The following is a 64,640-nucleotide window of genomic DNA, read 5'->3' on the forward strand; positions in this document are numbered from 1 at the left end:
TAGCATGTAATTTTTTTTTTTTTTTTTTTTTTTTTTTTACATTCAACACATTAGCCGGATGATGGGACTACTACTGTCCCATCATTGGCTAATGTGTCAATCACGGTCATGGTAGCAGGCATCGCCCGATGGGACTTGTAGTCCCATCGAACGATGCCTGCACAGACCCCCGAAGCCTGCACAGACCACCGGCAGGCCGGCACAGCCCCCCGGAGCCTGCACAGACCACCGGCAGGCCGGCACAGCCCCCCGGCAGGCCGGCACAGCCCCCCAGAGCCTGCACAGCCCCCCGGCAGGCCGGCACAGCCCCCCGGCAGGCCGGCACAGACCACCGGCAGGCCGGCACAGACCACCGGAGCCTGCACAGACCCCCTGGCAGGCCGGCACAGCCCCCCGAAAGGCCCGTACAGACCCCAGAGAGGCTGTACAAGGCAAAAACAGGGTTTTTCTTATTCCGATACCGGAAGTCCCATAGACTTGAATGGGACTTCCGGTATCGGAATCGGCGATACCGATACTTTTTTTAAAGATCGGCCGATCCATTCCGATCCGATACTTTGAAGTATCGGACGGTATCGCTCAACTCTATTGAGGACGTATCCGAGTTCCTAGCAGTAGTTCCGGACGACCGGGCCATATATACGGGCTTCAACAGAGAGACATGGAAGGTGACCGCGATGTTCAGATATGGAGGAATGCTGAGTCGATATACCACAGGATTCACCTGTTCCAGGACCTTGAAAGGACCCAAATAGCAGGAAGCAGATTTAGTGTACTCTACACGCAGCCTGATGTTACGAGCAGAGAGCCACATTAAATCGCCAGGGGCAAAATCCAGAGCGGGACGACGATGAGTGTCGGCGGAGACCCTCATTCTCTCCCTAGAGGCCTTAATAGCATCCTGCATACGATCCCAGATGTCATGCGCCTCCACAGCCCAATCCACCACCCTAGGATCGGAAGATGACATGGACACAGGTACACGCTGGTGCTGACCGTAATTAAGGAGGATCGGCGTCTGCCCAGTGGAATCAGCGACAGAGTTATTCAAAGCAAACTCCTCCCAGGGCAGCAAGAATGCCCAGTCAGAATGCCTGGCAGAAACAAAGTGCTGTAGGTACGTGATAAGAGTCTGGTTGGCCCTCTCCACCAGCCCATTTGTCTCGGGATGGTATGCTGAAGAGATATTGAGCTCTATGCTTAACAGCCAACAAAGCTCCCTCCAGAAACAAGATGCGAATTGGGCCGATGTAGCACAGGAGCCCTAGCGAAATGGGACTTCACTGAAGCAAAAGCCTTGGAGATCTCCTCTGACTACTGTTTGGGATTAGCTCCCTTTTGGTGAGGGCTACCAACGGAGCTACCAGGGTAGAGAAGTGAGAGATGAACTGGCGATAGTAGTTGATAAATCCCATAAAGCGCTGCACCACTTTAAGGGAATGCGGCTCTTGCCAGTTCATCACAGACTCCAGTTTGGCAGGATCTATAGCCAACCCTTTGTCCGAGATAATATACCCAAGGAAAGGCAAAAATTCCTGCTCAAACACCCACTTCTCTAACTTAGCGTAAAGGGAATTAGCACGTAATAGCTCAAAGACTTTACAGACATCTCTTCGGTGATTGTCAATATCTGGAGAGTGAATAAGTATATCATCCAGATACACTACTACCGAGAAGGATAGTAACTCCCAAAAGATGTAATTAATGTAGTCTTGGAAGACGGTGGGAGCATTACAGAGACCAAACGGCATTACCAGATACTCATAATGACCTTCCCGCCTGTTAAACGCTGTCTTCCATTCATCACCTTCACGAATACAAATCAGATTATAGGCACCACGCATATCTAACTTGGAGAATACCCTTGCCCCTCGCAGTCTGTCAAAGAGCTCTGAGATGAGCGTCAAAGGGTATTTATTCTTGATGGTGATAGCATTTAGCCCCCTATAATCAATACATGGATGAAGTTCCCCGTTCTTCTTCTGAACAAAGAAGAGCCCAGCCCCAGCAGGAGACACTGACTTCCTAATAAACCCTCTGTCCAAATTCTCCTTGATGTATTGGGACATAGCCTTAGCTTCTGGGAGAGATAAACGGTAGCCATGCTCCCAGGTAGGCTCAGAACCCGGAAAGGCTAGTTTCACACTAGCGTTTGGAGGCGCATCGGACCCTCGCCATGAAGATCCGCCCCCTGCCACGCCTCATCCCATCAGCTCCGCCTATGGGCACATGACGCTGCATGCGACCTGCGTACCCTATCTTTAGCATTGGGTATGCAGGCCATGCGCAGATGTTTTTTTCAGCGCATGCGTCCTTTTGACAGTGCGCCGGCCGGCACCAAAATGCAACACGATGCGTTTGGCGCTGCGCCTCCAAACGCTAGTGTGAAACTAGCCTAAGAGGTCTATAGGACAGTCATATGGGTGATGAGGCAGAAGAGTCTCCGTGGCTTTTTTTGAGAACATGTCTGCGTTGTAACGAATGGAAGTGGAGGCACAGATGGTGAAGTGCACATTCTATTATTGCTATATTTGTGGAACCACGGAACCACGGTCCAGGGGGCTCCGAAGGGGGCGCGACTATGTGAGCCCTGGTCACCCGTAGTAAGACCCCTCAAACGAGATCAGAATGGAATGACCGAGGGACACAGGTGCTACCTCCAGTTTGACCCCGGACACGTGGAAGCTGGCCCAGCAGAACTGGTGCACAGACAAGGATAACAAGTAGCGGAGAACTTCACAGACAAGTAGCGGCAGGATGGGACAGAGCTGTCTCAGGCAGTGCAGACATCATCATGGGTAACTGAGTGATGGACGGCTGAGCAGGATAGTACTTGCACAGGCAGCACCGGTATCGTCCCAGGTGTGGAATAGCAAGCCGCTGATAGTCTAGGAAGACAAACAGGATTATCAGGGATACTGGCTGGACACTGGAAAGACACAGCTGGCCACAGTCACGTCAGAACACTAAACCGGAACTAGCAACAGGAAACACTTGTTGCTCCTGTGCCCTCTCCAAGGCAGAGGGGCCAGAAATAACACACACAAGAATACCATTAGTTATCAACTTTTTTGAAAAATGCTCGCTGTCTCTTTAAGAGACCTCGAGCGAGCACGCGCAACCTAAGCATCATACCTGGTGATGTGCTGGCCGCCCGCCAGGAAGCAGGAGCAGGGGAGAGAGCCGAGGCAGAGCGGCAGGGAGCAGACTGAGAGCGGGGACACTGATGAGGGCCCTGCGGAGGTATGGGTGACACAGTGAGGGGACAGGGACCCCGCGCGGGCACAGTATCCCCCTACTTACGCCTCCTCTTTTTCTTTTTTCTTTGGGCTCCCAAGACCTCTGCTCAGGACCGAAGCCCTTCCAATCCACCAAGAAGTAGGTTTTACACCTTACTCACTTTGTGGCCAAGATATCTTTTACCTCAAAGACATCCTCTTCACTAACAAGATCAGGAGTGGTACACAGGTCCTTAAAGAAGTAGCTCAGAACTACAGGCTTGAGGAGGGAAACATGGAAGTTAGGCTGTGACTCGGTGTAAGCTTCCTGCTATTCTAATCCCTTCAGGGACCAAGGCTTCCCAGAGTTTAGAACTTCCAGTATAGCCATTACTCGCTGTGTTTTCCTCCTCTGGCAACTTGCAGCTTGGATCCTGTGTGAAGCTCAAGTTCCTTCTTGCACAATCCTTCACTGATCCTAATTTGCTGCAGTCTTCCTGGGGGAAAACACTCTGCTGTTGGTTGTATAAACTCACACAGTCTCTCAGCTTACCACCCTGCTCTGAAAGCATGGAAGGCCTAGGGGCTGACTACCTGATTCCTCTTAGCTTTACTCCTGGAGGAAGCGCATGTCATGGCTTCCAGGAGCGGTCTCCATTTTCTTCTTCACCTTCTTCTTCACTGAAAACAGCAACTTGACTCCTCCCCCTCCCAGTTAGGGCATGTCTGCAAATCTCTAAGCTTCAGACAAGTAAGGGAGTGAGGTAAATTGTGTGTGTGTTGTGGCCTCTAGCAGAGAAAGCATAACTCCGATTGCTTACAAAACACATGCAAAACAGTACATATTTAACCCTTTTGTGGCGGTAAAGACAAAGGGTGCCACATTCCCCCTATTGAAAGGTAGCACGTCCTCGGGCTACACACGGAACATAAGCATATAACAAAATGACAACATTTAACCTGAGTTGAGTGAACAGTCCCAGTAACTGAGTTGAGTCGTGGATTACAGCCCAAAATCACTTCTGATTGTTTGGATCGTCCCTGAGTGCAGCTGCAGGGTACACTGACCATAATAGAAAATTCACTGCACTGGCTGTTTTAGATGGCTTCCTGCCAAGGCACGATAAACAGATTTTTCTTCTCAAGTTTAAGAGTCTTTACAAGAGTTCTTGTAGTAGAAGAAGGCATAGTAACTACTGAAATCTCACATTAGTCCATGTGGGCACAACTTCTTTAACATTTTCAATAACGTTACCTAAGGCAAAGTTCAATGTAAGTACAACTCAAAACTAAATTATTAATCTTAGACTATTTTACAAATCATTTCTACAGCGAGAAGGGGTTTGGCCCTGTGTGCTACTGATCTGTGCATGATAGGAATACTAGGCAACTTCCTACGAATCTTTGAACCTACCATGGGTACAACAGGTTCACTGCTGACTGTGGGCAAGTTTTCTGATTCTTCCTCATGCAAAGCGTTAGTGGTTGGCATTAGCGACTCATTGATTCCAGAACAATTTGGTGTCTCTGGTAAAGACCTTTGTGGGAACACCATCACTGGAACTACCAATGCATTGCTAACTTGTAGCCAAGAACTAAGGAATTCACCTGGAACAGTGCGAATCTTTGTATCAGTCTTTTCCTTTAGCTGAGGATCTTCCTTAGTCTCAACTCTTTCACGCAACTGTGCTGGACATACTTTCAGATTGCCTCTGGATACGGTAGTACACGTTTTTCCGCCGTCTTTGGAGATAGTACACACTTTGCTGTTGTCATAGCTAGATGGTTGAATAGTGTAAGGCTGAGCCTCCCACTGGTCATCTAACTTGTGGTTTGTTCTCTTTTTCTTTAGCACTTGTTCACCTATTGGAAAGGGGGTTGCCACAGCATGTCTATTGAAGTTCCTTTCCTGTTTTTGCCTAGCTTGAGCAAGACCTTCTTCTACACATTGCTGAACTTTTTGATACTGCAGTTGTCTTTCTGTATTCCAATCTATGTCCAATTGGCTCGATATCGTTTCAGGAGTTAGGACTCCCATTTCCAGGTGGATGGGGAGTTTACCTGGATGTGCACGCATCAGGTAATGTGGGGCATATCCTGTTGCGCTGGTTGGGATATGGTTGTACATTTCAATCAAATCAGGTAATTTCTCAGGCCATTGGGTCCTTTCTTCCAGTGGTAGGATCTGCAATAAATTGATCACCAGATGATTCAGTTTTTTGCAAAGACCATTGCCTTGTGGATGTTATGGTGTAATTCTGATCTTTTTACATCCATAGAAGGAGCAAAATTCTTGGAAGACCTCTGCTTCGAAGGCTGGACCTCTGTCTGTCAGCTCTTGATCTGGGTAGCCATGGGGTCTGCAGAAATATTCTGAGTCCCTAATCTGTGATGATAATACCAGCAACCGGCTTTGGAAAAAGATGATATTCCCCTCCCTCCAGTAAATAGAGGAAAGTGCACTACATTAAATAGCTTATATTTATCTGCTGCCTTAGCATTGTATGAGACTTTTCTGAGTCATCTACCAGGACATCAAGCTTGTCCTCGGACGAGTACGAGGTGAACGCCATCGTGGGGTGTAAGGTGGTACATGGCAAAAGGTATTACCTGGTGAACTGGAAGGGTCATGGCCCAGAGGATAGGACCTTAGAAGAATATTCGTGCTCCCCTGCTCATTGCGGCCTTTGAGTGTAGAAGGAGTGAGGGGGCCCTAGGAGGGGGGTAATGTTAGGTGTCGGATTCCGACCTCTGCACAGGCGGAATCCCCAGCCTTGCCTTCTGTGGTCTCCCATTCAGTCCAAACCACAGAGGTGGCTGCTCAGAAAAGGCGTTGTTCCTGTCGTCTTGCTCAAGCTAGTGCGGTCAGGTTGGTTGCTGCTGCCACATCTGGTCCAGCTCTAGCAATTGGCACTATTCAGCAGCGAGCAGCTCCAGAGGCTAAGTCCTTTTTGCAGCCTACTGAGCATGCCAGTGGGACAACCTCTCATTGGAGGTCGGAGGTCACATGCTCAGGTCCTCAAGCAGCTCGGATTGGACCATCAGGAAAGTCCCGGAAGGACGCTGCTATAAAAAGTTCACATGGCCGCTCGGCCATGCGCTAACATAGACTCTGATGGTTAGTTCTGTGTGTGATGACGGATGTATGAGACTGGTGACTGACTCATTATGAAACTCCTACCCTTGGTTGTGTATGAGTTAGGATTTAGGAAGATAGAGTCAGCGCCAGTAGTGGCATAATCTATTTGCTACAGAGCATCCTGTTCTCCACACGAGTGTTAGCGCCAGTCAGCACAAGGCACCACTGGACCGCATGTGCAGCAGCGTTCCTCGAAGCGGCGCCATGCGCAAGTCAAGCGCTTGCCTCCCCGCTCTGGGTGATTAGTGGCGTCTGCTGAACTGGTTCAGTGTGTACGTGGTGCGATTATATTATTTAATTCAGGCATTGTGGTTGCGGTATCGAATGCTAGTGGGACTAGAGGGACTCTAACCCTGCGTCCTGGGGGCAGAGTCCTGTGTCTCTCTTAACTAGTGTTCACCTTGCCGTGCCCTGTGAGGTTAACAGGCTCCGGCACTTGTATTCTGCGGCTCTCTGCAGTAACAGAGTTCGCTTCTGTACACACCGGGTCCGCGGTTACCCTGCCGGTGTTCAGTCTGAGTTCACCATTACCGAGCAGCAGTATACCATCTCTTCACGGTGGACTACGGGTTGCGAACGCACCTTATTATTATATTTTATTTGGTGCGTTCCGCCAACCCTAGCAATAACATAGCTTGTAATATGCGATACATTATTGACTGGCTGCACAACAGACATTCATATACAGACACCTCACTAGATGCTGATTTTGCCCACCCCCTAAATTTGTCGGCTATTTTACATGCACGCCTCTCCTCCCTACCCCATTGTTTTAAGACAATCAGTTTTATTCAGGGCTACTATCTCAACCTGGAAAGCAGTGAGGAAAAAGTATAGCCTCTCTTTTAGAATATCCAAGTATTTACCTTTGTGGTCAAATCCCGAATTCCCTCAAGGTATAGAAAATAAATTGTTTATTGACTGGAGACAAAAGGAGATTGTTAACGTCCCATACCTTCTCCACCCAACGGAAGCTGGATGGTTGACATGCTCTGAAGTGCTTGAGAAGTATAATCTGCCACCATCTCACGCCCTTCAGTATGAGCAAATCAAACGCTCAGTTATGTCTAATCTGCAAGATGTTACCTTTGAATCGAGCGCAATATGCTCGACGAGCTACTCCAATACCCTACTGGGACCCCCTCCATCTCCGCAATATACTCTACAGTGAAACCACATTTAATCGACCCTCATCCAGATACTTTTTATAAATATTGGAGACAATTGGAGGATGTTGAAACTCCCTCCTCCTTGATTAGAAAAGGATGGTCTCTTTTCCGGAAACGCATAATTAATGAGAATTGGAGGGAAACTCAATTTAAAATCATGCACAGAGCAATTTACGCTTTTAACATCCATAAACCAGAAGCTAGACCTGACAGACTTACAGCCTGCCCTAGAGGTCAGCGACCTATCTCTGATCTATTGCATGGACTGTGGTCCCTTTTTGGGACTTAAGCCCCCGTTACACACTGCGATATCGCTAGCAATATCGCTGTAAAGTCACCGATTTTGTGACGTTGCAGCGATATTGCTAGCGATATCGCTGCATGTGATACTTACCTCCGACCGGCTCCCCCGCTGATTATCGCTGATCGCGCGAGAAGCTGCTGGACCATTCCTCGTCGTCTGCTTCCTGCGGCGCTTCCTGCTGTGACGACGAGCGACGCGTGGAGCCGGGCGGGAGGACGCAGAATCGCCGCGTCTGACAGGTAAGTAGCGATCCCCGTCCCCAGCGATGTCGCTGGTGAGATCTGCCTGAGTGGCAGCTCACTAGCGACCACCTAGCGATGCACCAGCGATCCTGACTGCGTCATATCGCTAGTCGGGATCGCTGGTGCATCGCTAGGTGTAACGGTACCCTTAGTTTCTGGATTGCTTGGCAACTTATAGAGCGACGTAAAGACCCTGTCTCTGTCAATGGCGATGTTATATATTTGGGGGAATTTGAAAGATGAGGGTTGTGGAGGGAGGGGCCCCCAATACTAATACACACTATACTGATTTTAGCTAAAAGGTTGATTCTTAAGCAATGGCTCGATCCATCTACCCCACAGTTGTCAAAATTGATAGCCCAATTGCATCATTACATGGCGGTTGAACAAGGAGATGCACTTACAAATAAAGAGGCACAAGCAGGCAAATTTCTCAAAAAATGGAGTCAGTTTATTGAAAAATTTGTAGCAATGATGAGAGGCGGAAGATAATCAATCCCTTTTCCTCCACTAGATGGTATCTAATAGAAAAACTTAAGGATAATCTAGGTCCACGTCAGTTACCAGAGGAATGTTCTTGATGTGATCGGGGTTGAATGATTTGCTGATTGGAGGAGAGGCAAGCTAGACCGCCGGTTTGGACATGTGAGGCGACCTGATGGAGACCCCCCCCTTTTTTTTCTCTTCCTTTCCTGTCCCCTTCCTTTTCCTCTTTGTTTTGTTGTTTGCTTTTGTACTATCGATAGTATTGTCAGCTATCTTTCATAGGTTGCATAACATTATCAACGTTATCTTCGCTACTTCTGGAAAGTAGCATTCTCAGTCTAAGACTTCAACCTACATGTGCTGTGATAGTAATAGTTATGATGTCTATTTGTCATGATTGATGCAACCCATGTTAATATTTTGTTATTTTTGAAAACTTTCAATAAAAATTGATATTAAAAAAAAAAGAGCGAGTGATGATGGAGGCGATCTACTGACAGCTAAGTGTGTAAGTGGTGTAAGGAGAGCGATCTGCCCTAGGGACTGTATGATGGTTAACACAGGAGGATGAAGCCACCCATCATCATCATCACAAGGGATTCACAATTATAAAGCTTCGACTACTGTCCTAGTTGTTCTACTGCCACTGCCCAATGTGTAGGCATAGACATAGTATCTTCAAAACATTAGCCCTAGGGGCTGTATCATGGTTGACGCAGGAAGGAAGCCTCAAGAGCCAGACAATTATGAAAGTACTAGCATGGTAGTTCCATTGCCCAATGTGCAGGCATAGACATAGTGTCTTCAAAACATTAGCCCAAGGGGCTGTATCATGTTTTATGAAGGAAACAGGGCAGGTCTGAAGGGCCAAACAATTATGATGAAGCTAGGTCTACTGGCACAGTAGTTGCATTGCCCAGTGTCCGGGCGTAGCCATAGTGTCTCCAAAAATTAGCCCAAGGGACTGTATCATATTTGATGAAGGAAGAAGGGTCTCATCACCAGTGCCTCCAATGGGAAATATTAATGAACGGAACATTGCTTTTAGCTTAATCACCATGAGGTACATGTGGCAGAAGCAGGGTTTCAAAACTTGTATAAGAAGAAGAAAAGGGGCTTAATAATAATAATAATAATAATATTAATAATCTTTATTTATATAGTGCCAACATATTCTGCAGCGCTTTACAGTTTAACAGTTTCAAAACACAAGTTATAAGTAACAACGTTAACAATACAATAATTAAAGCAAAATAAGACGAAATAAGAGGACCCTGCTCGTGAGAGCTTACAATCTACCATGAGGTGAAGGAGATACAAAGTACAGGTGTGTATTTGCAATTGTATATTTACAAAGAAGGTCCAGCCATCTTGAGGGAGTGAAGGATGGATGGAGATAGTGAATGGGCTATACACGCACACTTGCACATAGAATGACTGTGATTAGTGAACGTGATAAGCCGCTCTGAACAAATGTGTTTTGAGGGAGCGCCTAAAACTATGCAAATTGTGGTTAGTCCTAATTTCTTGGGGTAGAGCATTCCAAAGGATAGGAGCAGCATGGGAGAAGTCTTGGAGTCGGGAGTGGGAGTTACGGATTAGTGCAGAGGTTAGTCGAAAGTCGTTTGCAGAGCGCAGCGATCGGCTAGGCCGATAGACAGAAATGAGGGAGGAGATGTAGGGGGATGCCGCACCGTGGAGAGCTTTGTGGGTGAGAACAAGTACTTTGAATTGGATCCTATAATGAATGGGCAGCCAGTGTAAAGACTGACAAAGAGCGGACATGTCCGAGTTCCGATTAGCCAGATGGACGACCCTGGCTGCTACATTAAGTATGGACTGGAGAGAGGATAGTCAAGTAACAGGGAGGCCAATTAATAGAGCATTGCAGTAGTCCAGACGGGAGTGGAACAATGCTACAGTGAGGGTTTTTGTTGTTTCCATGGTGAGAAAAGGGCGGATTCTAGAGATGTTCTTTAGGTGTAAGCGGCAAGAGCGGGCAAGAGAATATATATGGGATGTGAAGGAGAGATTGGTGTCAAACATAACACCCAGACAGCGCGCCTGCTGCCGGGGAGTTATTGTGGTACCACCCACGGAGAGGGAAATGTCAGATTTAGGGAGGTTAGTAGACGGCGGGAGCAGAAGAAGTTCAGTTTTGGAGAGGTTGAGTTTCAGATGATATTGGACATGATATTGGAGACTGCGGACAGACAGTCACTGGCGTTCTGTAGTACAGAGGGGGTAAGGTCGGGGGAAGACATATATAGAGGTGTGTCATCAGCATAAAGATGGTACCGAAAGCCAAATCTGCTGATGGTCTGTCCAATTGGGGCTGTGTAGAGAGAGAAGAGAAGGGGGCCAAGGACTGAGCCCTGAGGTACCCCGACAGCAAGAGGAAGAGGAGATGAAGTGGAGCCAGAGAACAAAACACTGAAGGGATGGGAAGGGATGGACGTGATCAGCAATTGCAAAAAAATAAAGTTTTGGGTGACTTTAGGTTGGGATACTGTCATCTGGAGGGCTTAAATACTGTTATGAAATCGAGTCCTTGTTAAATTTTATCAGAGTCAACCTGTCTGCATTCTCTGATTGAAAACGAGACGCAAAAAGGAGCAATAAACCTCTATTCAATAATAAACAATGCAATATTTTATTATTTCAATTATAAAAATATATAAAAAAAATTCTATAAAATTTACATCATATGGACACAAAATATATAAATTGTCGAAGGACACAGACAATAAAAATCTGAGGCAACAGAATTATATATAAAGGACCAGGTAATAAGACCAATAATTCATATCCAAGCTATAACAATTAGAACATAAGTTTGGTATAAATATAACGTATATACTCAAGTATAAGTCGACCCCCCCCCCTAATTTTGCCACAAAAAATGGGAAAACTTATTGACTCGAGTATAAGCCTAGGGTGTAAAATGCAGCAGCTACTGATAAGTTTCAAAAATAAAAATAGATACCAATAAAAGTAAAATTAATTGAGACATCAGTAGGTTAAATGTTTTTAAATAGCCATATTGAATCAGGAGCCCCATATAATGCTCCATACAGTTCATGATGGCCTCATAAGATGCTCCATACAAAATACACCCCATATAATGCTGCACAAAGGTTAATAAGGGCCCCATAAGATGCTCCATAGAATAATATGCTCCATATGCTGCTCCATAAAGGTTATAGCCCCATAAGATGCTCCATAGATTATGCCCTCATATGCTGCCCCGATAAGATGCTCCATAGATTATACCCCCATATGCTGCCCCCATAAGATGCTCCATAGATTATGCCCCTATATGCTGCCCCATAAGATGCTCCATAGATTATTCCCTCATATGCTGCCACCATAAGATGCTCCATAGATTATGGTCTCATGTGCTGCCCCCATAAAATGCTCTATAGATTATTCCCCCATATGCTGCCCCCATAAGATGCTCCATAGATTATGCCCCTATATGCTGCCCCATAAGATGCTCCATAGATTATGCCCCTATATGTTGCCCCCATAAGATGCTCCATAGATTATTCCCCCATGTGCTGCCCCCATAAGATGCTCCATAGATTATGCCCCTATATGCTGCCCCCATAAAATGCTCCATAGATTATGGCCCCATATTCTGCCCCCATAAGATGTCCCATAGATTATGGCCCCATGTGCTGCCGCTGCTGCTGCATTTAAAAATAAAAAAATGACATACTCACCTCTCCGTTGCTGGGTGTCTGGTGTCGGTGTCACTGCTGGCACCTGAGACACTCACCTGTCCTGCATTCATGGCTGCTTGCTGCTGTCTGACACATCATCTGTCAGTGACGTTCAGACTGCAGGGGGCACGGTGCGCACTAACCACGTCACCCCGCCCTCTGCTGTCTGAACGTCACTGACAGATGATGTGCCAGACAGCAGGAAGCAGCGATGGACCGGGGGACAGGTGAGTATCGTTATACTTACCGCTCCTGGCGCTGTCTCTTCAGCCCCCAGCTTCGCCGCAATCTCCCTTCCTTCCTTTAGCAGTCACGTGGTACCACTCATTAAAAATCCTGAATATGCGCATATTCATGAGTTTTAATGAGCGGTACCACGTGACCGCTGCAGGAAGGAAGGGAGATCGCGGTGAAGCTGGGGGCTGAAGAGACAGCGCCAGGACCGGTAAGTATGACCTGACACCCCCCCCCGGTGTATATGACTCGAATATAAGCCCATAAAAATGGGCTGAAAATCTCGCCTTATATTCGAGTATATACGGTATCTACTGCATAAAGCAACCAGTGCACTCACATATATATATTATCCTGCACAATGTCCTTTTTTAGTTATATGTTCAATCTTCTTTTTGAAATTTGGTTCCTATATCCCCTTTGAATGTAAAAGTATATTCTTGCTGCCATGATGATATATATGATATGGCTGCACAACTTGAGAGATGGAGTGAAAAATTTAAAAAAGGAGTAAAAAAGAAAAATAGAAAAAAGTCCTGTGATGAAGAAATCTTTTCCTACATACTATATAACTTACTAGCTGAAGAGCCCGGTGCTCCCGGGCATAGTAACTAACTGTGGTTAGTTATAACAAATGATAATTATCCTCCATCCCATAGTCCCGTGCCCATATACCCATCATACATATCCGCCATCCCATAGTCCCGTGCCCATATACCCGTCATACATATCCTCCATCCCATAGTCCAGTGCCCATATACCCATCACACATCCTCTATCCCATAGTCCCATGCCCATATACCCGTTATACATATTCTCCATCACATAGTCCCGTGCCCATATACCCGTCATACATATCCTCCATCCCATAGTCCAGTGCCCATATACCCATCACACATCCTCCATCCCATAGTCCCGTGCCCATATACCCAGTGGCGGATCTTAATAGGGGCGGATGGGGCGGTCGCCCCGGGCCCAAGGTTTTTAGGGGGCTCACCCACCCAGGCAGGGGCCAATCCGGTCGGTCGGCATCGCATCGCATATGATCTGAGACTGTCATGCCACTGCTCACTGTGTGAGCCGCCCGCCGCCGCCCAGTGGCGTAGGAACTTGGAAGGGGGGCGGGCAGTCCCAGGCAGGAGCAGAAGTTCCTTCCTCCTCTCTCTGTGTGCTGTGGGCGGTCAGGACTGAGAAGCGTGGAGGCGGCGGCCGGCCGACTGGCAGAGCACAGTGAGGAGGACTCAGAGAGAAGAGAAGTGGCGGCAGGGAGGTGGGTCACTGACAGTCTGACTCTGACACTCACCGTCGGTCGGCGTCACCATTTGGGAGGAGGATGCTCTGCCTCTCCCCAGCCTCCCTGGCTGCTCCCTCGGCTCGGCTCCTGGGGCCTGTATATGATGAAGGGGTGGTGACTGGGGGCTGTATATGATGAAGGGGGTGACTGGGGGCTGTATATGAAGGGGGGGTGACTGGGGCCTGTATATGATGAAGGGGGATGAGTGGGGCCTGTATATGATGAAGGGGGGGTGACTGGGGGCTGTATATGATGAAGGGGGGTGACTGGGGGCTGTATATGAAGGGGGGGTGACTGGGGCCTGTATATGATGAAGGGGGGATGAGTGGGGCCTGTATATGATGAAGGGGGAGTGACTGGGGCCTGTATATGATGAAGGGGGGATGAGTGGGGCCTGTATATGATGAAGGGGGGGTGACTGGGGTTGTACAGGATGAAGGGGGTGAGTGGGGGCTTCACAGGATGAAGGGGGGATGAGTGGGGGCTTCACAGGATGAAGGGGGGTGAGTGGGGCTGCACATGATGAAGGGGGGGTGAGTGGGGCTGCACATGATGAATTGGGGGTAAGGGGGACTGCACATGATGGGGGTAAAATTAACTGCACATGATGATGGGGTAGTGGGGCTGCACATGAAGTTGGGGGGGAAGGGGACTGCACATGATGAAATGGAAGGGGGGATAAGGGGCTGCAAATGATGAAGCGGCACTGCAGATGAAGTGAGTGGGTGATAGGGGACTGCAATGGATAAAGTAAGGGGACTTCAAATTAAAGTGGGGACATTAAAGTTGATCCCCTATGGCCAGGATCACGTTGTGCGATTTTGTGCGTATTGGCCGTAGGCCTACAGCTTATGTGCAACGTCTTTTTAGGCCATGTCCACACGTGGTGGAATGGTGGCGGGTTTTCCTTATGGACCCGCAGCAAACCAAGTGCTGCGGTCCGTACGGCTGTCAATTCCCGCACGGGGACCGCAGAGCTCAGGTGGGAAGGGGGGTACAGGGGCCCAGGTTTTATGAACAGCCCCGGGCCCATAGTCCACTTAATCCGCCACTGCATATACCCGTCATACATATCCACCATCCCATAGGCCCATGCCCATATACCCGTCATACATATCCTCCATCCCATAGTCCAGTGCCCATAGACCAATCACACATCCTCCATCCCATAGTTCCGTCCCCATATACCGTCATACATATCCTCCATCCCATAGTCCAGTGCCCATTTACCCATCATACATATCCTCCATCCCATAGTCCCATGCCCATATACCCATCATACATATTCACCATCCCATAGTCGATTGCCCATATACTCGTCATACATATCCTCCATCCCATAGTCCAGTGCCCATATACCCATCACACATCCTCCATCCCATAGTCGCGTGCCCATATACATATCCTCCATCCCATAGTCCCGTGCCCATATACCTATCACACATCCTCCATCCCATAGTCCCGTCCCCATATACCCGTCATACATATCCTCCATCCCATAGTCCAGTGCCCATATACCCGTCATACATATCCACCATCCCATAGGCCCATGCCCATATACCCGTCATACATATCCTCCATATGGGAAATCTTGAAAAATGAAATTCTCAAAGCACAATTGTTAACAATTCCAAAAAGAGGGAAGAATAGGAAGCATTTAAGGAAGCCAGGATGGATGAACACAGAACTTAAGCACATGCTAAAAAGGAAGAAAAAAATGTTTATAAAATGGAGAGAGGGAGGCATTTCTAAAGAAGAATATAATGCTGTCTGCAGAACCTGCAGGGCACAAATCAGATTATCTAAAGCTGACAATGAACTGAGGCTTGCAAGAGATGTCAAAAGCAATAATAAAGGATTTTGGGGATATGTCAAAAGTAAAAGAAAAGTCAAAGATGCTATAGGATTTTTACAGGATGAAAATGATGAAATGGTAAGACAGGATGTTGAGAAGGCCGACTTTTAAATTCCTATTTTGCATCTGTTTTCTCTCAGAAAGGAATTGTAACACCAAATGTTCTTCACTGTCCTATTAAGGGAATAGAAGAATCCAGGATATCTATAAACAGAAAGATAGTGAGGAAACACTTAGCTAACCTAAATGAATTCAAGTCTCCAGGTCCAGATGGATTACACCCCAGAGTACTGAAGGAGATAGCAGAAGAAATTTTTGAACCCCTCTCCATAATCTTTGAAAATTCTTGGAGAACAGGAGAAGTCCCAGAAGACTGGAGAAGAGCAAATGTTGTTCCTATCTTCAAAAAGGGGAAGAAGGTGGACCCAGGCAACTATAGGCCGGTGAGTCTGACTTCTATACCAGGAAAGATCTTTGAACAAATTATTAAACAACATGTATGTCAGTATTGTGGGTCCTATTCACTGTGAACACAGCATTGAAACAGCACAAAAAAACAAACCAAAAAACTGCCCTGCAGGGGTAAATGCGACCCCAAAAATAGCTGGGAAAACCATCACTACTCAGTCCCTGACCTTCTACTTTCAGCACTGAAAAGCTTTTGGGTTTTACAGAGGATTTCTGGATTTGCACAAACAAACACAACTCTCCCTAGCAGCTGCTCACACTCCCTACACTAGCTGTGTTCTAGCACCAGGTTTCATACCTTTAATTGATCATCACATTAAATTCAGAAAATATGTAATCGGGCAACTCCTTAATACAAGCAAACCTGCAAAAAGCCACATGAGTTCACAACAATGCCCATCAGTCAAAAATTATTCTTTTTATAAACCACACAAAAACAAGTTCAAAAACACAAAACCATGCAGTGTTTGGTTGTAATTTGATTGTGTCAAGTGACTATGCTGCTCAGTCTTCCACCTTATATATACTCACTGGTTTTGCACTTGTATAAATATTTTTTTTTATTATAAAACCACATACAAGAGCAAAATCAGTGAGTATATATAAGGTGGAAGACTGAGCAGCATAGCCACAATCCAATTACAACCAAACACTGCATGGTTTTTGTGTTTTTGAACTTGTTTTTGTGTGGTTTATAAAAAGAGTAATTTTTGAATGATGGGCATTGTTGTGAACTCATGTGGCTTTTTGTGGGTTTACTAGCTGCATTCTGCATGCAATGTGCAGAAAATGGCGGCAGTAGGGCTTTGATAGAGCCAGGCTATGAGTCATGTATGACGCTGGACGGCCAGCCAATCATAGTAATGTTGCCCACAAGCAAGAAGGGTGCGGCGTTACTGTGATTGGCAAATGCTGGGCGGGACATTCGAATAGTGCGAGGCGAGTAGTAAAATACTTGCTATGTACCGAGTACCGCGAGTACTTCATTACTCGCCGAGTACCAAACACCCACGACTGTGCTCGCTCATCCCTACCAAGGGCCCCACTTTGCCTAAAACCAGCCCTGTCTCCCAGACATTATGATTTCACATATCCCTAGTCTTTATAATGATATTGCACTAACTCCCTGACAGACCGCAGCATGGCCACTAGTTACAAGCTGCTAATGATCTCTGGAGCAGGTAAGTTTTCCCTGAGTGGTATATATTGGGCCGTCTGAAAACTGAGTTTAGTCTAGAACAATTTGTCCGTACTACTAATTGACTGGTCTTACAATACCAAACTAGGGCAGTCCCTATAGGAGAAAAAACACAATAATTATTCTGTATTTTCACATACTTTCTATTCCTGACCGACCGCCACTGGAGTGGCTTATATACTTACAAAGTATATAGTTTAAAGTCTGGGATCTGCTATATAAGACTAGATTTCTGACTGTTTTGGATAACATGATACATGTTTTTTTTGTCTAGTCTCACTTGCATATAGGTCAGTATTAAATAGTCTCTTAATGAGTTGCCTTTGGTGAGGATGATGAAACCCGTAGAAATGAGAGGCTTGGAGAGTGAGTGTATATACATCACCTCACCCGATATACTGAAACGTGGGGTATATGTTTTTTCTATTAGTCACCTTCTGACTAACCTTCAGGGGGTGAATTATTGGTATAGTTTTACATTTGGAAGTTAAAGCTTTATCATTTTGTCAGCAAACATGAGGAATGACAAGAGACAACCCCATTAAGACAATCCAATTTTGGTTAAAACAATTCCAACAATCTGAACATAAAAAGGCTTTTCCCCATGTGACATCTCTGATTATTAACAGTTGATTTCCAAATAAAATATTTCCCACATTAAGAAAATGAAAAAGGCTTCTCCTTTGTGTGACTGCTCTGATGTCTAACAAGAAGCGCTTTCCAGTTAAAACATTTCCCACATTCTGAACAGGAAAAAGGCTTCTCCCCTGTGTGAGTTCTACAGTGGTTATCAAGATGTGCTTTCCAGTTAAAACATTTCCCACATTCTGAACAGGAAAAAGGTTTCTCCCCTGTGTGACCGCTCTGATGTCTAACAAGAAGCGCTTTCCGGTTAAAACATTTCCCACATTCTGAACAGGAAAAAGGCTTCTCCCCTGTATGAGTGATCCCGTGGCTATCAAGAAGCGCTTTCCGGTTAAAACATTTCCCACATTCTGAACAGGAAAAAGGCTTCTCCCCTGTGTGACCCCTCTGATGTCTAACAAGATGCGCTTTCTGCTTAAAACATTTCCCACATTCTGAACAGGAAAAAGGCTTCTCCCCTGTATGAGTGATCCCGTGGCTATCAAGAAGCGCTTTCCGGTTAAAACATTTCCCACATTCTGAACAGGAAAAAGGCTTCTCCCCTGTGTGACAGCTCTGATGTCTAACAAGAACCGATTTCTGGTTAAAACATTTCCCACATTCTGAACAGGAAAAAGGCTTCTCCCCTGTGTGAGTTCTCCAATGGTTATCAAGATGAACTTTCTGGTTAAAACATTTCCCACATTCTGAACATGAAAAAGGTGTCTCCCCCGTGTGAATTCTCCAGTGGTCATCAAGATGACCTTTCTTGTTAAAACATTTCCCACATTCTGAACAGGAAAAAGGCTTCTCCCCTGTGTGACTGCTCTGATGTCTAACAAGAACTGATTTCTGGTTAAAACATTTCCCACATTCTGAACAGGAAAAAGGCTTCTCCCCTGTGTGAATTATCTGGTGTCTAACAAGAACTGATTTCTGTGTAAAACATTTCCCACATTCTGAACATGAAAATGACTTCTTTGCTTGAGGAGCAATTTGTTTTTTAATGTCTCTTTTGTGACTTTGATTTTCCTTAGTGCTCGGTAATGAGTCAGAAGATGGGACCTGTTTCATAGGGTCAGATGACAGATCTTTGCTGTGAATGGATGATGGTATATCTGGAGTAACAGCAATCACTTCAGTTGTATCTTGTAGGATCTCAAGATCATCAGATTTAAAAATTGAAGATATCAGCTGTCCCTCTGATTTCCTGGTACAGTCATCTGCTAAGACAAAAACAATTATTTTCTTTTTAATAAAATATCCATGAATTTTATATTTTTGAACATCTCTACTTAAACTATCAATAAAAATGGCAAGCTAAGTAAAAAAAAATGTAATTATTTACCAACACAATGACAGTTCACAGTCTAATAGAAAACCTTATAGGATGAACGAGTAGTGCGTGTTGTTCAACTGTTTGTTCATTCTGCCTCCCACATATTAAATAAAAAGAAACCAACCAATGTTAGTTAGGTGAAAATACCAATTCTCATTTTTATTATTAATATTTATATAACGCCATTGATTCCATGGTGCTGTACATGAGAGGGGGTTACATACAAATTACAGATATCACTTACAGTAAACAAACAATCACAGACTGATACAGAGGGGAGAGGACCCTGCCCTTTCAGGCTTACACTCTACAGGATGGTGGGGAAGGAGACAGACAAAAAATTACCCACTCAGGTCCATCATCTGTCACTGGAAAAACAGAGGTTCCCACACTATTAGTGGCTGAAAGGCTGTTAAAAGCAACAAGGTTTCCATAAAACAATCCTGCAAAATCCGCTCTCACTTCTGAGCCTTGCAGTGTGCTCAAACAACATTTAGGATCCCTGTATTTAGCAATATTATAGTGAGAAGAACCCACTTAATTTATGGTGTGTGTCTCCTGGAGCACAATCTGGGCACTATGTGTTGGGTAATAAAATGGCAAATGTGTAGTTTTCACTCTCCAACAACCACTGTGTGTTAATTTCTGGAAAGTGTCTGTGGAGAAAAAATATTCATTCCTCCTAAGTATTTTGACTATTCTGGTTTTCTGTCATTTAGTTATATTAGGGCTCCTGCATATGGTGCGTCCAATCTCATCTGGGATCTGTTCCTGGGGTCCAGCTGGAGTAATCTGCTCCCTACTTCATCCAATTGGAAAGTACCACACCCTACTAAAGCTCAAAGCATATGGCCGTAATCTACCAGATACAGCGTTGTTCTCCTCTGGTTCAGTCCTCTGTGCTCAGCTTGCGGCTTGTGTATTTGTTTCCTGTTGTGACCGTGGCCCGTTTACTGACTACTCTTGTGTCTTCTGATTCTGTATTCTGTCCTTCTGATTCTGACTCAGCTACATGAGTATTCTTCTTGCCATCTATCACCATAGATTAGAAGGTAACACCAAGGTTCAAGCCTAAGGGGCCCTGTGTAAGTCCAGATTCCATGTAAAGGTGTTAAAAGAGCGATGAGCAAGGCAATTCTTGGGATATGGAAAGCAGAGAAAGTAGTGCCAAGCATGTTCATGGTGGACATCGTCTGAGCTGCCAGGTGACCACGAACAGTGCTCCCAGTACATTGTGTCCGCAAACAGGGCTGCCACTAGGAATTTTGGTGTCCCATAGTGGCAAAATTTTTGGGGCCTGCTTGAGACTCTGCCCAGGCTCCACATCTCAAACTGTCCACAGCCCCACCGCTCTCTCTTGGAAAAACTCTACTTCTCACCAATTACACATTAACAGTTTCCATCTCCAGATCACACACATAGCCAGCAGCTATTGTTTTGGCCACAAGATTTTTTAAATCTGCCACCACGACAAGGTAGACTCTTTTGGCCAGGCCCTACTCTATTCTAACCCATTAAACATTGGTTAAAATATCCAATAAAATTTAGGTATATTTTTTTTTATTTATTTTTCAGTTTTAAAAATGACCAATAATATCACATCCAAAAGGGACAAATACCACTGCATATCAATATAGAAGGAAAAATAAAAAAAGTATTCAGTTCACCATTAGATGAATTTCTGTGGCTTTGGGTGTGGACTTCAGGATGGTGCTCGGAAAAAGCGGCTGTGGTAATCAAACAAAAAAGTTCCAGCAACAAACATCCAAATCAGATTGTTGAATAGACGTTAAAACTTCATCTTTATTGCAATGCCTTTAAAAATATACTATTAAAATTGTAAATTAATCATGCAAATAAGACAATTATACTAATGACACAAAGAGAAAAACACACGTTCATAATGTCATAAGTGTGCAAACATGAATTCAGTAATAATACATAATATCCGTTCTCTTATTCAATCCAGGAGGGACTCTGCAATTAAACTTAAAAATAAATTGCGCTTCTTTGAAATGCAATGCTTTGTCTCTGTCACCGCCTCGATCACTGGTAAGAACTTCCTCTAATGCACGAACATGAAAAAAGTCTAAACAACCTTTATGGACAGATGAAAAATGATAAGAAGGTCCTGATAAACTTCCTGTCCTGACATTTGTAGCCTCATATATGTGTTCCGCCGGTAAGATTTCATATCGGATGCTACTTGGTTTTTGTTGAAAAATAATTATTTCAAATTTTCCGACAGGTTCTTTCTCCAACAGCAGGGCTGCTGTGTGGGAGTGAAATTCTCCCCTCTATTGCTGTCATCTTCATGGATTGGTGGGAGGACAACTCTATCTATACAGAACTGAATCCATTCCAATCTTCTCTGCATTGTTGTATGAGATATATAGATGATGGCTTAATAATAGGGGCCGGTTCTGATGAGTCAGTTTATGATTTTGTCCAATACATTAATAATAACCCATTTAATATTTCTTTCACCTTCCAACATGGAAAAAAAAAGGTCAATTCCATATCTGGACATTAATCTAAAAGGGTCAATCATAACGGGCAAAACTGATTGCTCTTTATTTCGCAAACCCACCGCTGGGAACTCTGTATTGCCTGCTAATAGCTGCCATCCCAGGCATGTAGGGAATAATGTTCCCACAGGAGAATATATCCGAGATAAAGGATGCTGTACTCACAGAGAGGGGTTTTTGATGGAGCGCGCTGTTATTGACTGCAGATTTAAAAACCGTGGCTATTCAACTAATGTGCTAGAAAAGGCAAAGATTAAGGCTGATGGTAGAAGTAGGGCAGAACATTTACAGCAGAAAAAGACTGCAGGAAAAAATCTGCCTAATTTACCCTTTACAACCACATATAGCGATAATATTTACCAAGTAATTGATGTGATTAAAAAATCCCTTCCTGTGTTACATGCTGATGACCGCTTGAAAAAGCTGCTAGAAAAAGGAGTACATTTTGTATCCAGGAGAGGTACTACTATCGGCAACGTGATATCTCCTTCTGACCACACAGCAAGACAGAAGGTCAAAGCAAAACACAACTGGTTATCTGTGTCTGGGTCACACAAGTGCGGTAAACGCCAGTGCGGCTTATGTCGGTATATGGATACTTCACATGAAATCAGAGCCACGGCTGCTCCATATACACAGAAGATCCGCACGTTTATCAATGGCAGCACAACCTATGTGGTTTATGTTATCACGTGCACACAGCGCAATCTTCAATATGTGGGATGCTCCACGCGACCTCTCAGGACGAGAATTGCGGAACACATATATGAGGCTACAAATGTCAGGACAGGAAGTTTATCAGGAGATTCTTAGCATTTTTCGTCTGTCCATAAAGGTTGTTTAGACTTTTTTCATGTTCCTGCATTAGAAGAAGTTCTTACCAGTGATCGAGGCGGTGACAGAGACAAAGCATTGCATTTCAAAGAAGCGCAATTTATTTTTAAGTTTAATTGCAGAGTCCCTCCTGGATTGAATAAGAGAACGGATATTATGTATTATTATTGAATTCATGTTTGCAGACTCATGACATTATGAAAGTATGTTTTTTTTTTTCTCTTTGTGTCATTAGTATAATTGTCTTATTTGCATGATTAATTGCTCACTTCATTTCCTTTTCCTTCCTCCTTTTCTATTTTACTCTGCTTTTTGTACTGATCACAGACATGGCTATGACTAAGAACATTTTTGTTCGAAATGCGTAATCCCCTGGATTTACAATTTTAACAGTATGTTTTTAAAGGCATTGCAATAAAGATGAAGTTTTAACATCTATTCAACAATCAGATTTGGATGTTTGTTGCTGGAACTTTTTTGTTTGAGTACAAATACCACCGCACCATGACCAGACACCATATTACCACCACATGGTGACCAATAATACCACATACAAGGAACAAATACAGCCACACCACGGCCAGACCACATATTACCACCACAGTGACAGAATAATAGCACATACAAGGGACAAATACCACCGCACCATGGCCAGACCACATATTACCACCACATGGTGACTGAATACTACAATATTGATCATTAAAAAAAACCATAATACTATCACCATAAGTGCCATTATACAAAGGAGATCTGTACTTAGTATGCAGTGTCTGTGTACAGGTAATCCAGTGATCACCAGTGAAATTATATACAGGAGCTCTATATATAGTGTCAATGTACAGGTAATACAGTGATCACCGGTGACATTATACACAGGACCTTGGCATATAGTGTATAGTGTCAGTGTACAGGTAACACACTGACTCACCAGTAACTTCTCTAGGTGAAGTCCTTTATCTTTGCTTTTCATCTTTCATCCAGCACAGACCGCCATTACATCTTCCAGCCAGGGCTCATCTCTGCAGGAAATTACACAGTTATCTAGTGCTCCACTTGCAGAACACGTTACTTAATTTTTCCCAACTTCTACACTACACCAGATGAAGAAAAAAAGGCGACACAGTGTCACTCTGCACAGTAACAGGACCTCCCCCCATTTAAAACAGTATCCTCAAAAAAATAAAATAAATACATTACTGCAATAATAGTATCCCTTAATTAGCCCCTATGGTAATAATATCCCCATCCTGGCCCCCGTGTGTCTTATTCCTGGCTCCAGCCATATGTTCTCTCAGCCTGCCCTCATGAGTATCCATTCTGCCCCATATGATCTCCCGATCCTGCCCCATCTGTCTACATTGTATCCAATCTGCCTCATGATCCTGCACCATGTTTCTCCCATCCTGCCCCCTCCTGTATTTCACTGTCACATTCTGCCCAGTGTCCATTTTGCCCTCATGTCTCACATTCTGCCAAATGTCCATAATGCCCCCTGTTATGAATGGGTCACCGAGGAGGATAACAGGACCAGGCCAAGCCACAGAAAACCAGAGAGGTTGGTAACTAAGCAGATTGCAGATCCCTGATCCTATCCACACAACTAGCAGTAGCCGTGGAGCGTACCTACGATGCCCTAGACGCCTCGGCAAGGCCGGAGAACTAACCCAGCCTAAAGGAAGAAAGAAGAATTCTAAACTGCCCCGGAGCAGACCCCAAAGGAATAGACAGCCCCCAAACATATTGTCAGTGAAACAAGATAAAAACACATACACAGGCAGAAAAATAGACTGAGCAAATGATGGGGCCCAAACTGACTAGACAGGACAGGAAATGAAAGACACTGTCTGCAATCACGCAAAAAACCCTGAAAAATCCAACACGTCTGATGCACAAAAAACACTGAAGTCACACGACTTCGCCCCCACTATATCAGCACTCTGGTATATACTTAAAGCAAAGCAAAAAGAGACCAATATAACAGGGGACAAAACAAACTGACACAAGCAGTAACATATGGGTGGTGATCCAGCACAGCCCCAGCAGGAGCAAGCTGACCCGCACAAACAGAGATAGATAAAACCAGATCAAATGCAAAAAGTTTAGCAAATGAGCCACTTAGCTGAACCATGCAGGAACAGAGCAGGAGACATCAGACCTCAGAAGGCACAGGGAGACAATCACCAGAAGGGATTTAAGGAAGTCAGCTGTCACCAGTCAGAAACCCCAGATCTCCAATCGTCATCATCATTATCAGGTGGCAAGCCTCTGTCAATCTGATCAGCTCCACTACCTCCAGTAACCACCAGAGGGATCCCAGAAAGAGAACTCGCAACAGCCCCCGTGTCTCACATAATGCCCCCGTGTGTCACATTCTGCCCCGTGTCCATTCTGCCCCATGTCCATTCTGCCCATCTCTTAAATTATGCCCCATGTCTCATATTCTGCCCCCATGTCGATTCTGCCCCCGTGTCTCACATTCTGCCCCGTATCCATTCTGCCCGTATCTCACATTCTGCCCCCATGCCTCACATTCTGCCCCATGTCCATTCTGCCCGTGTTTCACATTCTGCCCGTGTCTCACATTCTGCCCCAGCCCTCATGTCCATTCTGCCCCAATGTCTCACATTCTACCCCGTGTCTCACATTCTGCCCCATGTCTCATATTCTGCCCCAGCCCACATGTTTCACCTTCTTCCCCCGTGTCTCATATTCTGCCCCATGTCTCACATTCTGCCCCATGTCCATTCTGCCCCCGTGTCTCACATTCTTCCCCCGTGTCTCACATTCTGCCCCCGTGTCTCACATTCTGCCCCAGCCCCCATGTCCATTCTTCCCCCGGGTTGCCGGCGCCACTTTCAATAAAAATTAAAAAACAAAACAAAACACATTCTCCTTACCTGGCCTCGTTCCTGCAGCAAAGCTCCCTCCACGCAGCTGAAGCACGCACTCGGCGGCGAACAACAGCGACGTCAGATGCTGGTGATGTGTGCACTGTGGCTGACATCAGCTGCCAGCTGTCAGGGTCCTGTCAGCGCCGGTATGCAGCCTCCGTTGAGCAGTGACTCACCCGCACTGTAGGGGGGCCCGGGGTCAGGTACGGCCGGAAAGTACTGACAAACAGGACCTGGGGACGCTGAAGTTTAGCAAGCAGTGAAGGACCTACGGTCATGTGACTGCAAGGGGGCGGGGCTTAGCATCCTGCTTCCAGAGATCAGCAGGACACTATACAGAAATACTCAAAATACTCAGAGGTCATACACAGAGATAGCAGTAAAGTACCAGGGATGAGACAGAACGGATGGTCGGGGCCAAGCAGGGGTCAAAACCAAACAGACATAGAAGTTACCAAGCAGAATCCAACAAGCAATATCCAGAGAACAGACCAAGTCATACACAAAGAATCAAGCAACCAGAACACAGCACAAAACACACTCAGGGGTCAAAACAACTCTGCCAAGGGCGAAAGTATAACTGACGGGGATGGGAGCTTCCTGAGGCTATAAGAAGCTTTCCCAGAACCAATGAGAGGCCACCATAATAAGTCCCAGGTGTGCAGGTAAGAGTCTGCACTGAGATCAAAACATTAACCCTAGAAGTGCAGGTCCACCAGCACTGGTATCATGACAGTACCCCCCTCTCAATGGGGGGCCTCTGAACCCCCAGGCTTGCCCGAGTACCTAGCATGGAAAGCACAAACCAGGTGATCCGCATGCATCAACCGGGCCGGCACCCAGGACCTGTCCTCCGGCCCATACCCCTTCCAATGAACTAGGTACTGTACTGACTGCCGTACCAACCTGGAATCTACAATATGACCAATCTCATATTCCACAAGTCCCTCAACCGAAACCGGAGGAGCAGCGGACTCAGATTCTCCCCGGACTGCTTCAGAAGGTTTCAGTAGAGATCTATGCAAGACGTTAGGGATCTTGAAAGAGGGTGGAAGGCACAGTCTGTACGCCACTGGATTGATTTTTTCCACAATCTTGTACGGGCCAATGAATTTGGGGCCCAACTTGGCTGACGGAATCTTTAACTTAATGTTTCGCGTGGAGAGCCGAACTTTCTCTCCAACCTGAAACATGGGACCAGGTGTTCGTTTCCTGTCCGCAAAAAACTTATACCTGCCTTGAGACCTAGATATACGCCGCTGGACTTCTGCCCATGTATCTTTTAACCACTGAACAGAGTCCTCAGCCCCGGGACACCCCGAATCCAGATGAAAAAACTCACCAAAATGAGGACTGAACCCATAGTTGATCAAGAAAGGGGACATACCAGTGGATTGACTGACCCGTCTATTGAAGGCAAATTCAGCCAACGGCAGTATATCACACCAGTCATTCTGTCTAGCAGAAGTCAGACATCTGAGGATCTGTTCCAGAGACTGATTAGTGCGCTCCGTCTGACCATTACTCTCGGGATGGTATGCAGACGAAAAGGACAGAGACATCCCTAGTTTTTTGCAGAAAGCACGCCAAAACTGCACACAATGATCAGACACCACATTCAGGGGTACCCCATGTAAGCGGACCACATGCTGCACAAACAATCTGGATAAGGTCTCAGCTGAAGGTAATGCGGACATGGGTACAAAATGAGCCTGCTTAGAAAATCTGTCCACCACTACCCATACCACTGTATTACCTCTGGAAGAGGGAAGATTGGTAATAAAATCCATGAACAGGTGGGTCCATGGTCTTTTGGGAACTGCCAAGGGCATCAGCTCCCCTGCCGGCCAGCTATGAGAGCTCTTAGAACGAGTGCAGACTCCACAAACAGAAATGAATTTCTTTATATCAGAACCAAGGCTAGGCCACCAGAAGATCCTAGCCACCGCCAGACGCGTGGCTGATATACCAGGGTAAGTACTCAGCTTGGATTCATGGAACTCTTGCAAGAGTTTATGGCGAAGTTGCTCTGGAACAAACAACTTGCCCTCCGGCTTTGCCGCAGGAGCCAGCGACTGGGCCTCCTTAATTTCCCGTTCCAATTCAGACAAGATCTCTTTTCCACTGGTGAACAAAGGAGTCTCCACCTGCATCACCCCTCTGGCCCGCAGCCTGCGGTCCATCCTGACGGCGTGGGTCATGGCGTCCTCGAGAGAGTTAGGTGGGGGATGTAATGCCAAGGCATCCTGCAGCCGCTTGGACAAGCCTCTGCGAAAGAGACCTCGAAGCGCAGCATCGCCCCAAGAGATCTCTGCAGCCCAGCGGCAGAATTCAGTACAAAACCACTCAGCCAAGTGTTTCCGCTGACAGACGCTCATCACCATGTCCTCTGCCAATTGTACTCGGTCAGGCTCATCATATATGTGCACGAGGGCCTCAAAGAATGCATTCACAGACACTCTCTCAGGGGCTGTGGGAGGAAGGGAGAAAGCCCAAGCTTGTGGGGACCCTCTTAATAAGGACATAATGACCCCTACCTTCTGGTTTTCGTCCCCAGAGGAACGTGGTCTCAAACTAAAAAAAAGTTTGCAACCCTCCATGAAGATCCTGAACTCCTTTTTGTTCCCAGAAAAGAAGTCAGGCAGTTTAACAGGTGGTTCCAGGGACACCAGAACAATATCCCTCGCCCCAGCCCCCAGAGACCCAGGACTGTCAGCAGATAAAGCCCTCGCACTGTCTCAGAAACCTGCTGCTGAGAACGAGCAAGAGCTTGCTGCTCCAGAGATAAACCCTGAAACATCTGACTCAGATTTTTCATCTGGTCAGCCAGAGACTGTATGGAATCCATAATTCTCTGCACAAAAAAACCCCAAAAACTTACTGGTCAGTTATAATGTCAGGGTCCTGTCAGCGCCGGCGTGCAGCCTCCACCACACTATAGACAGTAGTGTACAAGCGTATATAGGGTATTATGCAAAGTTGGAAAATAATTTATAACATCCATTTGTTTTCTATTATCCTTTGTGAAGAATTCCAAAGTTATCACCACATAAAGTGACACATGTCAGATTTTAAAAATGGGGCCTGATTAGCAACACAAAACTGGCTGCAGGAAGAGGTTACATCAGAGTATTTTGGGCACTAACTACTGTAGTCGAAAACTATAGATAATAACATCTACTGAAATGATCAAACTCCACAGTCTTCATCAGTAATAAATGAGTAACTAGTGATGAGACCTCTTTGGGGTAATTAGCGTATGGGTCTCGGTGATTTCACAATCTAAACTATCGTAAGGGCCAATATTTTCTGTCAGATGACTTTCAAGGAGAAATATTGGGCATTTAAAGAGAACTGTGTATAATAGTGCAGAGATGATATGTCTTAAAGGGAACCTATCAGCAGGATTGTGCACAGTAACCTACAGACACTGTCAGGTCAGCGCCGTTATACTGATTACAATGATACCTGGTGATGAAATCCGTCTTGTGGTTGTTGTTTAATCTGTATTTGTAGTTTTCAGTTAATGAGATTCTCATGCTTCGGGGCGGGGCTGTGGGCGGGGCTTTATGTGGTGCTCTGATTACATATGCATCTGTATTGGCTTATGACAGGTCACTGATCCCTCACTGACCTGCTCCCCACTGGTACATAATACCTATAAAAGCTTTGATATTATTTGCTTATAATGCCCATAATATTGTGGCTAATGTGAGGATTAGAAAAAAATTACATCCTTCAAAATGTCACCGGCGATGGTGGCGCCTGCGCAGTTGCATCTATAAAGTATCTATAAGTAAGAGATAGATGATACTGGACAGGTGCCGCCGGTGTCATTTTGCTGAATGTAATTTTTTTTCTAAGCCTCAACATTATAGGCATTATCAGCAATAATATCAACACTATTATTTCATCACCAGGTATCACTGTAATCAGTATAACGGTGCCGACCAGACAGTGTCTGTAGGTTACTGTGCACAATCCTGCTGACAGGTTCACTTTACATTTAGATCTTAGGCATTTGGAAGAGGCGATGGAGCTTTTTTTTTAAAAAGGGAGTTACAGACTCACATAAGTGACGTAGGACAATCCCATCACAATCAAACTATCATACAGAATGAACAGGTTAAAAAAAAGACATATTTTTATTCTATGTTACATCCCCCACAACATTGTATGTATGAGGGGAGAACTCCAACAGTAAACCGGAGTTGCACTCATTTATGGTGGACCATTGGAGCTACTATGGGTCCTGTCAAGAAGATTAGAGAAAATAATATTGCTAATATTTTTTTCCAAGTGATTTTACGTACGGTCTCATTTGGCTTTGTAGTTTACAGACCTGGGCAGGTAACAGTCAGCATCTTCTATTCCCAGGGGGTAGATGGATCCTCCAGGTTGTAAGTTCTATAGAAAAGGGCTTTCAATGCCCAAAGTCATTTGAACAGTTTTGGGAGGAGGAGAATGTTGTGGTCTAGAGGCAAAATGGTGATCACCCGATCGTGATACGGCCGGACTACACCACCGACAAAGCTGCCACAGCCGGTGACTGAGAAGAATCTCAATGCAGGAATGAATGTGTCTCATGGATATATGTCTTTTTACATCAGTTAAGGAATTTGTTCCCCAGACCTTGTGGGGGCATCACAACACAGAACCAGACCCCAATCAGAGGAGAATAAAGCATTCACACTCCTTATCTATGAACTGTTCCAATATTTATGGCCACAACTGTTTATCACTCTCCCATAATGATAGCTCTGCTTCACGTCACTTGTCTTATCTGTTGAATTATTTCTTTCTGTGTTGTGTATAAATACGTGATTCTTCAGATTTTGTATTATTCTATGCCTGATGAAGAGACCTGAGTAGTCTCAAAAGGTTGCAATTTGTTACCATCTTTTCAGTTAGCCATTAAAAGGAATCAACCGCTGAGGACTCTCAATCTTCTAATATATAAAGCTCAATGTTTGTATGTGTGTGTGTGTATGTGTGTGTGTATGTGTGTGTGTGTGTGTGTGTGTGTGTCCGGGATTGGCATCCGCACCGTCGCAGCTACAGCCACAAAATTTGGCACAGTCACACATCTGGACCCCTAGAGCGTCCTAGGCTATGTTGTGAGGTGAAATTTTAACCCCGTGCGTTCCAATTCACCAAACAATTTTGCCCCTATCTACATAATGGGGAAAAAGTGTATGTGTATCAAGTCCCACCCCTCATTATGATGTCATAATGGTTGCCATGGCGACATTGATGTCATCATAGGTTGCAAGCCCCGCCGCTCATTACGATGTCATAATGGTGGACTATGGGATGGAGGATATGTGATGGGAATATGGGCACTGGACTATGGGATGGAGGATATCTATGACGGGTATATGGGCACTGGACTATGGGATGGAGGATATGTATGACGGCCGGGTATATGGGCACGGGACTATGGGATGGCGGATATGTATGACGGGTATATGGGCACGGGACTATGGGATGGAGGATGTGGGATGGGTATATGGGCACTCGACTATGGGATGGCGAATATGTATGATGGGTATATGGGCATGAGACTATGGGATGGAGAATATGTATGATGGGTATATGGGCATGGGCCTATGGGATCGTGGATATGTATGATGGGTATATGGGCACGGGACTATGGGATGCAGGATAATTATAATTTGTTATAACTAACCACAGTTAGTTACTATGCCCGGACAGCGCCGGGCTCTTCAGCTAGTTCTTAATATATTTGTATCTACTGGCTTACACGGTACAAAGACACATATCTTCCCTGTGAGAAGAATCTGTGACTTCTCTGCATTTAGTGGTCACTACTCACCTGCGTAGTCATATGTAGGAATCTCCTCTTTACACCGCTCATCACCCCTCACATATGTCTCTGTAGTATTAATATGGGTCAGATCTTCACCCTGAAACAAATATTATAAAAGTCACAGACAGATGGAGAAGTCCCATCTATGATCAGCTCTAATCCTGCCATCTCCACCGCTCTCATTACACAAGTATAAAACATATAATACTGGTGGATAAAACAAGACTGAGCACAAGACCTTCACAGCCGTCTACACATCATAGGGGAGATCTAATGACACCTTCTTTCCATCTACCTGATGATCCTGAGGAGCATTGAGATCTTCTTGGTTACAGTCCTGTGGAAGAAGAGGACGGGGACATCTCTCTGGTGTTGTCCTCTTACTGGATAGATCTGGAGGAAACACGTACAGGGACTGAATTCATTCTTTACATACAGATAATTATAGGCCGTGTGTATTTAGTCCTGTCTATTACCTGGTGATGTGAGGGGCTGGGGAACCTCCATCATGACTTCTTTGTACAGATCTTTGTGTCTCTCTAAATACTCCCACTCCTCCATGGAGAAATAGATGGAGACATCCTGACACCTTATAGGAACCTGACACATACAATGATACCATCATCCCCAGATCCCTTCATAGCGTTACTGTATAATGTCCCAGCATTCCCAGCAGTGTCACCTCTCCAGTCAGCAGCTCAATCATCTTGTAGATGAGTTCTAGGATCTTCTGGTCATTGATGTCCTCATGTATCAGGGGGTGAGGTGGAGGCCCCGTGATTGGGCTCAGGGGTTTTTCGCATCCCTCAGACACAGGGTCCTGGCAGCGCTCACTAGAGGTCTTCTTCACTACTGTGTAATCCTGGTTATGGAGAGACACATTAATAAATATCACTACAGACATGTCCAGAGTCCTCACCTCTCCAGTTCTGTCCATCTGTTATTCCCATAGGTAAGAATGATGTAATGTGACTTCATCAGAATCTCTCACCTCTCCAGTAAGCCGGAAGAGGATCTCTAGGGTGAGGTGTAATATCCTCTCTGCCATCTTGTCTCTGTCCATATCCATCCTTGATGGGTAAATCAGGAAAATTTTCTTATATAGAAGATCTTCACTGAGAGGATCCGATATTGAAGAGACCTGAATGAGAATTAGATGAGCCGATGTAACATCATAAGAATCCTGTGTAATAATACAATTACTGGAGATAATAAGGGAAACATATGAGGAGATTTATTATTTTACAGTATTTAGTTTTCTTCTTTACATCTACTAATAAAACCTATATAGCGCTGGAGTCCTGGGTTCGAATCCCACCAAGGACAACATCTGCAAGGAGTTTGTATGTCCTCCCCTTATTTGCGTGGATTTCCTCTGGGTTCTCCAGTTTCCTCCCACATTCCAAAGACATACTGATAGGGCATTTAGTTTGTGAGCCCCATCGGGGACAGTGATGATAATGTGTGCAAACTGTAAAGTGCTGCGGAATATTTTAGCGCTATATAAAAATTAAAGATTATTATTATTATATTTTAGGCCACAGACAACAAGCAGTTTCTTCCTCGGAGTCGGCAGCTGAATACGTTTCTCATAGACTCATCTTCCATAACGCTAATTCTCGTCTCATTTAGGCTTGTTTCACATTTGCGGACGGAGGGCTGCGGACTTCCCTCGTGAAGCCTCGCCCCCTCCGGTAGAATATAAATCCAACCTTTATTATAGTCTAGATAAAAGACAAAACAACCACACAAAAACACAAACAACCGTGTCACCGACTGAACCCTAATGGGGGGGAGGGTCCTGATATCAAATTGCCTACCAGCGGAGGTTGGCACCCTAAACATAATCGAGATTGGCGCCCCCGCTCAACGACGGCTGTACCCTAAATCTCCTATTTGACCCTGGATAAGTGCAGCATGCGATCACTCAAATAACCAGGAAAAGAGTGTATAGGAATTGCCAAAAAAGTAGTAGTTGCGTAGGCAACAATTGAAAAAATTGCAAAAACAGTGCAATTGACAAAGACAATAAAGTGACGTGTGCAGAACAAATGAGTGCCTAACTACCTGTTCCTTCTAACGGTGTACCTTCCTATCAGCGGAGGTTGGCACCCTACTGGTCAGCGGAATGGTGCCCCCGCTCCACGACGGCTCACCCTCAATAGGCCCTGATATAACTGATAGTAAAACATTAGGGTGACATAATAATATATCTGGAAGGCATAATTCATGACAAAATCAACAAAATATAATCAAAGATTGCCAACACATGTTGACAACAGTAGAAAAGGGTACTCAAGTTTTGAGGATGGATAGGCAAAACCTCAACGCGTTTCTCCTAACAGGATAATCAGGAGGTAGATAGCTAGATGTAGTTCCCGAGGTGAACTGCTCCAGTCTGTGCACTGTGAGTACTGAGGCTCCATACTACAGGTCTGATGTAGTGACGTCATTGTACCTGCAGCGCACAAAGTCTCAGACTCACAAGCGAAGGGCTGAATGGTGGATCAAGAGCTTCTGACTCCCTGATTCACTATTCTATTCAGTGGTATCACCGTCATGAGAGTGTGGATATCCCTGAAATTGTGATGATGGGAAGAAGAGGGTGACTAATACCAAACCCCACTGAGCCCTGTCAATTCATAGGCACCATAGCAACCAAGTGGGCTTCTGTTTTGGATGATACACTCCTGCCTATCCAACTATCGTGTGGTAAATATCTCATAGTGTGATGCCCCTGAGGGTTCAGTCGCCACAGAGGTACTGCACCTCCTCCTGAGGTGTAGTATCCCACTACCCAGGTAAGATGGAGACACCTGACCAGACTCCAACACCTGCATCCAGCACAGACACCTTAGAACAGCAGAGCACCCTCTATGACCCCTGCTTGGTTCATGAAGGGTGCTGGGAGGTGGGTGGAGCTTAAGTTGCACTAGAGAGCGGGAGAACTGATAGGAAGTCAGGATCAGTTCCCCAGAGAGGGATGGAGTGAGAGGACATATATGCAGCAGCTCCCTGTGACCTGGAGCTGCTGGGAAGGAAAGGAGCAGAAAGAGTTCTCCAGAAGGAAAGGAAAGAATGGGACGTGTGGAGGAGAGCTGGGGACTGGGGCTAGATCAAAGCCCTTCTCCAAGCTTATGCGCCAGAGGCCGGGCGCCGGTATCCGAGGCTGCATGGATGCTAATGATCCTACGGCAGAAACCGGAGGAATAGAAGCTGTGAACACTTTATTCCCAACTAAGACTCGACGAAACTGTAGCAACATGTGTGAGCCGGGACAGGATTGTAAGGAGTCCCTGAAGTAGGCTACAGCTACCTGTCATGCGAGGGAGTTCTAAGTAACAGCAAGAAAGAGGAGCTAGAGTGTAATTCATAACTACAAGTACTTCAGATTAGCGCTAGTAAGGAGACATCTAGAAAAGGCACATACGGACAGGAGTGCTGGAAAGGTGTACTTTACTTGCCTGGGAGTTGGCCGAGCCCCTCACCTGGAGGACACAGCACTGAAGCGGGCATCTATGAGCATCAGAAAACAGTGAGTAAAGCTTTGGAACTGCATTCAACTGTGTCTCTGCCTTCTTTCTGCACCGTCTACCTCAACATCTACCATCACTGCCCTGGGACTACAGCTCTGCCTGTGGAGAGCTATTACACCTCTGCTGCATCACACCATCTGTCCCAGAGGATCTGCACTGCAGCGCTGGTCACCTATGACCAGATACCACAGGTGGCGTCACAAACTTATCTACACATAAACTTCAGCATCTATCCTCTTATTTTACATGGACACTCAGGGCCACGGACCGGGTCACTGCCACCGTGACACATCCTTTTAAGACACCAGCCCAGGACCAAGTAAACCCACTACACTGGGGGTGCTCCAATAGATCCTGGGTTCATTAGTATTTGCATCAAGAATGAGGCTGAGTATTAATTGTTGGTGGTCGGTACTATATTGTGTATGTAGGGAGCAGTACTGTGGGAACATTAGAAAGTGGGGGATTGCAGTACTGTGGAAACATTATCCTGTGTGTGTGGGAAGATGATATTGTGGGAACATTACAGTGTGGAGGGAATGGCGGTAGTGTGATAAGATTATACTGTGTGTGGTGAGATGGTGGTACTGTGGGAACATTATACTGTGTGTGGTGAGATGGTGGTACTGTGGGAACATTATACTGTGTGTGGTGAGATGGTGGTACTGTGGGAACATTATACTGTGTGTGGTGGGTTGGTGATACTGTGGGAACATTATACTGTGTGTGGTGGGTTGGTGATACTGTGGGAACATTATACTGTGTGTGGTGGGATGGTGGTACTGTGGGAACATTATACTGTGTGTGGTGAGATGGAGGTACTGTGGGAACATTATACTGTGTGTGGTGGGATGGTGGTACTGTGGGAACATTATACTGTGTGTGGTGAGATGGAGGTACTGTGGGAACATTATACTGTGTGTGGAGGGAAGTACGGTAATGTGAGATTACACTGTGTGGTGAGATGGTGGTACTGTGAGAAAATTATACTGTGCGTGGTGAGATGGTGGTACTGTGGGAACATTATACTGTGTGTGGTGAGATGGTGATACTGTGGGAACATTACACTGTGTGGTGGGATGGCAGTACTGTGGGAACATTATACTGTGTGGGGGATGGTGGTACTGTGAGAAGATTATACTGTGTGTGGTGAGATGGAGGTACTGTGGGAACATTACACTGTGTGGAGGGAATGACGGTAGTGTGAGATTACACTGTGTATGGTGGGATGGTGGTACTGTGGGAACATTATACTGTGTTTGATGGGATGGTGATAGTGTGGGAACATTATACTGTGTGTGGTGGGATGGCGATACTGTGAGAAGATTATACTGTGTGTGGTGGGATGGTGGTACTGTGGGAACATTATACTGTGTGTGGGGGGATGGTGATAGTGTGGGAACATTACACTGTTTGTGGTGGGATGGCGATACTGTGAGAAGATTATACTGTGTGTGGGGGTATGGCGATACTATAAGAAGATTATACTGTGTTTGGTGAACTGGTGGTACTATGGGAACATTATAGTGTGAAGAGGGAATGGCGATACTGTGAGAAGATTATACTGTGTGTGGGTATGGCAATACTGTGGAAATATCTTTTGTGTGAGAGATGCCAATACTGTGGAAACTTTTTACTGTGTGAGGGGCATCATATATACTGCACAAGGGGTGTAAAAAGGTGTGTCATAAAAAAGAATCCTCAGGGCTGTGCTACATTTGTACAAAAAGACTGCCATATGCCGTCCACACGGGACCCTGTGGAACCAATGGGAAGAGTATAGATGGTACACCAGCTCTGGTGACCTTGATGATGCAGTTTCCTAATATTATAAAGACCATAGCACCAAAAGCAGAACAGATTTGGTGCCAAGCAAAGGAATGGGGTGACAGTTAAAAATCTGCAGTACCGGGCCATGGAAAAGTGCCCAAGGCAGCTGGTTGTGGTGGCAGAACCCTGCTTACAGGGGCAAAATGGGGGCATTACACTGTGTGGGGCCAAGAAAGGGGCCCTGTACTATGAGAGCAATCAGTTTCTTCACTTCCTGTCTTCCATAGTTGGGTCGTATGTATTTATTACAGGAAACAGAACAAAAACGTGCATATATATATATATGTATAAATATATCTATATGAATGTATGTGTTTATCAGCCACGCCCACTCCACATAGCCCTACCTAATCTTTAAGCATCTATCTTTTCACCAGAGCTGTTTAAAAGAAGCTGAGCTGTGATTGGTTGCTATGAGCAACAGTTTTCCCACTCCACAGAATCTCAGCAGACACTGACCGGGTCAGAGAAATCTAGCATCCCCGGGAACATAAGCTCCCAGCCATTGTCTGCCCCCCAGAAAGGAGCAGAGAGCACATGATAGAAATGAATCACCCCCTCCTCTATTACTGCCACGCTCTATTGTTACCAGCATAGAAAATCGCATCATCAGCGGCCACAGACAGAGCCACACTGCCAGGTTACATTACAGCACATCTCCAGGAACTCCCTGCTCAGCTCCACCCAGATGGGGATTATAGGATGAAGGATGTGTGATGGTTATATAGGCACTGGACTATGGGACGGAGGATATGTGTGATGGGTATATAGGCACGGGACTATGGGATGGAGGATGTGTGATGGGTATATGGGCACTGGACTATGGGATGGAGGATATGTGTGATGGGTATATGGGCACAGGACTATGGGATGGAGGATATGTATGATGGTATATGGGCACTGGACTATGGGATGGAGGATATGTATGATGGTATATGGGCACTGGACTATGGGATGGAGGATATGTGTGATGGTATATGGGCACTGGACTATGGGATGGAGGATATGTATGATGGTATATGGGCACTGGACTATGGGATAGAGGATATCTGTGATGGGTATATGGGCACGGGACTATGGGATGGAGGATGTGTGATGGTATATGGGCACAGGACTATGGGATGGAGGATATGTATGACGGGTATATGGGCACTGTACTATGGGATAGAGAATATGTGTGATGGGTATATGGGCATGGGACTATGGAATGAAGGATGTATGATGGTATATGGACACTGGACTATAGGATGGAGGATATGTATGATGGGTAAATGGCACGGAACTATAGGATGGAGGATGTGTGGTGGGTATATGGGCACGAGACTATGGGATGGAGCAGAAGCATAGCTAGAGCTTCAGCTCAGGGAGAGGAGCAAAAATCTGAGTGGGCCCATAACCGGTAACCCTGATTACAACTCAGGTGGTACACCCAGTGGCAGTAGCTCTGGGTGGGCCCCTACAGCAAGGGGCCGGGGCAACTGCACCCTCTTCCCACCTGGTAGCTACGCTACTGGGATGGAGGATATGTATGATGGGTATATGGGCACTGGACTATGGGATGGAGGATAATCGTTATAATTTGTTTAACCACAGTAAGTTACTATGTCCGAGCAACGCCGGGCTCTTCAGCTAGCGATTCTTATAAAGTGGCAACAAAAAAGTCTCTGTGCTGAAGGGGTTAATGTCCCCCACGCTCAGTAATGGGGAATCTCCAGCACCTACCTCCACCCGCAGAGCCGCACTCCACATATATGGCTGCTCTGTGCGCACAGGACCTGTGATGAGGTCACAGGGGGGGGAGGAGTCAGGGGTCACATGATCTCCGGAGTGCAGACGCTACATGGAGCCTTCTCCTCAGTCAGTGACCTTCCCGCCATTATCCCCCTCACTACTGGCACAATTCCCCCGCGCCGCCTTTTCTACACAGTGTTGTGAGAGGAATGTAACGTGTGATTTCTCTGGAGACAAATAGACCCCACACATGAGGGAATTATCACCAGTTACCGGACGGCTACTATATGGCGGCATATGATTGTGCTATAGACTCCATTCTAGGAGCGAAAATGCCGAAATCTTGTTTATTTAACCCCTTCCAGAGTCCGGCTGAGGCTCATATTCGGCCATCCACCTCTCCAGTCACCGAGGGGTTTTTGTTAAAAGGATGGAGGGCTGCGTCTGTTCTTGGATTTTAAAGAGATTAAAGGGAATCTGTCATCTATTTGTAGCCCTATAAGCTGCGGCCACCGCCATCAGGGGCTTATCTACAGCATTCTGTAATGCATTCTGTAATGCTGTAGATAAGCCCCGATGTAACCTGAAAGATAAGAAAAATGAGAAATATTATACTCATCCAGGGGCGGTCCGGGTCCGATGGGTGTCGCGGTCCGGTCCGGCGCCTTTCATCTTCTAGCGATGACGTCATCTTCTTTGCTTCCCGTCGCGGCTCTGGCCCGGGCATAGTGCCCTGTTGGGAAAGATCATAGAGGTCTGGCACTTGCGCACTGCAGGACTCTGCCCTCAACAGGGCAGAGTAAGTACGCCTGCGCCGGAGCCACGACGGGAAGCAAAGAAGAGGACGTCAACGCTAGAAGATGGGAGGCGCCGGACAGGACCGCCCCTGGGTGTGTATAATCTACTGTAACTCGTTTTTCTTATCTTTCAGGTTACATCGGGGTTTATCTACAGCATTACAGAATGCATTACAGAATGCAGTAGATAAGCCCCTGATGGCGGTGGCTGCAGCTTATATGCCAAAAAATAGGTGACAGATTCCCTTTAATAAAATCTCGGCTCACAGTCCCTATCCTTTACCCCTTATACCTGACCTGTTTCACCAATTATCTGTAGGTAAATGGTCATAGATATAATTTGGTGACGCCATTCGGGATAAGCAATGCTCCGGCAGTCTTTGAAAATTTCATAAATTGTATTTTTTTCTCATTGGTGAGTAGATTTATGGTAATTGACCTGGACAACATATTAAGATACTCACGTACTATGGAGGAGCATGGTGAGAATGTCAGACAGGTTCTCCAGGTTCTACATGACAACTAGTTATTTGCTAACCTGGAGAAATGATTTGAGGTACAGCATCTCCAGTTCTCAGGACATTTGGCTTCTGCATTGGGGTTTCAGATGGACCCGTTAAAGTCCAAACAGATTGGTTTTAACCGAGTAACCTGAAAGCGTTACAGAGATTTCTTGTAGTCGAGATACTGGAGAAAAACAAGCGCAAAACAAGGTCTTAACTGATAACAAGATATAATGAAAATAGGGGAGTATAATGCTCACCTGATGGAGTTACAAAATGTTCAAACCATAAAACAGCTGCTGCAAGACACAGAATAGTTGATCCAGGTACCGTATAATGTCTTTGTACCTGCGCTGCTGATGAAGACTATCAGATATGGAGATTTTCCTTAAAAATGTTTATTTAAATAGGTTTTCAAAGTCAACGCATTTCAAAGTCACGCAGGACCTCTTCCTCAGGATAAAACCTGATAGCGGATAAACATGTCAAGTTTCAAATGTTTTATATGCAGTCTTTTTGAAAAAGAAAAACAAACAAAGCACGACATGTCAAAATTCCTGACAAAGTCCGTCAAACAAAGATAAGCCTTGGTCCCTGAAGGGATTAGAATAGCAGGAAGCCTACACCAAGTCACAGCAGAGAGAAGTATAACTCCCATTCTGCAGCGCAGACTGTAACCTGGTGAGAGTTGTAATATCTCCTCTGAACTGCATCTGAACTACAGTAAATGATAAAGTGACTTTCCTTGTCTCCTGCCTTATTACTCCGTGCCTTTTACTTCCATCACAAACTATGGGGGTCAACCCTGGTTGGAGAGTGTCTGCAGTGTCTGCATCTGCAGTGCCGGCTATACTACAGTCGAACACTCCAAATGGCGTCACGAATCACTACATAAACTTTATCCCTAATCAATACTTCCCTTTTACATGACCGCCTGGGGCCACGGACTGGGTCACTGCCACTGTGACACATCCCTTTAAGACAATCGGCCCGGTACCGAGTATCCCATGGCCTCTGGGGTGCATCAGTATCACCCTTTATTACTCAGCACCTACCTACCAGTCCTTGCTGGACAACAGTGGTAATCTGCTAGTTTTCTGGCTCGGTGTCTTGTTTGCTTTCTGTGTGTGATTGTGCAGTTCTGGGATCTCTGGTTCTGCCAGTTTTGTTTTTGCTATTTCATTCATTTCTGCAGCTAACACTCTATTTTTCTACTAGGAGGTTACCTGTTTTTGTTCCCAGTCCCTAGACCGTACAGGGATACCCTTCCCCCTACCTATAGGTCTTCGTTTGAGTTTAATCTAGGAAACGTTGATGGGTCTATTCACAAGGAATAGGTTGCCCACTCCATCGTAGAGGTTCAACCTAATCCTAGTGCGGGGTCAGCTTTCTTCCCTTCTACCCTAGTCCTGAGCTGCAGATCCATAACAATGCCCTCCTGCAAATTGGGTCCCCGCTTCATCGCAGTCTCGTATAAATTGAAATTGCCTGCTTCATTACATGTGCCTAACTTCCATGTTTCCCTCCTCAAACCTGTAGTTCTGAGCTACTTCTTTAAGGACCTGGGTACCACTCCTGATCTTGCTAGTGAGGAGGATGTCTTTGAGGTAAAAGATATCTTGGCCACAAAGTGAGTAAGGCGTAAAACCTACTTCTTGGTGAATTGGAAGGGCTTCGGTCCTGAGGCGAGGTCTTAGGAGCCCAAAGAAAACATCCAGGCTCCTCTCCTATTGGAGAGAGTTTATGCAGGCTTGAAAAAGAGGGGTCGTAAGGAGGGGGATACTGTAACACCTGTGCCCGCGCGGGATCTCCGTCCCCTCGCTGTGTAGCCTGTACCTCTGCCCCGTGGGGTCCCCGTTCTTAGTCTGCTCCCTTCCGCCCTGCCTCAGCTTCTCTCCTGCTTCCTGGCGCGCGGCCAGGACATCACCAGCTATTAAGCTTAGGTTGCGCGCGCACTCCCGGTCTCTTGAAGAGACAGCGCGCCTTTTTCAAAAATGTTTTTAACCAATGGTATTCTTGTGTGTGTTATTTCTGGCCCCTCTACTATATACCGTAGAGGGCGCCAGAGCATCAAGTGTTTCCTGTTGCTCGTTCTGGTTTAGTGTTATGATGTGCCTGTAACCAGTTGTGTCTTTCCAGTGTCCAGCGAGTATCCCTGCTAATCCTGTTTGTCTTCCTAGACTATCAGCGGCTTGCTATTCCACACCTGGGACGATACCGGTGCTGCCTGTGCAAGTACCATCCTGCTCAGCTGTCCATCACTCAGTTACCCATGATGACGTCTGCACTGCCTTAGACAGCTCCGTCCCATGCTGCCGCTTTTTGTCTGTCAAGTTCTCCGCTACATGTTATCCTTGTCTGTGCACCAGTTCTGCTGGGCCAGCTTCCACATGTCCGGGGTCTAACTGGAAGTAGCATCTGTGTCCCTCGGTCATTCCATTCTGATCTTGTTTGAGGGGTCTTGCTACGGGTGACCGGGGCTCACATAGTCACGCCCCCTTCGGAGCCCCCCTGGACCGTGGTCCCATGGTTCCACAAAAATAGCAATAAACGAATGTGCACTTCACCATCTGTGCCTCCACTTCCATTTGTTACAATGCAGATATGTTCTCAAAAATAGCCGCGGAGACTCTTCTGCCTCATCGCCCATATGACTTTCCTATAGACCTCTTAGGCTAGTTTCACACTAGCGTTTGGAGGCGCAGCGCCAAACGCATCATGTTGCATTTTGGTGTGGCCGGCGCACCGTCAAAAAAACGCATGCCCAGAAAAAAGCAAATCTGTGCATGGCCTGCATACCCAATGCTAAAGATAGGGTACGCAGGTCGCATGCAGCGTCATGCGCCCATAGGTGGAGCTGACCGGAGGAGGCGTGGCAGGAGGCGGAGCTTCACAGCGAGCGTCCACTGCGCCTCCAAACGCTAGTGTGAAACTAGCCTTACCGGGTTCTGAGCCTACCTGGGGGCATGTCTACCGTTTATCTCTCCCAGATACTAAGGCTATGTCCCAATACATCAAGGAGAATTTGGACAGACGGTTTATTAGGATGTCAGTGTCTCTTGCTGGGGCTGGGCTCTTCTTTGTTCAGAAGAAGAACGGGGAACTTCATCCGTGTATTGATTATAGGGGGTTAATGCTATCACCATCAAGAATAAATACCCTTTGATGTTCATCTCAGAGCTCTTTGGCAGACTGCGAGGGGCAAGGGTATTTTCCAAGTTAGATATGTGTGCTGCCTATAATCTGATTCGTATTCGTGAAGGTGATGAATGGAAGACCTTGTTTAACAGGCGGGAAGGTCATTATGAGCATCTGGTAATGCCGTTTGGTCTCTGTAACGCTCCCACCGTCTTCCAAGACTTCATTAATTGCATCTTTTAGGAGTTACTATCCTCCTCGGTAGTAGTGTATCTGGATGATATACTTATTTACTCTCCAGATATTGACAATCACCGAAGAGATGTCTGTAAAGTCTTTGAGCTGTTACGTGCTAATTCCCTTTACGCTAAGTTAGAGAAGTTGTTGTTTGAGCAGGAATTTTTGCCTTTCCTTGGGTATATTATCTCGGCCAAAGGGTTGGCTATAGATCCTGCCAAACTGGAGTCTGTGATGAACTGGCAAGAGCCGCATTCCCTTAAAGTGGTGCAGCGCTTTATGGGATTTATCAACTACTATCGCCAGTTCATTTAAGAGCAGTCCTGAAGAAATTTGGACTGTCGGGCCCTATATTATCCGCAATCTGTGCCATGTACTCAACCCCCTGCGCCAGGGTTTTGATGTCTGGCTTCTTGTCCGGCCCGTTCCAGATCACGAACGGTACGAGACAGGGGTGCCCGCTCTCGCCTGTTATTTTTGCGCTGTGCATGGAGCCGCTTGCCGAGCGCATTAGAATGTCGGCGGGCATTTCTGGGATTAGGGTTGGACAGGTGGAGCACAAAGTCTGTCTATACGCCGATGATGTCATTCTATCCTGTGTAAATTTAGAATCTTCGTTTTCTGCGATTATTTGTGAACTTGGGGAATTTAGCAAGGTCTCATACTATAAACTGAACCCCACAAAATCCCTGTTGTTTCCGGTGGTGGTTCCTTGTGCGGCAAAGACAAGGCTGGAGGCCATTTTTCCATTTAAATGGATGAGAGAGGGTATTCCATATTTGGGCATTACACTGACGGGTTCTGAGCAGATTGTGGATAGGAACTTTACTAATTTGGAAATACAGCTTAAGAAACAATTGGAGCAGCTTCATGCTGTCCAGACCTCCTGGATTGCAAGGATTAATGCCTTCAAGATGATTGTCCTACCTAAAATATTGTACCTACTCCGGTGCATACCAATGATAATCCCTAAAAAAAGAATTCTAAAATTACAAACTATGGCATATAGTTATATTTGGTCATATAAAAAGTCTAGGATCTCCAGGGCCCTAATGTATTTCCCGTATAAAAAAGGGGGACTGGGGGTACCAAACTTGTTAAAGTATCATAAAGCCGCTATAATGACGGGACTGAGAGACTGGTGGCAAGCGGACAGAGACCATAAATGGCTTCAAATAGAAAACTATTATGCTACCGCCAGGTCTACCCGATATGTTTTGGAGGCTGAAGCTATTAAAACTGCTAAATATTCCCCACTTTTGCCAACTATGAAAGCTGCGCTACATCATTGGAGGACAGTGGTCCCATCTCTTATTAAACTATCACGCCACTCCATATCGTTAAAGGCCCTTGAGATGCATATTCCATACCTTAATCTTCAGTCATGGGTTGCTGCCGGAATTGTGAGTCTGGGAGACCTAGTGGGGAGTGGTGGGTTAATCCCGTTTGACCAACTGGCTGCTGAGTTTCCGGCCACCCGGAGGTGTTTTTACCAATACCTACAAATATGTCATATGTTGCATAATTCACCGGACTCGGTTTTTTCAATTCACAACTAAATAACACAGTTAACGGTTATTTTCTGCTGCCTGATTCTGGCCCGAGAGGTATCTCATTATTATATAGAGCCCTGAATGACCCACCGGATAATACAAAACTGCCCTATATGATCAGGTGGGAGCGGGATCTGGGTTTTCTCTCTGAACCTGTTGACTGGGAGGAAGGATTGTGTGAAGTTGTACGGATCTCTTCATGTGTGAACCATCTGGAGCAGTTGAAAAAGACGCACCTGAGATATACCAGTTCCCGGTCCGAACGGCACATTTTGGAGCTGGTGGGTCTGGTGAATGCTGGAGAGGGTGTGGGATGAGGGGTACTCTTGAGCATACTTGGTGGTCCTGTCCGGTGCTCCTGCCTTGGTGGAGGGGTGTTGATTTATTGATCTCACAAGTCTTGGGTATCCAGATGACTCTGACCCCAAGCCAGGCCATTTTACACATTGGCCTGAACGAAATTCCTCATATTCTTAGAGGTACGCGGTCACATATTTTGATAGCTGCTAGAGTGTTGACAGCGGCTAGATGGAAAGATCCCACCCCCCAGAGGTTGCAGGACTAATTGATAGAATTAACACTCACTGCCAGCTTGAACTAGCACTAGCTCACTCGATGACTGCCATAATAAAAAGACAGAACATTTGGCACCCCTGGATACATAGTAGACACTCCACGGTTGCCCCGCTCCAGCCTGCTTAGCCGTATATAATTAAGATGCCGGATATTAGATATTGGATGTTGTTTGTTTTCTTTCCTTTTTGGAATATATTACTGTACTGCAGAACACTGAGACTTATTGTGTGTACTTGCTGTTGCACATAGTTCTATCGATGCCACTAATGCCTGTTCCTCCCCTCACCCCTTCCCCTCCCCCCCTTCCTTTCCTGTTTTTTCATTTGTCGGTCCCCACTTTCTGCTCCTTATTTTCTCCTCTCGTTCCCCTAGTTTCATATATATGGTGGTTGTAACTATGGCTGTCATTGTTTTGACTTGTTTTCTTGTTCAACCTCAATAAAAATAATTGAGAAAAAAAAAAAAAAGGGTCACGTCGAAGCACTAAGATCCTTTATGCTTTAACCGAGCAGGTACTATTGCACACTTTCCACACGGAGTGACCTTTTTACGATCCTTTCTCGCAGCATTGCTCCGTCATTGTTTATTAGCTGTGGTTCCTCCATCACCGCACAGTGGACCCCGGGTTGCGATCTGACCTTCTCATAATTTATATTTGGTGCGATCGCAAACCCTAACATCATGTTATCCGAAACAGTCAGAAAATTAACCACATATTTTCAGATCCAAGACTTCAAACTATATACTTTGTGTTAGGCGTCGGATTTCTGCGTTTACTCTGCAGGGATCCAGACCCTCATATTCTGCAGTCTCCTGCTGTTTATCTACTGCAGAGGAGATTGCAGAGGAGATTGCCTTGCAGCAAATCTCTCCTGAGGCTAAGTCCTTCTGTCCTCCTACTGAGAATGCTCATGGGACGATCTCCCATTGGAGATCGGGAGTCATGTGCTCAGGTCCTGCTCCAGATCTCATTGGTCCATCTCAGAGATCTGGAAGCTTGCAGAAGGTCCCGGCTGCTATAAAAGGTGTGCATGGCTGTTGCGCCATGTGCTAGTATAGTCTTACTTGCTGCTGTGTGTATGAGGACGGATGTATGATTCTGGTGAATGACTTATTATGAAACCCCTTCCCTCTGATATTACGTATGTGGTTAGGGACTGAGTCTAGAATCAGCGCCAGCGCTCCTCTGCTGCACCATCCACAGCTGCTAGCGTCCGACATTGCGCATGCGTCATAGCCTTGTCATTTAGCGGCAGTGTCCACGCCCCGCTACACTAGCAGCCCTCGTTAGCGTCCACAGCTGCGATGCCGCACACACGGTAGGTCTAGACGGACGTAGTGCCGCCATCTTGGGCTACTCCTGTGACCTTATATCGTGTGTATTTGTTATAAATGAGTCACCGAGGAGGAAAAAACAAAAAGCAAGCCAAGCCCAGAAAACCGGAGAGATTGGTAACTAGCGGATTGCAGACCCCTGATCCCATCACACAACTAGCAGTAGCCGTGGAGCGTGCCTACGGTGGTCCTAGATGCCTCGTCATGGCCGGAGAACTAAATAAGCCTAAAGAAAGAAAGGGAAAATCTAAACTGCCCCAGAGCAGACCCCAAAGCAATAGACAGCCCCCAACATGTATTGTCAGTGAAACAAGATGAAAACACAAACACAGAGAGAAAGATAGGCTGAGCAAACGATGGGGCCCTCACTAACTAGAAAGGACAGGAAAGAAAAGCTGCTGTCTGCAATTACGCAAAAAACCCTGCCAAAAAATGTCCAACACGTCCGATAGAAAAAGGCCCTGAAGTCGCTAGACTTCAATTCCCTATATCAGCACTCAGGTATATTCTGAAGACAGAGCAAAGAGATCAACTGATCAGAGACAAAATGGGGATTCAGCCCAGTCCCAGCCAGGGCTGGCTGAACACAAAAACTAAGTAAACCAGACAAAAAACCATATGAACAATAGCAGAGAAAACTTAGCTTTAAGAAGGCAGGAACCAAACTGGAAACCAGAAGCCACAGTCAGGAGAAATCACCAGCAAGAAACTAGGGAGTCGGCTGCCTTAAATCTAATCAGAAACTCCTGATGTCCAATCACAATCCTCTTCCTCAGGTGGCCGGTCTCTGCCATTTATATCAGCTTCATTACCTCCCTTCACCAACAGAGGGAGTCCAGATAGAGAACTCACTACTCCTCTGTCAGCACAGCCAGCTCCATAACCCTCACCAGAAGCCAGAGGCAAACCCAAAAATGAGCTCACAACAGTACCCCCCCTTGAGGAGGGGTCACCGAACCCTCATCCATGCCACTGGGCCGATCAGGATGGGCCCGATGAAAAGCATGAACCAATCTATCGGCATGAATATCAGAGGCAGAGACCCAAGAATTGTCCTCCTGGCCATAACCCTTCCACTTGACCAAATACTGGAGTCTCCGTCTAGCCAGACGAGAATCCAGTATTTTCTCTACCTCATATTCCACATTACCTTTAACCAATACAGGGTCAGGAGGTGCCGCCATAGGAACTACTGGCTCAACATATCTCTTCAACAGCGACTTATGACACACGTTATGGATCTTAAATGTAATAGGAAGAGCCAATCAAAAAGAAACCAGATTAAAAATCTCCAAAATCTTGTAAGGTCCAATAAACCTTGGCTTGAACTTTGGAGAAGCCACCTTCATAGAGATATTCTTTGATGACAACCAAACCATATCACCCACTTTTAACCAGGGACCTATGGTCCTATGCCGGTTAGAAAACCGCTGGGCCTTTTCCTGGGAGAGAGACAACTTATCCACTACTTGGTCCCAAATCTGCTGCATTCTCTCTACCACAGTGTCAACACCTGGGCAGGCTGAAGATTCCACTTGCCCTGAAGAAAATCGAGGATGAAACCCAAAGTTACAGAAAAAGGGGGACATCAAGGTGGCAGAACTAGCTCTATTATTTAAAGCGAATTCGGCCAAGGGCAAAAATGAAACCCAATCATCCTGATCAGCAGATATAAAACATCTCAAATAGGACTCCAAAGTCTGGTTTGTTCTCTCCGTCTGCCCATTGGTCTGAGGGTGAAACGCAGAGGAGAAGGACAACTGAATTCCCAGCTTGGAACAAAAGGCTTTCCAGAATCTGGAAACAACTGAACTCCTCTGTCCGATACAATGTTCTCAGGAATCCCATGCAACCGAACCACCTGTTGTAAAAACAAGGGTACCAACTCTGAGGAAGGTGGCAACTTTGGGAGTGGTACAAGATGGACCATCTTAGAGAATCTATCACAAATCACCCAGATAACAGTCATTCTCTGAGAGACAGGAAGATCAGAAATAAAATCCATTGAAATATGGGTCCATGGCCTCTTAGGCACCGGCAAGGGCATCAGCAACCCACTAGAGCGAGAACAGGATTTAGACCGGGAACAAGTCCCACAGGACTGCACAAAATTCCTGACATCACGAGATAAGGCAGGCCACCAAAAAGACCGACTCACCAAATCTCTGGTACCAAAAATACCTGGATGACCAGCCAATGCGGAGCAATGAACTTCAGACATCACTCTCTTCCTCCACTGGTCAGGAACATACAATTTTCCCATAGGACAACGCTCAGGTTTGTCCTCCTGGAATTCTTCCAGAGCACGTCTCAAATCGGGCGAGATGGCAGAAAGAACTACCCCCTCACCTAGGATGGTAGTAGGCTTGGTCACAATAGGAGAATCAGCAAAGAAACTCCTAGAAAGGGCGTCTGCCTTAACATTCTTAGTGCCTGGAAGAAAGGAGACCACAAAATCAAAACGCGTAAAAAACAAGGCCCATTTAGCCTGTCTAGAATTCAACTCAAGGTAAATCAAATTCTTGTGGTCAGTGAGGACCACAACTTGATGTCTAGCTCCCTCCAACCAATGTCTCCACTCCTCAAATGCCCATTTCATGGCTAACAATTCCCGATTCCCCACATCATAGTTGCGTTCAGATGGGGAGAACTTTTGGGAAAAGAAGGCACAGGGATTCATTTTAGACATCACTGGATCTTTTTGGGACAAAACAGCTTCTGCACCAATCTCTGAAGTGTCTACCTCCACCTGAAAAGGAAGTGAGACATCAGGTTGCCGCAAAACCAGAGCAGTAGCGAACCTCCGCTTCAGCTCCTGAAAGGCCGAAACAGCCTCTGAAGACCAATTCAGCACATCAGCACCCTTCTTAGTTAAATCAGTCAGTGGTTTAGCAATACCAGAAAAATTAGCTATAAATTTCCGATAAAAATTAGCAAAACCCAAAAACTTCTGGAGAGCCTTCAAAGAAGTGGGTTGAACCCAATCATAAATGGCCTGTACCTTGGCCGGGTCCATTTCAATAGTTGACAGAGACAAAATAAATCCCAAAAATGAAATCCTCTGTACACCTAAAAGGCACTTCGATCCCTTAACATACAAGGAATTCTCCCTCAAAATCCGGAACACAGTCCGAACATGTTCCACATGAGAATCCCAATCCCTGGAAAAGATCAAAATATCATCCAGATAGATGATCAAAAACTTATCCACAAAGTCCCGGAAAATATCATTCATGAAGGATTGGAAGACAGAAGGGGCATTAGTGAGCCCAAAAGGCATCACCAGGTACTCAAAATGTCCCTCCGGAGTATTAAACGCCGTCTTCCATTCATCCCCATGCTTGATGCGAATAAGATTATACGCCCCCCTGAGGTCAAGCTTAGTAAACCAGCAAGCACCTTTAACTCTGGAGAATAAATCAGAAATCAGGGGTAACGGATACTGATATTTAACCGTAATTTTGTTGAGGGAACGATAGTCAATACAAGGCCTTAATGAACCATCTTTCTTGGCCACGAAAAAAAAACCAGCACCTAAAGGCGAAGAGGATGGTCTAATATGACCCTTCTCCAATGACTCCTTAATATAAGATCGCATAGCCTCGTGTTCGAGTACAGATAAATTGAAAAGTCGACCCTTGGGAAATTTACACCCAGGTCTCAACTCAATTGCACAGTGATAACTCCTATGAGGAGGCAAAGACGCAGACTTGCTCTCACTAAATACATCATAAAAATCAGCCAAATAGTCAGGAACATCATGCGACTGGGGAGAGGTGGAGAAAACAGGAGTGTCGCCAAGAGCACACCGACAACCCCATCTCACCACAGACACAGATTTCCAATCCAAAACCGGATTATGGATTTGCAACCAGGGAAAACCCAGAACAATGGTATCATGTAAATTATGCAACACCAAAAATCTGCAGTTTTCTTGGTGGTCTGGTCTGGGTGGTCTGGGGTGACCCGCATTATCACCTGGGTCCAAAACTGAGGTTTATTCTTCGCCAAAGGAGTAGCATCAATACCCCTCAAAGGAATAGGCGTCCGCAGAGGTGTCATAGGAAAACCACAACGTTTAGCAAAATCCAAGTCCATCAGATTCAAGGCCGCTCCTGAATCCACAAAAGCCTTCACGGAAAATGTGGATAAGGAGCAGATCAGAGTAATTGCCAAAAGAAACTTAGGTTGTACACAACCCACAGCAAATGTGTGTGCAAAACATTTCTCTCGTTTAGGGCAGACAAAAATAACATGAGAGGCATCTCCACAGAAAAAACACAGCTTATGTGCCTTCTAAACTCCTGACGTTGCGCCCTTGACAAAACTCTATCACATTGCATAGGTTCAGACATTTCTTCAAAAGGTGGCAGCGCCTCCCGTGTAGTCTTGCGTTCACGTAAACGCCGATCAACTTGAATGGCTAATGACATAGAATCGTCAAGACCAGAGGGAACAGGATATCCCCCCATAGTATCCTTTAAAGTTTCAGACAAACCCTTCCATGTAGTAAGGACCGCCCACTTTCGGAATTTCTGACAGTATAACTCTGCAGGATCCTGGCCCATGGTTCAATGCCAATAGGGCTCTCTCAGCTTGATCAATAGCATTAGGTTCATCATATAACAACCCCAAGGCTTGAAAAAATGCATCCACATTAGTCAAAACAGGATCTTCAGGTGTCAAAGAAAACGCCCAATCCTGGGGATTGCCGCACAGCAAGGAGATGACAATTTTAACCTGCTGCGCAGAGCTCCCCGATGAGTTAGGCTTCAAGGCAAGAAATAATTTACAATTATTCTTAAAATTCAAAAATTTAGACCGATCCCCAAAAAACACATCAGGAGTAGGGATCTTTGGTTCAACAGCATGTGAATGAGTGAGATAGGCGGAAATTCCCCGCACTTTAGCAGCGAGCTGCTCCACACGATAAAACAATTGCTTAATCTCCATCAAGGAGAAAGAAAAAAAAATCCTCCTACAGCCCCAGAGAAAAAGAGGAGAAAATATACATATAAAAAAAAAAAATTCTGACACTTTTTTTTTTTTTTTACAATTCTCTCCTGCTTTTGAGTACCCTAGAATCTGCGGTATGGCTGGTGATTCTCTTATGAATGAGTCACCGAGGAGGAAAAAACAAAAAAGCAAGCTAAGCCCAGAAAACCAGAGAGGTTGGTAACTAGTGGATTGCAGACCCCTGATCCTATCACACAACTAGCAGTAGCCGTGGAGCGTGCCTACGGTGGTTCTAGATGCGTCATCACGGCCGGAGAACTGAATAAGCCTAAAGAAAGAAAGGGAAAATCTAAACTGCCCCAGAGCAGACCCCAAAGCAATAGACAGCCCCCAACATGTATTGTCGGTGAAACAAGATGAAAACACAAACACAGATAGAAAAATAGGCTGAGCAAACGATGGGGCCCTCACTAACTAGAAAGGACAGGAAAGAAAAGCTGCTGTCTGCAATTACGCAAAAAACCCTGCCAAAAAATGTCCAACACGTCTGATAGAAAAAGGCCCTGAAGTCGCTAGACTTCAATTCCCTATATCAGCACTCAGGTATATTCTGAAGACAGAGCAAAGAGATCAACTGATCAGAGACAAAATGGGGATTCAGCCCAGTCCCAGCCAGGGCTGGCTGAACACAAAAACTAAGTAAACCAGACAAAAACCCATATGAACAATAGCAGAGAAAACTTAGCTTTAAGAAGGCAGGAACCAAACTGGAAACCAGAAGCCACAGTCAGGAGAAATCACCAGCAAGAAACTAGGGAGTCAGCTGCCTTAAATCTAATCAGAAACTCCTGATGTCCAATCACAGTCCTCTTCCTCAGGTGGCCGGTCTCTGCCATTTAGATCAGCTTCATTACCTCCCTTCACCAACAGAGGGAGTCCAGATAGAGAACTCACTACTCCTCTGTCAGCACAGCCAGCTCCATAACCCTCACCAGAAGCCAGAGGCAAACCCGAAAGTGAGCTCACAACAGTATTTTTACTGAGTACTGTGACCTCAACAGACTCAGTCCTTTTGTATTTATGTTTATTTGGCATTCCTGTGACTTAACAGAGATTGCTTTGCGCACCTGGGTGACGTTAACCCTGTGCGTTACCGCCATATTGCTCCTGCCACTACTTAGCAGCGGTTATATCACCTACTGCACGGTGGACCCCGAGCGGCGAATGCACTTTATTATTATTTTTATTTAGTGCGCTCTGCCGTTCCTAACACTTTGTTTATAAGCCACTCCAGTGTCAGGAATTGATAGCATGTGAAAACACGGGTATTACATACCTGGTAATGTGTTTTTTCATGAGACATGACGGCACCACGAGAGAGGGAATCCACCCTTCAAGGACAGGAAACCTTCAAGATCAAAGGGGCGGCTCTCTCTCCGCATCAGTTGTTTTACAGAGCACGAGGGGAACTCCGCAGATTAGTGTATATATAAATAATACATCCTTTATACTCCTAATTACCAACACCCAAGGGAGTGCCTAATGCTAATAATGCACCAAACTAATATTGTCATCAATAGGGAGGGAATATAAGGGTGCCGTCATGTCTCATGAATAAACACATTACCTGGTATGTAATAACCGTGTTTTTCCATCATCCATGATGGCACCACGAGAGAGTTACAGAGATTTGTAGTGGGCTTTTAGACCCTCTGGAATGGCTCTGCCTGCACTACTATACGCTAGCATAATGGCCTCTCTCACCCATCTAGCTATTGTCTGTTTAGAGGCTTTAAGGCCCTTTCTTGACCCCTGGAACGAGATAAATAAGGCCCTCTGCTTTATCCAAGGTCTCGTTACCTCTAAATACTGCAAGAAACCTCCTAACATCTAGGCAATGAAGCCTCTCCTTCTTCTGGTTACTAGGGTTAGAACAAAAAGATGGTAAGATTATTTCCTGAGCCCTATGAACCTTGACACCACCTTGGGGAGATATGCTGGATCTAAAGCCCCCGTTACACTAAGCGATGTCCCAGTGATCCCACCCCAATGATTCGACATGATGGGATCGCTGGGACATCGTTAGACAGCCCCAGCGATTAGGACCAGCGACGCTGGACGCTGCTTTCCAAGGTAAACATCGGGTATCTAGGAGCCACGCGACTCCTGGATACCCGATGTTTACCTTGGAAATCAGCGTGTACGCCGGTTTCCAAGGTAAACAGCGGGTATCCAGGAGCCGCGGCTCCTGGATGCCCGACGTTTACATTCGAAACCAGCGTCCAGCGTCGCTGATCGCTGGTCTCTCGCTGCCACACGCAGCGATGCGTGCTGGGCAGCAGGATACCTGCGATCGAAAACGGCCCTGGCCGCTCGAGCACGATCAGCGATAACCGGCAAGGAGGCCGGTCACTGATCCCCGTCACACACAGCTATCTCGCTGGCGTGTCACAAAATCAGCAATCTCGCTAGCGAGATCACTGTGTGTGACGGGACCCTAACTTTAATACAACGCTATCGTCCATGACCTGAGTGTAGGGAGGGCCTGCTGATAATGCCTGTAAATCCCCAATCCTACGGGCCGACGTGACTGCCACTAACAAGGCTGTTTTTAATGTTAATATTCTATCTGATGTCATGTTTAATGGCTCAAAGGGACTTTCTGTCAAAGACAATAAAACTAAATTTAGATCCCAAGGAGGGGGAGTAGGAGATGGGACAGAGTCAGCTCTACTACAGGCTCGGATAAACCTGGTCACCCACATATTGTTTGCCAGGTCACAGTTAAATAATGCTGCCAGGGCTGAGACGTGTACTTTGAGGGTACTGACGGCTAACCCCAACTCAAAACCCTTCTGTAGGAGTTCCAGTATTGCCACTATTGGGACCTCCCCTTCCCGTATTGTCCAGAGACAGATAAGAATTTCCTCCATATCCTCTCATAAATCTTGGTAGTTACTGGCTTCCTGCTACTGAGTAAAGGGGATATTAACCCAGCTGAGAATCCCTTTTTCTCTAGTAGTGACCTCTCAAATTCCAGGCTGTCAAATGCAGCCTGGACTTCTGAGGGTGACTGAAGGAACCCTGCGTTAGAAGGTCCTGGTCCTCTGGGAGCACCCATGGATCCGTCACTGACATCACTCTCAGCCAGTGGAACCATGGTCTTTTCGGCCAAAAAGGGGCTATCACAATCACCCTGGTTTTGTCCTCCCTGATCTTCCTCAGAACTGCTGGTATGAGGTATATTGGAGGGAAGGGGTACAGGAGACCTGATGTCCACTCTATCCTGAAGGCATCTACTGTCAATGGCCTGTCCGCTGGAATTAGGGAACGGAATTTCTGAACCTTCCTGTTGGTTCTTGAGGCAAAGAGATCTATTTTGAGTTTGCCCCACATGTGCACTATCTGATGAAATATGGACTCTTTTAGGGACCATTCTCCTTGCCTCAAGTTATTCCTGCTCAGAAAATCTACCTTCAGGTTGTCTACTCCTCGGATATGCAGGGCTGACAATGAGAGGAAATGGTGTTCTGCCAGAGTCATGATCCTTTCCATTATCTGCATCAGTGTCCGAGAACAGGTGCCCCCCTGGTGATTTACATACGTGACCGCTGTTTGGTTGTCCAATAGAACTCTTAGATGGTGTCTTCTTAAGTGTGGTAACAACCCCTTTAGCGCCCTTTCGATTGCCAGGAGTTCCCAATCATTTGAGGATAGATTTCTTTCCTCTTGGACCCAGGGATCCTGGAGAGAAAACGTGTCTAGGTGAGCTCCCCACCCCCAAGGACTGGCATCTGGTGTGACTACTTTGGAGGCCATGTACGCCCAGGGTACTCCTCTTGGGGCTGAATCGATCTGTAACCACTAGAGTTGAGCGACTTTTGGTTTTTTAGGGTCGCGTTTCGTTTCGTGAAACCCGACTTTTCCAAAAGTCGGGTCGAGCAAGATCGTCCGATTATAGGGAAAAGTCGAGGTCGTCCCGAAACACGAAACCCAATGTAAGTCAATGGGGAATAAAAGTCGGCAGTGAGAGGAGGACAGGAAACACACCTACAGTGCCCATTTGAATGCCAAAAGCATCAATTCTTCTTTCTTAAGCTTGTCAACCTTAATTAACTTCATAATACAAGTTACGCACTGAAAAATGGGGGTTATTTGGCTACAAACTGTGGGGGGGGAGGGCTGGCTCCAGGTTTTCATGTGCCCTGGGCGAAAGAGCGCCCCTTTAACACATACCACAACTCATCATGCTCCGATACGGCAGAGAAATAGCGGTATAGTACAATGAAAAATACCTCACTTTTTACATCTCATGACGAGGCCCATCTATTTCTCCATACAGAATCATTGGTCCCATATAATGTTTGAAACAGTATATGATGAGCTCCACATAATGCTACAGTATATGTTGGTCCCCATGGATGAAGCTCCACTGTCTTATGGGCCCAAATAATGCTCCAAACATAATGGGCCCCATTTCTAATGCTCTAGTGTATAATGGGCCCTGTAAATGCTGCTCCAGTGTCTGATGTCCACCTTTGGAATGTTCCAGTGTATGGTGGGCCCCATCTATCATTCTCCAGAGTATAGTGCTCCCCAAAAATTGCTGTCCCAACATTGAAAACAATCAAATAAGTCTCCTCGCTAGGGAATCCCTGTACTTGTCTGGACAGGTGCTGAAAAAAGCAAATCTGTGCATGGCCTGCATACCCAATGCTAAAGATAGGGTACGCAGGTCGCATGCAGCGTCATGCGCCCATAGGTGGAGCTGACCGGAGGAGGCGTGGCAGGAGGCGGAGCTTCACAGCGAGCGTCCGCTGCGCCTCCAAACGCCAGTGTGAAACTAGCCTTACCGGGTTCTGAGCCTACCTGGGGGCATGTCTACCGTTTATCTCTCCCAGATACTAAGGCTATGTCCCAATACATCAAGGAGAATTTGGACAGACGGTTTATTAGGATGTCAGTGTCTCTTGCTGGGGCTGGGCTCTTCTTTGTTCAGAAGAAGAACGGGGAACTTCATCCGTGTATTGATTATAGGGGGGTTAATGCTATCACCATCATGAATAAATACCCTTTGATGTTCATCTCAGAGCTCTTTGACAGACTGCAAGGGGCAAGGGTATTTTCCAAGTTAGATATGCGTGCTGCCTATAATCTGATTCGTATTCGTGAAGGTGATGAATGGAAGACCTTGTTTAACAGGCGGGAAGGTCATTATGAGCATCTGGTAATGCCGTTTGGTCTCTGTAACGCTCCCACCGTCTTCCAAGACTTCATTAATTGCATCTTTTGGGAGTTACTATCCTCCTCGGTAGTAGTGTATCTGGATGATATACTTATTTACTCTCCAGATATTGACAATCACCGAAGAGATGTCTGTAAAGTCTTTGAGCTGTTACGTGCTAATTCCCTTTACGCTAAGTTAGAGAAGTTGTTGTTTGAGCAGGAATTTTTGCCTTTCCTTGGGTATATTATCTCGGCCAAAGGGTTGGCTATAGATCCTGCCAAACTGGAGTCTGTGATGAACTGGCAAGAGCCGCATTCCCTTAAAGTGGTGCAGCGCTTTATGGGATTTATCAACTACTATCGCCAGTTCATTTAAGAGCAGTCCTGAAGAAATTTGGACTGTCGGGCCCTATATTATCCGCAATCTGTGCCATGTACTCAACCCCCTGCGCCAGGGTTTTGATGTCTGGCTTCTTGTCCGGCCTGTTCCAGATCACGAACGGTACGAGACAGAGGTGCCCGCTCTCGCCTGTTATTTTTGCGCTGTGCATGGAGCCGCTTGCCGAGCGCATTAGAATGTCGGCGGGCATTTCTGGGATTAGGGTTGGACAGGTGGAGCACAAAGTCTGTCTATACGCCGATGATGTCATTCTATCCTGTGTAAATTTAGAATCTTCGTTTTCTGCGATTATTTGTGAACTTGGGGAATTTAGCAAGGTCTCATACTATAAACTGAACCCCACAAAATCCCTGTTGTTTCCGGTGGTGGTTCCTTGTGCGGCAAAGACAAGGCTGGAGGCCATTTTTCCGTTTAAATGGATGAGAGAGGGTATTCCATATTTGGGCATTACACTGACGGGTTCTGAGCATATTGTGGATAGGAACTTTACTAATTTGGAAATACAGCTTAAGAAACAATTGGAGCAGCTTCATGCTGTCCAGACCTCCTGGATTGCAAGGATTAATGCCTTCAAGATGATTGTCCTACCTAAAATATTGTACCTACTCCGGTGCATACCAATGATAATCCCTAAAAAAAGAATTCTAAAATTACAAACTATGGCATATAGTTATATTTGGTCATATAAAAAGTCTAGGATCTCCAGGGCCCTAATGTATTTCCCGTATAAAAAAGGGGGACTGGGGGTACCAAACTTGTTAAAGTATCATAAAGCCGCTATAATGACGGGACTGAGAGACTGGTGGCAAGCGGACAGAGACCATAAATGGCTTCAAATAGAAAACTATTATGCTACCGCCAGGTCTACCCGATATGTTTTGGAGGCTGAAGCTATTAAAACTGCTAAATATTCCCCACTTTTGCCAACTATGAAAGCTGCGCTACATCATTGGAGGACAGTGGTCCCATCTCTTATTAAACTATCACGCCACTCCATATCGTTAAAGGCCCTTGAGATGCATATTCCATACCTTAATCTTCAGTCATGGGTTGCTGCCGGAATTGTGAGTCTGGGAGACCTAGTGGGGAGTGGTGGGTTAATCCCGTTTGACCAACTGGCTGCTGAGTTTCCGGCCACCCGGAGGTGTTTTTACCAATACCTACAAATATGTCATATGTTGCATAATTCACCGGACTCGGTTTTTTCAATTCACAACTAAATAACACAGTTAACGGTTATTTTCTGCTGCCTGATTCTGGCCCGAGAGGTATCTCATTATTATATAGAGCCCTGAATGACCCACCGGATAATACAAAACTGCCCTATATGATCAGGTGGGAGCGGGATCTGGGTTTTCTCTCTGAACCTGTTGACTGGGAGGAAGGATTGTGTGAAGTTGTACGGATCTCTTCATGTGTGAACCATCTGGAGCAGTTGAAAAAGACGCACCTGAGATATACCAGTTCCCGGTCCGAACGGCACATTTTGGAGCTGGTGGGTCTGGTGAATGCTGGAGAGGGTGTGGGATGAGGGGTACTCTTGAGCATACTTGGTGGTCCTGTCTGGTGCTCCAGCCTTGGTGGAGGGGTGTTGATTTATTGATCTCACAAGTCTTGGGTATCCAGATGACTCTGACCCCAAGCCAGGCCATTTTACACATTGGCCTGAACGAAATTCCTCATATTCTTAGAGGTACGCTGTCACATATTTTGATAGCTGCTAGAGTGTTGACAGCGGCTAGATGGAAAGATCCCACCCCCCCAGAGGTTGCAGGACTAATTGATAGAATTAACACTCACTGCCAGCTTGAACTAGCACTAGCTCACTCGATGACTGCCATAATAAAAAGACAGAACATTTGGCACCCCTGGATACATAGTAGACACTCCACGGTTGCCCCGCTCCAGCCTGCTTAGCCGTATATAATTAAGATGCCGGATATTAGATATTGGATGTTGTTTGTTTTCTTTCCTTTTTGGAATATATTACTGTACTGCAGAACACTGAGACTTATTGTGTGTACTTGCTGTTGCACATAGTTCTATCGATGCCACTAATGCCTGTTCCTCCCCTCACCCATTCCCCTCCCCCCCTTCCTTTCCTGTTTTTTCATTTGTCGGTCCCCACTTTCTGCTCCTTATTTTCTCCTCTCGTTCCCCTAGTTTCATATATATGGTGGTTGTAACTATGGCTGTCATTGTTTTGACTTGTTTTCTTGTTCAACCTCAATAAAAATAATTGAGAAAAAAAAAAAAAAGGGTCACGTCGAAGCACTAAGATCCTTTATGCTTTAACCGAGCAGGTACTATTGCACACTTTCCACACGGAGTGACCTTTTTACGATCCTTTCTCGCAGCATTGCTCCGTCATTGTTTATTAGCTGTGGTTCCTCCATCACCGCACAGTGGACCCCGGGTTGCGATCTGACCTTCTCATAATTTATATTTGGTGCGATCGCAAACCCTAACATCATGTTATCCGAAACAGTCAGAAAATTAACCACATATTTTCAGATCCAAGACTTCAAACTATATACTTTGTGTTAGGCGTCGGATTTCTGCGTTTACTCTGCAGGGATCCAGACCCTCATATTCTGCAGTCTCCTGCTGTTTATCTACTGCAGAGGAGATTGCAGAGGAGATTGCCTGGAGCAAATCTCTCCTGAGGCTAAGTCCTTCTGTCCTCCTACTGAGAATGCTCATGGGACGATCTCCCATTGGAGATCGGGAGTCATGTGCTCAGGTCCTGCTCCAGATCTCATTGGTCCATCTCAGAGATCTGGAAGCTTGCAGAAGGTCCCGGCTGCTATAAAAGGTGTGCATGGCTGTTGCGCCATGTGCTAGTATAGTCTTACTTGCTGCTGTGTGTATGAGGACGGATGTATGATTCTGGTGAATGACTTATTATGAAACCCCTTCCCTCTGATATTACGTATGTGGTTAGGGACTGAGTCTAGAATCAGCGCCAGCGCTCCTCTGCTGCACCATCCACAGCTGCTAGCGTCCGACATTGCGCATGCGTCATAGCCTTGTCATTTAGCGGCAGTGTCCACGCCCCGCTACACTAGCAGCCCTCGTTAGCGTCCACAGCTGCGATGCCGCACACACGGTAGGTCTAGACGGACGTAGTGCCGCCATCTTGGGCTACTCCTGTGACCTTATATCGTGTGTATTTGTTATAAATGAGTCACCGAGGAGGAAAAAACAAAAAGCAAGCCAAGCCCAGAAAACCGGAGAGATTGGTAACTAGCGGATTGCAGACCCCTGATCCCATCACACAACTAGCAGTAGCCATGGAGCGTGCCTACGGTGGTCCTAGATGCCTCATCATGGCCGGAGAACTAAATAAGCCTAAAGAAAGAAAGGGAAAATCTAAACTGCCCCAGAGCAGACCCCAAAGCAATAGACAGCCCCAACATGTATTGTCAGTGAAACAAGATGAAAACACAAACACAGAGAGAAAGATAGGCTGAGCAAACGATGGGGCCCTCACTAACTAGAAAGGACAGGAAAGAAAAGCTGCTGTCTGCAATTACGCAAAAAACCCTGCCAAAAAATGTCCAACACGTCCGATAGAAAAAGGCCCTGAAGTCGCTAGACTTCAATTCCCTATATCAGCACTCAGGTATATTCTGAAGACAGAGCAAAGAGATCAACTGATCAGAGACAAAATGGGGATTCAGCCCAGTCCCAGCCAGGGCTGGCTGAACACAAAAACTAAGTAAACCAGACAAAAACCCATATGAACAATAGCAGAGAAAACTTAGCTTTAAGAAGGCAGGAACCAAACTGGAAACCAGAAGCCACAGTCAGGAGAAATCACCAGCAAGAAACTAGGGAGTCGGCTGCCTTAAATCTAATCAGAAACTCCTGATGTCCAATCACAATCCTCTTCCTCAGGTGGCTGGTCTCTACCATTTAGATCAGCTTCATTACCTCCCTTCACCAACAGAGGGAGTCCAGATAGAGAACTCACTACTCCTCTGTCAGCACAGCCAGCTCCATAACCCTCACCAGAAGCCAGAGGCAAACCCAAAAATGAGCTCACAACAGTACCCCCCCTTGAGGAGGGGTCACCGAACCCTCATCCATGCCACTGGGCCGATCAGGATGGGCCCGATGAAAAGCATGAACCAATCTATCGGCATGAATATCAGAGGCAGAGACCCAAGAATTGTCCTCCTGGCCATAACCCTTCCACTTGACCAAATACTGGAGTCTCCGTCTGGCCAGACGAGAATCCAGTATTTTCTCTACCTCATATTCCACATTACCTTTAACCAATACAGGGTCAGGAGGTGCCGCCATAGGAACTACTGGCTCAACATATCTCTTCAACAGCGACTTATGACACACGTTATGGATCTTAAATGTAATAGGAAGAGCCAATCAAAAAGAAACCAGATTAAAAATCTCCAAAATCTTGTAAGGTCCAATAAACCTTGGCTTGAACTTTGGAGAAGCCACCTTCATAGAGATATTCTTTGATGACAACCAAACCATATCACCCACTTTTAACCAGGGACCTATGGTCCTATGCCGGTTAGAAAACCGCTGGGCCTTTTCCTGGGAGAGAGACAACTTATCCACTACTTGGTCCCAAATCTGCTGCATTCTCTCTACCACAGTGTCAACACCTGGGCAGGCTGAAGATTCCACTTGCCCTGAAGAAAATCGAGGATGAAACCCAAAGTTACAGAAAAAGGGGGACATCAAGGTGGCAGAACTAGCTCTATTATTTAAAGCGAATTCGGCCAAGGGCAAAAATGAAACCCAATTATCCTGATCAGCAGATATAAAACATCTCAAATAGGACTCCACAGTCTGGTTTGTTCTCTCCGTCTGCCCATTGGTCTGAGGGTGAAACGCAGAGGAGAAGGACAACTGAATTCCCAGCTTGGAACAAAAGGCTTTCCAGAATCTGGAAACAACTGAACTCCTCTGTCCGATACAATGTTCTCAGGAATCCCATGCAACCGAACCACCTGTTGTAAAAACAAGGGTACCAACTCTGAGGAAGGTGGCAACTTTGGGAGTGGTACAAGATGGACCATCTTAGAGAATCTATCACAAATCACCCAGATAACAGTCATTCTCTGAGAGACAGGAAGATCAGAAATAAAATCCATTGAAATATGGGTCCATGGCCTCTTAGGCACCGGCAAGGGCATCAACAACCCACTAGAGCGAGAACAGGATTTAGACCGGGAACAAGTCCCACAGGACTGCACAAAATTCCTGACATCACGAGATAAGGCAGGCCACCAAAAAGACCGACTCACCAAATCTCTGGTACCAAACATACCTGGATGACCAGCCAATGCGGAGCAATGAACTTCAGACATCACTCTCTTCCTCCACTGGTCAGGAACATACAATTTTCCCATAGGACAACGCTCAGGTTTGTCCTCCTGGAATTCTTCCAGAGCACGTCTCAAATCGGGCGAGATGGCAGAAAGAACTACCCCCTCACCTAGGATGGTAGTAGGCTTGGTCACAATAGGAGAATCAGCAAAGAAACGCCTAGAAAGGGCGTCTGCCTTAACATTCTTAGTGCCTGGAAGAAAGGAGACCACAAAATCAAAACGCGTAAAAAACAAGGCCCATTTAGCCTGTCTAGAATTCAACTCAAGGTAAATCAAATTCTTGTGGTCAGTGAGGACCACAACTTGATGTCTAGCTCCCTCCAACCAATGTCTCCACTCCTCAAATGCCCATTTCATGGCTAACAATTCCCGATTCCCCACATCATAGTTGCGTTCAGATGGGGAGAACTTTTGGGAAAAGAAGGCACAGGGATTCATTTTAGACATCACTGGATCTTTTTGGGGCAAAACAGCTCCTGCACCAATCTCTGAAGTGTCTACCTCCACCTGAAAAGGAAGTGAGACATCAGGTTGCCGCAAAACCAGAGCAGTAGCGAACCTCCGCTTCAGCTCCTGAAAGGCCGAAACAGCCTCTGAAGACCAATTCAGCACATCAGCACCCTTCTTAGTTAAATCAGTCAGTGGTTTAGCAATACCAGAAAAATTAGCTATAAATTTCCGATAAAAATTAGCAAAACCCAAAAACTTCTGGAGAGCCTTCAAAGAAGTGGGTTGAACCCAATCATAAATGGCCTGTACCTTGGCCGGGTCCATTTCAATAGTTGACAGAGACAAAATAAATCCCAAAAATGAAATCCTCTGTACACCTAAAAGGCACTTCGATCCCTTAACATACAAGGAATTCTCCCTCAAAATCCGGAACACAGTCCGAACATGTTCCACATGAGAATCCCAATCCCTGGAAAAGATCAAAATATCATCCAGATAGATGATCAAAAACTTATCCACAAAGTCCCGGAAAATATCATTCATGAAGGATTGGAAGACAGAAGGGGCATTAGTGAGCCCAAAAGGCATCACCAGGTACTCAAAATGTCCCTCCGGAGTATTAAACGCCGTCTTCCATTCATCCCCATGCTTGATGCGAATAAGATTATACGCCCCCCTGAGGTCAAGCTTAGTAAACCAGCAAGCACCTTTAACTCTGGAGAATAAATCAGAAATCAGGGGTAACGGATACTGATATTTAACCGTAATTTTGTTGAGGGAACGATAGTCAATACAAGGCCTTAATGAACCATCTTTCTTGGCCACGAAAAAAAAACCAGCACCTAAAGGCGAAGAGGATGGTCTAATATGACCCTTCTCCAATGACTCCTTAATATAAGATCGCATAGCCTCGTGTTCGAGTACAGATAAATTGAAAAGTCGACCCTTGGGAAATTTACACCCAGGTCTCAACTCAATTGCACAGTGATAACTCCTATGAGGAGGCAAAGACGCAGACTTGCTCTCACTAAATACATCATAAAAATCAGCCAAATAGTCAGGAACATCATGCGACTGGGGAGAGGTGGAGAAAACAGGAGTGTCGCCAAGAGCACACCGACAACCCCATCTCACCACAGACACAGATTTCCAATCCAAAACCGGATTATGGATTTGCAACCAGGGAAAACCCAGAACAATGGTATCATGTAAATTATGCAACACCAAAAATCTGCAGTTTTCTTGGTGGTCTGGTCTGGGTGGTCTGGGGTGACCCGCATTATCACCTGGGTCCAAAACTGAGGTTTTTCTTCGCCAAAGGAGTAGCATCAATACCCCTCAAAGGAATAGGCGTCCGCAGAGGTGTCATAGGAAAACCACAACGTTTAGCAAAATCCAAGTCCATCAGATTCAAGGCCGCTCCTGAATCCACAAAAGCCTTCACGGAAAATGTGGATAAGGAGCAGATCAGAGTAATTGCCAAAAGAAACTTAGGTTGTACACAACCCACAGCAAATGTGTGTGCAAAACATTTCTCTCGTTTAGGGCAGACAAAAATAACATGAGAGGCATCTCCACAGAAAAAACACAGCTTATGTGCCTTCTAAACTCCTGACGTTGCGCCC

General features: G+C 45.8%; 1 protein-coding gene across 1 annotated transcript; it reads right to left on the bottom strand.

The window, feature by feature from the left end:
- Nucleotides 1-17,590: 17,590 nt before the first annotated feature.
- Nucleotides 17,591-40,965, bottom strand: LOC141093956 (uncharacterized). The gene is made up of 7 exons (XM_073579633.1): nucleotides 40,838-40,965; nucleotides 32,373-32,583; nucleotides 32,064-32,243; nucleotides 31,858-31,981; nucleotides 31,677-31,774; nucleotides 31,388-31,478; nucleotides 17,591-19,182 (listed from the first exon to the last, which is right to left on the bottom strand). The coding sequence occupies exons 1-7, from the start codon at nucleotides 40,963-40,965 to the stop codon at nucleotides 17,990-17,992; spliced, it is 2,025 nt and encodes a 674-aa protein (XP_073435734.1). The 3' UTR covers nucleotides 17,591-17,989.
- Between the last annotated feature and the right edge of the window lie 23,675 nt (nucleotides 40,966-64,640).

Source organism: Dendrobates tinctorius, unplaced genomic scaffold (genome assembly GCF_039654945.1).
Source record: "Dendrobates tinctorius isolate UK_male_01 unplaced genomic scaffold, ASM3965494v1 ptg000063l, whole genome shotgun sequence".
Lineage (NCBI taxonomy): Eukaryota > Metazoa > Chordata > Amphibia > Anura > Dendrobatidae > Dendrobates > Dendrobates tinctorius.

Bases quoted from the DNA above. Each gene is read 5' to 3' on its own strand.
- LOC141093956 (XM_073579633.1), bottom strand. From the start codon at position 40,965: ATGAATGAAATAGCAAAAACAAAACTGGCAGAACCAGAGATCCCAGAA. The intron at 31,775-31,857 runs GTAATAGACAGG...TGTTTCCTCCAG, and splicing joins CCAGCCCCTCACATCACCAG to ATCTATCCAGTAAGAGGACA. The intron at 31,479-31,676 runs GTAGATGGAAAG...TATTTGTTTCAG, and splicing joins ATGCTCCTCAGGATCATCAG to GGTGAAGATCTGACCCATAT.